The 72,089-nt window shown below is 44.1% G+C and overlaps 1 long non-coding RNA gene across 4 annotated transcripts; it reads right to left on the reverse strand.

Moving 5' to 3' along the window:
• Nucleotides 1-7,342: 7,342 nt before the first annotated feature.
• LOC307203351 lies at nt 7,343-46,755 on the reverse strand. Of its 4 annotated transcripts, none has more exons than XR_013833173.1 (3): nt 45,984-46,755; nt 42,627-42,791; nt 7,343-7,967 (listed from the first exon to the last, which is right to left on the reverse strand). It is a non-coding gene; the product is annotated as an uncharacterized lncRNA (long non-coding RNA). The 4 variants fall into 4 exon arrangements; XR_013833174.1 differs by lacking the exon at nt 7,343-7,967 and adding an exon at nt 33,303-33,486; XR_013833175.1 differs by lacking the exon at nt 7,343-7,967 and adding an exon at nt 39,457-39,536.
• Between the last annotated feature and the right edge of the window lie 25,334 nt (nt 46,756-72,089).

Here is a 72,089-nt window from a genome sequence, read left to right on the forward strand (position 1 = left end):
GCAGGTTCCACGGGGGGGATGCACTGGGACAACCGATCTCAGTGATCATGGGTAGGAGGAGGAGTTACGCTAAGACCAGACCACGTCATTACTGAGGAAGCAGGCTTAGTCGTTGTCTGAGGACTATCCCTGCCTCCAGGTCTGTGCTTTTATTTAAAATGCATCTCTGGGTTATTTGTGGGGCATCGGAATTTGTTGTTCTTCTTTTTTCAAAATATAGTCCAGCCCCCCACAAGGTCTGAGGGACGGTGGATCAGCCCACGGCTGAAAAAGATTGCTTTATCACCACACAAAAGACGTTATTAGCCCCAGTGGAGAAAAAAGAAGACCTGAAAAACATAACTGTATTTTTTTCCCCAGGAGAGGGCTTTAAGCAGGGTATTTCAATCAGAAGATGCCAAGGGGATGCTTAAATATGCTCTTTACCAGCACTGCTAGTGTGATCAAAACTGGACACACACACACACAGAGAGAGAAAGCTGCTTTTAAGTTTAAAAATCCATCAGAATGTTATTTAAATATGCATCTGTTCCTGGCTTTACTTAGGAATAAATCCCATTGAAGTCAAGGGAACTTACTTCTGAGTAAATATGCACATAATCTTTTTTTTTTTTTCAATCACCAGGAAGTTCTGATATAATTCATTCAGCTGACTACCCTCCTACTCCCCACCAATTATTATTTTTTTGTATATAAAAAAAACCATCCACAATGCAAAGAAATGTTTTAAAGTCAGAATACTTTGATCTTTCTCTTCACTCAAGGTACATCCCCATTGCAAGGATGCTGAGTAACTCGTTTCCCGACTCTGGGTAATGGGAGCTGATAGGTTATTCATCAGATATAGAGTACAAAAGACAGAGTAAAAGGCTGTACTGGAAAGGTTTTAGAAACAGATGCTTTGAACAAAAAGTTGCAAAACTCCACCTGTCCAAATCAAATAGGGAACGGGAGATGTTGGTGAATGGGGATTGCGTAAAGAGGGAAAGAGAGGGGGTGAGGGAAGTATTTATCCTTGTCTTTCCAACGCAAATAATAATAATAACAATAATTTATTACTTATACCATGCCCATCTGGCTGGGCCACCCCAGCCACTCTGAATGGCTTCCAAAAGGATATTAAAAAGACAATAAAACATCAAATATTAAAAACTTCCCTAAATACTTTAATAGTAAAAGGAATGGGTGGGAGAGAATCCTGAACCCTCCTTCTCTCCCCTAAAAGGTAAAGGGACCCCTGACCATTAGGTCCAGTTGTGAACGACTCTGGGGTTGCAGCATTCATCTCACTTTATTGGCCAAGGGAGCCGGTGTACAGCTTCCAGGTCATGTGGCCAGCATAACAAAGCTGCTTCTGGCGAACCAGAGCAGTGCACAGAAATGCCGTTTACCTTCCCACTGGAGTGGTACCTATTTATCTACTTGCACTTTGACGTGCTTTCGAACTGCTAGGTGGGCAGGAGCAGGGACAGAGCAACGGGAGCTCACCCCGTTGCGATGATTCGAACCGCTGACCTTCTGATCAGCAAGTCCTAGGCTCTGTGGTTTAACCCACAGCGCCACCCACATCCCTTCTCTCCCATACTGTATCTTCCCACAATTACAGATGGCCCAATCTGTCTATTTTGGTTTCTCATCCCCCCCCCCAATCTTTCTCCTGCACCTTAGGGTTTTGTTTTTGTTTTGTTTGTTTTATAAGATGAGAAGATTCAACAGCATTTTAACTGACACATTTTGGCAAAGATTTCCCCTATCATTGTTAATTCATGTTCTGCTTAAGGCCAAATAATAAAAAAAGACTTCTAAAACAGTTTCCACAGTATAAATGTTGGTTGTGCAAAGATGAAAACAAAAAAACCATAATAAACATAACTAGACAATAATATTTAAATAATAATCAAAATGCACAAACGACTCCATGAAAATGAAAAAAATGACACCTTATTTTTAAATTTAGAAATGACCAGTCATCTGCAAGCAGTGCCAGATTTACGTATAAGCTAAACAAGCTATAGCTTAGGGCCCCACTCTCCTGGGGGACCCCCCCCCCAAATTTAGAGGATGTGCGTTTCCAAAATATAAGATAAAAAAAAAAACTTGCATACAGAAACAGTGTTTTGTGTTGTATATGGACCTATTAGGTCGGGGTCAGCAAACTTTTTCAGCAGGGGGCTGGTCCACTGTCCCTCAGACTTTGTGGGGGGGGGCCAGACTATTTTTTTTGGGGGGAATGAACAAATTCCTGTGTCCCACAAATAACCCAGAGATGCATTTTAAATAAAAGGACACATTCTACTCCTGTAAAAACACATTGATTCCCGGACCGTTCGCGGGCCAGATTGAGAAGGCGATTGGGCCGCATCCGGCCCCCGGGCCTTAGGTTGCCTACCTTTGTATTAGGTCCATAAATTACCATATAGCATATATTCATCACAAATACCTGCAACAATTTGTTGTTGACAAAGGACAGCTGGACATATAAAGGGCCCCATTACCTTCAGTAGCTTAGGGGCTCATCAAACCTAAATCTGGCCCTGTCTGCAAGTGTTGCATTTAAGAGCATAAGAGGAGCTCTACTGGGTCAGGTAACAGGGCAGTCTAGCTCAGCATCTTGTTCCCACAGTGGCCAAGCAGATATCTCTGAGATACCCACAGAGCAGCCCTCTCACCACGTATGATAGCACAAAGCTCCTGCTTGTAGGCTTCCCAGAGGCATCTGACCATCATGAGAGCAGGATTCTGAACCAGATGGACCTCTGGTCTGATCCTGCAGGGCTCGTCTTATGTTCCGATGGGCTCAAAGTCAAAAGCAAACTGAAGCACCATCCTGCTGCTAGCAATAGCCCCGTCTCCTCTCACACTTGTGCTTCTGTGCGGCAAAATGACACGCACAGCTAAGTGCCTTGCAGTTTTTTGTTTTGTTTGCCAAACTGTGATCTTGGTGGGCCATTAAAAGTCACCATTAGCACACCAGGATTTATCATGTTTACCTTTTTGTGCTCTTTTAACTTGTCACATCGGCCGTGTAAAACTAGGTCACCGTTGCTGATCAGACATGACTTTTTTCTTTTTGCTTTTGACAGATGTTTGGCTAGAGGGAGGGAGGAAGCTACAGACCTAACAGTTATTTCCCAGGAAGCCCGCTAGAAGGTTAGCATGACCAGAACACTGCACAAGCTGCCTCCTCTAAGTCTCTCTCTCTCTCTCTCTCTCTCTCTCTCTCTCTCTCTCTCTCTCTTTGCTAAGGAAACTGTCATAACAACTTGAATTTAGAATTCAGACTGATCAAGGAATAAAAGCCTCCTGAGAATGGGTAGACTAGGCAAAGTGCTACTTGTGAAGGGGTGAGAACGAACTTTCACGGCATAGAGAAATGCCAGATCTTTTATTCCTGAAATGCGGAACTCTCCATTAGAAAGCTGATTATTTTTTGTCTCTTTGTACAGGCTGCTGTGTGTGTGTGTGTGTGTGTGTGTGTGTACACACACTAAGGACTGCTATTTTCTTCTCATTGAGCCTCCATCCCTGCTCAACTCAAACTTCTGCTGCTGTTTTAAGCCATTACTTTCCCCCTCTCAGTGTCCTTCCCTTCTCACTCCCATGCCATAACCACAGCTGTTGTGCACCCTGCCTTTGCTTTTGCTCCCCTAACCCTCCCTGACTTCATGCAAATCATGTGATGTGGCACCGCACATCCTCCAATGGGGGCTGTGCAACTGTGTGTCCGTGTGGAGCACTAGAGGACCTGGGAAACCAGGGTTCAAACCCCACCACACTCAGCCATCAAGCTCTCTGAATGACCTTAGGTCAGTTTCTCAGACTAAGCACCCTCAGAGAGTTGTGAGGATGATGATAATGATAATGATAATGATAATGATAATGATAATGATAATGATAATGATAATGACAATAATTTATTTATACCCCACCCTTCCCGGTTCAAAAAACCGGGCTCAGGGTGGCTAACAAAAAATTTAAAACACTTAATTGATGCAACAAAAAACAGCATAAAATACCGTATAAAATGTGAATAACAATAAATTTAGAATTCAAAAATCAATTTAGGGGGAAAGTCCATCCAATAAACATTAGATGATCACCAGGGCTAGCTGGCTAAATTAGTCCTATTTGGGCCAGCGAGGAGACCAGGGGAGAATTAGCCGGGGCTAAGATCCAAGATGTAACTGAACAACTGCAAGGAATCATAAAACCCACTGACAAATACCCCTTCCTCTTGGTTCATGTGGGAACCAATGACACTGCAGGCAATAGCCTCCAGAAGATCAAAAGAGACTACGAGGCTCTGGGCAGGAAATTAAAGCAATTAAATGCACAAATTGTCATCTCATCTGTCCTCCCAGTTGAACGACGTGGCCCAGGGAGAGATCCCCAAGCCAAATGGAGGACATAGATGATGCCTTCCTGGAACAGATGGCCAAGCATGCAAAAGGAAGGGAGATAGTAGTAATGGGGGACTTCAATTACCCGGATATTTGTTGGATGTCAAACTCAGCCAAGAGCATAAGGTCAAACAGATTCCTCACTGGCCTTGCAGACAACTTCATTGTCCAGAAAGTGGGAGAAGAAACAAGAGGAACAGCCATTTTAGATCTGGTCCTAACCAATGTTGATGACCTGGTTAGTGGGGTAGAAGTGGAAGGATCATTAGGCGCGAGTGATCATGCTCTTCTGAAGTTTACTATACAGCGGAAAGGAGCAGCCAAGCATACTAGGACTCAATTTCTTGACTTTAAGAAAGCTGACTTCATAAAACTTAGGGAAGTGCTGGGTGAGATCCCATGGACAGTAATACTAAAAGGAAAGGGAGTTCATGATGGCTGGGAGTTTGTTAAGAGGGAGATAGTAAAAGCACAACTTCAGGCAATATCAATGAGACGGAAACATGGAAGGTGCCTAAAGAAGCGAGGGTGGCTATCTAAAGAACTTGAGTTAAGATTAAAAAAGGATGTGTACAAAAAATGGAAAAGGGGGGAAACCACCAAAGAGGAATTCAAACAAATAGCCAGCACATGTAGATACAAAGTCAGAAAAGCTAAAGCACAGAATGAACTCAGACTTGCTAGAGAGGTTAAAAGCAACAAAAAAGGCTTTTATGGGTATGTTCGTAGCAAAAGGAAGAACAAAGAAACAGTGGGGTCACTCAGAGGAGAAGATGGTGAAATGCAAACAGGGGACACAGAAAGGGCAGAACTCCTCAATGCCTTCTTTGCCTCAGTCTTCTCCGATAAAGAAAACAATGCCCGACCTGAAGAATTTGGAGCAAATGATTCAGCAGAGGAAACACAGCCCAGAATAACTAAGGAGATAGTACAAGAATACTTGGCTAGTTTAGATGTATTCAAGTCTCCAGGGCCAGATGAACTGCATCCAATAGTATTAAAAGAACTGGCAGATGTGATCTCAGAACCACTGGCAGTCATCTTTGAGAATTCCTGGAGAACAGGCGAAGTCCCGGCAGACTGGAGGAGGGCAAATGTTGTCCCTATTTTCAAAAAGGGGAAAAGAGAGGACCCAAATAATTATCGCCCAGTCAGTCTGACATCAGTACCAGGGAAGATTCTGGAGCAGATTATTAGGCAAACAGTCTGTGAGCAACTAGAAAGGAATGCTGTGATCACCAATAGTCAGCATGGATTTCTGAAAAATAAGTCATGTCAGAGGAGTCTTGGTTGACCACAAACTTGACATGAGCCAACAGTGTGACGCGGCAGCTAAAAAAGCCAATGCAGTTCTGGGCTCCATCAATAGGAATATAGCATCTAGATCAAGGGAAGTAATAGTGCCACTGTATTCTGCTCTGGTCAGACCTCACCTGGAGTACTGTGTCCAGTTCTGGGCACCACAGTTCAAGAAGGACACCGACAAACTGGAACGTGTCCAGAGGAGGGCAACCAAAATGGTCAAAGGCCTGGAAACGATGCCTTATGAGGAACGGCTAAGGGAGCTGGGCATGTTTAGCCTGGAGAAGAGGAGGTTAAGGGGTGATATGATAGCCATGTTCAAATATATAAAAAGATGTCACATAGAGGAGGGAGAAAGGTTGTTTTCTGCTGCTCCAGAGAAGCGGACACGGAGCAATGGCTCCAAACTACAAGAAAGAAGATTCCACCTAAACATTAGGAAGAACTTCCTGACAGTAAGAGCTGTTTGACAGTGGAATTTGCTGCCAAGTAGTGTGGTGGAGTCTCCTTCTTTGGAGGTCTTTAAGCAGAGGCTTGACAACCATATGTCAGGAGTGCTCTGATGGTGTTTCCTGCTTGGCAGGGCGTTGGACTCGATGGCCCTTGTGGTCTCTTCCAACTCTATGATTCTATGATTCTATGATTCTATCCCAGAGTGGGTAATCTTCATAGAAAGGGGAGGGGAAGAGAAGGAAAGGGAATAAAAGATCAGGCTAAGTTCAAATTGAAAGCCAGGTGGAATAGCTCTGTCTTACAGGCCCTGCAGAAGGAAGTTAAATCCTGCAGGGCCCTGGTCTCATGGGACAGAGCATTCCACCAGGTCGGAGCCATCACTGAGAAGGCCCTGGCCCTGGTGGAGGATAATCTGACTTCCTTAGGGCCCAGGACTTCTAAACTATGATTATTCATGGACCTTTAGGTACAAAATGGAAATGGATCAAAGGAAAAACAGAAGAACCACTTGTGCAACCTTGAGCAGCTTGGAGCAAAGGAAGTATATACATGTACATAGAATCTCAGAACTGTAGACCTGGAAGGGACATTGAGGGCCATCTAGTGCAGCCCCCTGCAATGCAAGAATCCTGCCCAGAGCCATCATTGGGTGGGCTCAAACCACCAACCTTCTGCTTAGCAGCCAGACACACTGACCCATTGTGTATATGTAAAAACAATAACTTTATCATCATCATCATCACCACAGACATACAATAGCTTGCCACTTGGCATCAATAACTCTTGCTACCGATAGACTGAATAGATTCCCAGAGATTTGTGGGTAAATGATACATATCCCTTGGTAGAGCCAGCCCTACTGTTAGAAAAAAGGAAAATGTTGTCCTGGGAATTGGGGGCTGCAGGGGAAACATTACATGCCAAATGGTCTATGCCCTAGCCAGATGGTTGGCGGGGTATAAATAAGTTGTTGTTGTTGTTGTTGTTGTTGTTATGCACTGGTGGGATCTCCTGGCTGTTCAGCTGCAACAGCAATTCTCCCAGTTGCTCTCCTTCCACTCCAAGTTTGCTTCCATAACCACAGGCCGTTGCTGGAATGCTTTGACAGGTGTCAAACAAGGCATGTGCAATAAACTAGATTATAATCGGTCTAGTTACCTCTGCAGAAATTGCATCCTTTCTCAGTGTTGATTTTAGAAAATGTTTTATTGAAAAGGTTAGCTAACGATTTCCAACTTTAACACATCTCAAATGTAATTCATTAAAATGACAGTGCACAGTAAATTTTTAGCATCAAAGGCTAATTCATTCTCCTTCCTTCTCCCCCCCCCCCCATATTTTACATAACATCATTGCCAGCAGAAGAGAGAATATATTGTTATTTTAATCATCATGTGCCGAACATATAATTTTTTAAAGGAGGAATTTACTTTTAATGCAGGTTGGGTCACAGGAGAGCAATTATATTAGATAGCAAGGATGGTATGGCATTATTTAAAATATCCTTTCAGGTCAGCTTCTTTTACTTATCTAATTTATCAACAGTTTTGGGCTAGCGGTTTCCATAATTGTATTAGCATAATACCTAGGTATGTAATTGCTTTTTGATTTCCTCCTTTCTAATCACAACGTCAACCTGTTAACTTGGTGAAAAGTTCATATTTGTGTCTGCTTGAAGATTATATATATAATGTTTTTTAGGGAACCAATGAGTGATGATATTCATTTCTCTTTAAGGTCAGGCATTATGGAGATGTTGAAATGCAGACTTTCTCCTGGAGTAGGATCACTGGAGGCTGGTGTCCATTGGTCCTAGGAGGACAGAAAGCAGGGAAGCAAGCAGTATAGGCAACACCCTATTTATGTGCATTCAATACATACATGCCCATGCATATGCAAATCACGCCAAACCCAAAAGTGACCCCAAAACATCACAGAAACATCACAAAAAGGGGAAGAACAGGGTGTTTGCAGGCTTTTCCAATGGCGTTTCAAATATACACAATTTCACTGATGCCTTGGAACATAAAAGGTAAAGGTACAGGACCCCTGACAGTTAAGTCCAGTCACGAACAACTCTGGGCTTGTGGCACTCATCTCACTTTACTGGCTGAGGGAGCTGACATTTGTCTGCGGACAGGTTTTCCGGGTCATGTGGCCAGCATGACTAAGCAAAACCAGAGCAGCGCACGGAAACGCCGTTTACCTTCCCACCAGAGCAGTACCTATTTATCTACTTGCATTTTGATGTGCTTTCGAACTGCTAGGTGGGCAGGAGCTGGGACCAAAGAACGGGAGCTCACCCCATTGTGGGGATTTGAACCGCCAACCTTCTGATTGGCAAACCCTAGGCTCAGTGGTTTAGACCACAGCGCCACCTGCGTCCCACTGGATGGGTGGAGTACAAATAATAAGTTATTATTATTATCATTATTATTATGGTGTGGTGGTTTGAGATTTTCCCATCTACTACTAAACTACATTCAAGGTACAGTGGTACATCGGGTTAAGAACTTAATTCATTCCGGAGGTCTGTTCTTAACCTGAAACTGTTCTTAACCTGAGGTACCACTTTAGCTAATGGGGCCTCCTCCTGCTGCCACTCCACCACTGCGCGATTTCTGTTCTCATCCTGAAGCAAAGTTCTTAACACAAGGTACTATTTCTGGATTAGCGGGGTCTGTAACCTGAAACATCTGTAACCTGAAGTGTCTGTAACCTGAGGTACCACCGCTGACCTTCCGATCAGCAAGCCCTAGGCTCAGTGGTTTAGACCACAGCGCCACCCGTGTCCCCACATAAAGGGGGTGTTGCCTGTAGATGGTGCCAGAGCCAATGACAGGCAGAGCCAACTTTTGCCCCCATTCTTCTCCCTACTGAGTTTTACAGCGGTACCATTGAAACTAAGGAGGAAGAAATCGATAAGGCAGTACCTTGACTGGTTGTAAGTAAGAAGGCAAGGAGCTAGTGCCTGCTGTGGGCAGACTGAGATTGGTGAGACAGTGCCCTGTTTGCCTTTTCTGATCAATAAAATATTTGAGGAGGCTGGGCACCCCCCAAAGTTGATAGACATTGTCATTCCAATTGTGCGTTAGCACTGCATCTTGTGATCAATTTTGTGGGGCGGGGTTTACATGGGTCCCCCAATATTTAATTCAAGTTGGCACCCCTGGGCAGAACAATTTGCCTCACTGAGTAGACACACAAACTTGCCTTTCCCTTGAATACATAGTTTTCTCTCCATTTTTTTTATTCTCAGATTTCTGTAGATTTATCTAAACAAGATTGAATAACCTAGTGAGCTTAACTGGCTGGAGAGTCAAACCTGGGTCTCTCCAATCTTAGCCCAGCACTCTAACCAATGCACTGCATTAAAGCATGTGGTCATAATACTCAGTTCAATATTTAGAAATGAAAAATGGAACCACAGAAAATTCCTAATGCATTCGTTCAATTGTCAAGCATTTCTCAACTTTTGCTGTTGGACTACAACTCCCATCATCCATGATCATTGATTATGTTGGTTGGATATGATGCAGGTTGTAGTCAAACTATATATGGGAACCAAGGTTTGGGGTAGGCTACATCAGTCCTACTTTACACTCAATACCAGGTAATTTAGATGAGAATTTTGGAAATGTTCCATATTTCTAAAGACAATATGGCAGTTTTCATTGACATGCTTTCTGTTTTTTAACGGTAGGTTTTAAACTTTTTTAATTGTCTGGCTCCAGTTAGTGGAGCTGTAATCGAAATATGTTTGCACAATTGCTGCCATACTACTTAACAGTGTTGCTTAAGTGCTTTTTAATTGTTGGAGTTCAGCCAAAGAAATAACAACGTCTACAGAACACCATTTGGAGATTAGTGAAATTTAGCTTTGAGCATCTGCATTGGTAGATGGCTGAGAAGAAGGGGTGCTTGGGGTAATTTGATTTCTGTTCAGTCAAATGTGAACTAACCTGATCCATACAGCACCCAGATTGGAATCTAATTTCTTTTGGATTTGTGATACATTTCTTGACTCAAAATAATAACAATGCCCAAGTTTTTCCAACTAAGGCCACATACACACCATACATTTAAAGTACCATATTACCACTTAAAACATTCACAACTCCCCAACAGGAATTCTGGGATCTGTATTTTTTTTAAAAACAAAGTTGGTTGGTTGATATTCCCCTTCCAGAGGTACAATTTCCAGAGTAGAATGGCAATCAACCAGTCTTCAAAACGAACACTGGTTTTGCTTTCAACAACTACGTCTGCAGGTTTTTATTATGGTGGTGGTGGCGATTACTAAGCCAAAAGAGCAACATGCAGATTTTGCTGGGTTTGCCACTGCCTTCTCAATATCCCAATCCCATTTAGGCAAGAGCAAAAAGAAGAAGAAAAACTTCCATGAGGCAGCTGAGAAAACTCATGCCTCTGGTTTCATACAAAAAAAAAAAAAATCTTCTTCAGTATCTGAAGAAGTGTGCATGCACATGAAAGCTCATACCAATAACAAACTTAGTTGGTCTCTAAGGGGCTAAGGTGCTAAGGGACACGGGTGGCGCTGTGGGTTAAACCACAGAGCCTAGGACTTGCCAATCAGAAGGTCAGCGGTTCGAATCCCCGCAGCGGGGTGAGCTCCCGTTGCTCGGTCCCAGCTCCTGCCAACCTAGCAGTTCGAAAGCATGTCAAAGTGCAAGTAGATAAATAGGTACCGCTCCAGCGCGAAGGTAAACGGCGTTTCCATTTGCTGCTCTGGTTCGCCAGAAGCGGCTTAGTCATGCTGGCCACATGACCCGGAAGCTGTATGCGGGCTCCCTCGGCCAATAAAGCGAGATGAGCGCCACAACCCCAGAGTCGGTCACGACTGGACCTAATAGTCAGGGTCCCCTTTAACTTTAAGATGCTACTGGAAGGAATTTTTTTATTTTGTTTCAACTACGGCAGACCAGCACGGCTACCTACCTGTAACTAGAAGTCTGGTTTCATACAGAGCTGATGCATGTCTGTATTCAACAGTGATTTATCTCGAACACAAGACAGTGCTGTGTTTCTCTTTCTTTCTGAGGACAGTTGATGTTGGTTGAAACTGGATGACAAAGCCCTACTGGGACTGCACCACTTTTGGAAGACAAGTTGCCCAGCTCGTGGTTAACTCTTCTTCACATACACAAAAAGCCCTCTTTGTTATAGGGTGGCAATATTATCAGGGATAAGAGCTCTGACCTCAACTTCTCCTCGAGGTGAAAACCCTGTTTGATGAAGGAATTATCACATAGAAGTGCATTCATTCCCAGCTGCACTGTGAAGTGATAAGGACTCCATACCCTCAAACCTTTCTCTGATGAAAATGTTGTTGTTGTTTAATCGTTTAGTCGTGTCCGACTCTTCGTGACCCCATGGACCAGAGCATGCCAGGCACTCCTGTCTTCCACTGCCTCCCACAGTTTGGTCAAACTCATGTTGGTAGCTTCGAGAACACTGTCCAACCATCTCGTCCTCTGTTGTCCCCTTCTCCTTGTGCCCTCAATCTTTCCCAGAATCAGGGTCTTTTCCAGGGAGTCTTCTCTTCTCAGGAGGTGGCCAAAGTATTGGAGCCACAACTTCAGGATCTGTCCTTCCAGTGAGCACTCAGGGCTGATTTCCTTCAGAATGGATAGGTTTGATCTTCTTGCAGTCCATGGGACTCTCAAGAGTCTCCTCCAGCACCATAATTCAAAAGCATAAATTCTTTTTTCTTTTTTTTGAATAATATTTATTAAAGTTTCAAAAAAGTTACAAGAATAAAAGAAGAAAAAAACAAACAAAAAAGAAGCAAAAAATACAAAATACAAAAAAGTAAAAACAATTAAAAACAAATCAACCTTTCCATGTCTTGACTTTCATTTACTTGTTTCCCTGACCTCCTCGCACCTCCCTTTTTTGTATTCTAGTTCAATTAGTTATTTCAGCAAATCCTTTCTATTTTTGCTTTTATCTTAATAATTTATCTTAATATATTATAACTTTACATTCTCACCTGTTAACAATCCATCTTTAAATACTCCTTTATAACATTACTGCTAAAACCACGTAACTTCATTCCAACATCCTTCTAAGATTCCTTAATTTTACAATATTTTTGTAAATAGTCTTTAAATTTCTTCCAATCTTCTTCTACCAACTCTTCTCCCAGGTCTCGGATTCTGCCAGTCATTTCCACCAGCTCCATGTACTCCATCACCTTCATCTGCCATTCTTCCCGGGTGGGTAGATCTTGTGTCTTCCAATACTTTGCGATGAGTATTCTTGCTGCTGTTGTGGCATACATAAAAAAAGTTCTGTCCTTCTTTAACACCAATTGGCCGACCATGCCCAGGAGAAAGGCCTCTGGTTTCTTCAGGAAGGTATATTTAAATACCTTTTTCATTTCATTATAGATCATCTCCCAGAAAGCCTTAATCCTTGGGCACGTCCACCAAAGGTGAAAGAATGTACCTTCAGTTTCTTGACATTTCCAACATTTATTATCGGGCAAATGATATATTTTTGCAAGCTTGACTGGTGTCATGTACCACCTGTATATCATTTTCATAATATTCTCTCTTAAGGCATTACATGCCGTAAACTTCATACCTGTGGTCCATAACTGTTCCCAGTCAGCCAGCATAATGTTGTGTCCCACATCTTGTGCCCATTTTATCATAACAGATTTCACCATTTCTTCCTGAGTGTTCCATTTCAACAGCAAGTTATATATTCTTGACAGAGTCTTAGTTTTGGGATCTAACAGTTTTGTTTCCAATTTTGATTTTTCCACCTGGAAGCCAATTTTCCAAAAGCATCAATTCTTCAGCGATCGGCCTTCTTTATGGTCCAGCTCTCACCTCCATACATCACTACTGGGAAAACCATAGCTTTAAGTATACAGACCTTTGTCGGCAAGGTGATGTCTAGGAGGGATGTCCTATTCCAACAACAACAACTATACCTTGTCCATGTGATGCCCACTCTGGGCAGCTTCCAACATATAAAAACAAAACAAAGCATTAAACAGTAAAAAAAAACTTCCATATACAAGGCTGAGTTTGGGTGAGTTCTGGCTGACGAAAAGCCCTGGGGATGTCCTATTCCATACCCTCCAACATTTCTCTTATGAAATTAAGGGACATCTTAAAGAAAAGCGGAACATTCCAGGTTCAAATTAGAAACCGGGATGGCTTCTGTAAATCCAGGACTGTCCCTGGAAAATAGGGAGACTTGGAGGGTCTGAGACTCTGGAGGTCAGTAGCGTATATTTTTATAAATGAAAACACAGAGTACCTCTAACTATCAGGACAGTCGTGGCTCATATGTACAAAAAGTAATTTTCTGCAGAAGAATAGCTTGTCCATCTGCCTGTCTCTCTATGACATGCTTTCTCCACTTCAAATACTTTCCCCTTCTCCTTCTCTTTCTCCTTCTTTGTATCTTAAAAATCACCACAGGTCTTAGAGGCCAAACATTTCAGACATGTCCTTCTGAATCATCAATACCCTACTCATGTAAGAGTCAATTTGTCAAAAGCTTACTGCATTTCCCTTCCTCTGCGATTTCATTTTCTTAATCTTTTAATCCAGTGTACCACTTTGTAATGCTCAAGACACTTTGTTGATTTGCAGAAATCCCCCCCCAGCCCCCACCCCTGTTCAAACCACAAGTCTCGTTCTTAAGACAATTTTCTTCCGGCGTGATAGAAAATGAGATCTTCTGCTGGTATAAATCTGCAGAGCTGCAATGAAATCAATAGAGCTGCACCAAGTTTACACCCCAGTTGATTACCTCGGTCATTATCTTGTGTCTGGGCTATCTATTGGCAGTTGCCATTTCCTCGTTGTCCTGTTAACTCAGTAGCAAATTATGGCTTGAATCCTGGCCTAAGGCCCTAATATTTAATGGTTTGACATTCACAATGAACATTGTAGCCGTTGTGTCAATTACTATACAATTAGCAGCCGAATTGCTGCTTGATTCAAATATAAGTAGCGGTGCTTTTTTCTTTTGTTTTTTCGTTTAATGTTTCTACAGAGAAGGGATTTTTGGAACTAGTGAGAAGCTGACATTGTGTCTTGTGCATTTCCAAATGCCTCGAGAAAGGAAGATGAACTATCCCTCCCAGGTATATTAAATGTCTAGTCCTTGTCTTTGTTTTTTGAAATGCCTCCCCCAGCACTCACTGACTGGAACTTATTAGGCTATAGGTGTGCATTAAAAGATAGGCAGGCAGCTCCTTTGAAGATTGGAATCCCACAAGAGGCAAGCTAAGAGCTCCCTTCCCTCTGCTGCCTCTGAATAATCATGCAACTTACAATGGCCATACAGCAACTACAAGTGAAATTAGAGATGATCCATTTATTGCAAGCTGCCTAGACGACACCCCAAGCCACATTTTTTCACAGCATTCTCTTCCACATTCAAGTCCGATGGCTCACTGAGGACCAGCAGTGGAGGTACTGGCATTCCTTGTGCATTGGTGCAGGGCTTGCTGGTAAATAGTAGCAGCTCTCAGCATCAATAGCTGCTGGAGGCTTCTAACCAACAGCTGTTGTGGGTAGCTGGATGTTTCTGAGCATTCCAATGCTTTCTTTTTTGGCTTTGTGGATGAACCAGGGCAATATCCAACATAAAAAGAGTATTTTGCAATGTGAGATTTTTTTTATAAAAAATAATGATATATTCCTCTTGCCATGAGGCCATGTGAGTGTGTCTGTGTCTACACACACACACACACAGAGGAGAGAGAGAGATTTGTACCCAAAGCCAGTCCTACTTGGAGCAGACCCCTTGGAATTAATGGGCATGGCTAATGCTGGTTTATCGAGCTCAGTGGGTCTACTCCTGAGCAGGAATGAGTTGGAGGCAACCCATATGTTGTTGGCATCCATCTGTCTCAAGAGACAATGGAATACGTGTCTGGGGGTGAAGTCAAACCACTATTCACAGCACTGAAGTGACCTCCCTGGGGTGTAAGCCTGGGCAGTGTGTATGGAGACTGCCCAGATGACAAGACTGATGTCATCTCACTGACGTGCTCCAAACGGAAACAGAGCAATATGTTTTGGCAACAGCCTGGCTGCAGGAGTTGCTGAAAGACTGAAAGACTTCTGGGAAAAGATTTATAATGAATTGAAAAAAATGTTGAAATATACATTTATAAAGAAACCAGAGGCCTTTCTTCTTGGAATAACAGGTTTGCAATTGCTGAAGAAAGATGTTAAATTATTTTTGTATGCCACAACTGCGGCCCGTATTTTGTTAGCTAAAAAGTGGAAAACCCAAGAATTACCAACAATAGAAGAATGGCAGATCAAGATGATGGATTTTTCAGAGCTAGCCGACCTAACCAGAAGAGTCCGCGACCAGAAGGAGGAGGAGTATCAGGAAGAGTGGATTAAATTTAATGATTATCTAGCTAAATTTGTTAAGTCAAATTAACTGAAAACAGCTTACAGATACTTAATTGGCTTAGGGTTTTATTTATGTTAAGTGATGAATTAATATGTTTAATTCCATAAGGTGAAGATTTAAGGATGTTAATGTCTAAGTTAAATTTTATAAGAACTGGGATTTGGAAAACCGTTAAAAGGACATGCAATGAAATTCAACCAAGGGGAAGCGAGGAAGTCACTTAACAAAGTTAATAAGTGTAATTTTCAATAAGGCTATTGTCAGGGACTCAGTGGGAGCGCAGGGAGGAGAAGAGATGGAGAGCGAGGGGGAGCAATCCGAGGGCAGCGTAGGAGAATATGACAGCAGCCCGAGAGATTCCATGAGCCTCTCCAGCGAATCGGAAGATTCACAGAAGGGGGCGCCGATGGGCAGGGCAAGGGGCGAGCCAAGGGGGACACCCCAGAAGCAAGGGGCCAGCGGGGACTCCCAGAGCAGGATTTGGAAATCAGGACCAGCTTCCCCACCAGAGCGCAGTGGGGGGGAGGAGTTCCAGGTGTCAGAGCCCACATATGCACCACCAGCGAGAGAAGATGAGTCAGGGTTGACCACGCCTCCATCAGAGAGCGAGTTAACGGTCAAGAGGAAAGTTGCAGGCTGGGCGCATGCGCCAAGTTCAAAGGTACAGGCGAGCGGCACAGAAGGTAGCCCGGATAGGGCACCAGGTCCTAAAGCCCGCCGGAAGGAGGGGCAAGAATCGTCAGGGTCAGCGTCAGAGGAGTCCAGGAAGGATGAGACCCTAGCGGGCAGGAGGGCCCAGAGGAGAAAGGAACTTAGAAAGAGGTGGAGCAAAGCGAGAGTCTTAAACTGGTGTGGAAGGGGAGGAGACTCAGACGGGACTTCGCCGGTCTAAGGTCGAGACGTAGAGCTGCACGCTGCGGCTTTAAAATGGAAACTGAACCTCAATAAAGACTTTTGTACATAACTACAGCCTAGCGTTGGTCCTCTGTGAGCTGGGACCTGGAGGCAGCTCTGACAGCTATGATTTATGTTTGTTTGTTTGTTTGTTTATAATATTGTGAAAACTAATAAAATAAATTGGGGGGGGGGAGTTGCTAGAAGGAAGAGTACAAGACAACATCCAACTGCCTTAGGGACTCCACTCCAGATCTGTGTAGGCTTTACTCCTTAACCTTTTCTTCTCCCAAAGATATCCCGCAAGGCAGCAGAGGTTTAGGACCAGAGTTTTCCTCCTCCTAGATGGACTGCCTTCCCAGGCGGACAAGCCTCACCTGCTCCTCACTTCCCTCTTCACATCATAGGCAGAAAACGCCTTCTTGACTGTCGGACCCACTGTCGGTCTCATCTGCTCCATCTACCAGAGCCTGCCTTCACATGGAGTGGACATCTCTAACTCACTGAGGGTTTGAGACCCATCAGCTACCCTCACCTGGTACAGCTGGCCAGTCAAAGCCGTTTCCAGGGTGTGGCTGCTGTCACATGTTGATGGCTTCTAGGAGCCAGAGCTGAGAGCTGAGAGCATGGTGGGGACCAAAGGTGGACAAGCTACCCTTGTCCTCCATCATATACAATTTACACATATTTCCTATTGATGTCCTTTAATGTGCAATGATTGGAAACATATTCTTCTGACTTGGTGAGACATATTTTTTGGGGGTAATCCTTTTTCACACTTTTGCAGGAGCTCTGTATGCCCACTTCAGGATTCTTTCCCTATGCTTGGAGAAAAAGTGATAGGCTGCTCCTGTTGCTTCACACGCTATCTATTACAGCTGCTATACAAGCTAAGAGTTATAGCTGCTCGTCTCATTTTGCCTCTCAGTGCATGACATCTTGATGCTGCTCCCAGCTTTCTTTCTAAGCCTCTCTTCGTGGACCTCGCGAAGGGGGGAAATGAGTATTCTTATTTTTTAAAAGACATACAGCTTTTTGAGAGCTTTAATCTAGCGAGGTTTACAATCAGCTTTGAAGCTGATGGGCCTAAATCTGACCTCTTGCAACCTCTCTCTGATTGCAGAACGCATGGTCAGGCTGGTCACCTTCAAAGTGCGTTGTGCATTTCCTTAGATTAAAGCTCTCAGAAGGTCACATGTATTTAACAACCACATGTGGGATTCCCACCCGCCCACCCTTCTTCAAAGAGAGAGATGTGCGGGACAAAGTGTCATTAAGCAAAATGAGATTGGCGGTGCAATCCTATACATGTGTCGACAGACATAATCCCCATTGAGTTCAGCTTCCATGGAGATAGAGAAAGGTTTTCTGCTTTGCTTCTAAGTAATTTACAAGGCTCTTAAGCATTAGGGCATGGGATAGTTCCCTTATATTCCTGCCCAATCAATGAGGTCTTCATGAATAGCTCAGTTGGTTAGAGCAGGGGTGGGCAATGTGCAGCCCATGGGCCAGAAGTGGTCCATGGAGGCCATTTAATCAGCCCACAAGCTGCCCCAGAACTGAGCCACTCGCTCGGAGAGTCCTGGTACGCTGCACTAAACCGGCACAGCACGGCGTAGGGACTCACTTTCATAGCACCGGGAATCACGTCTGCACACATGTAGACACTGGAAATCATGGGTGATCCAGCGTGATCCGGCTCACAGAGGGATCTTCGCTGGACCGATTCAGCCCAGGCCAGGTAAACCTTGCCGACCCCTGGGTTAGCTGCACAATACAACACAACACAATGGCCAATAACAATGGCACTAAACACTATTTATAGACTAATACAAATGATCAGAAATTACAGCCAAAGTCTGTAAATCTTCTTCACCAGTCGCGGTAGAATAATTCAAAAGTTCGATATGTAATCCGTCAGCAAATATCGCCGGAACAGAGTTTCCAGATAACCAATCTGTTTCATTCAATGCTTCATCAGCCAATCTTGATCCATTCTGCATCAGCTTGTCTATATTGCAACACAGGGGTCTGTTTACAGACCCCTGGGTTAGAGCATGGTGCTGATAATGCCAAGGTTGCAGGTTCCATCCTCGTATGGGACAGTTGCACATTCCTGCATTGCAGGACTAGATGATCTTCAAGGTCCCTTCCAATTCTACAATTCTATGATTCTATGAGTTAGTGGTCCCCAAAAAGGATCTGATGGAAGGCTCATATCCCCCAGGAGCTGTGCTTTCAGTATTGTGGGCCCAATTTTATGGAATTCCCTTACAACTTAAGTCAGACAGCCTCTCCGCTACTGAGCTTCCAGTGCTTACCAAAGACAATTTCTTCTTATTCCAGCAGGCATTTTAATTAAAGTTTGATCATGTTACCAAAGTCTGTTAGTAACTCTTAGAAACTAATAAATGGCAGTATTTTGATAACAACTGGGATATGACATGAAAATACAAGCTGCAGGGTTTCCTCCCCCACCCCAGTAGATTAAAAAAACAGAAGAGTCACATTCTAGGAATCAGGAGCATAATCAGCGCTGCTGGTACATTTGGTTCATCTCACACTTCACCCCTGTTTGCTTACACCCCCAGACAGCTGAAACTTGAACAACCCAGTACGTTTCCGAGCACAATTCAAAGTGTTGGTGTTGACATTTAAAGCCCTAAACGGCCTCGGCCCAGTATACCTGAAGGAGCGTCTCCACCCCCATCGTTCTGCCCGGACACTGAGGTCCAGTGCCGAGGGCCTTCTGGCAGCTCCCTCATTGCAAGAAACAAAGCTACAGGGAACCAGGCAGAGGGCCTTCTTGGTAGTGGCACCAGCCCTATGGAATGCCCTCCTATCAGATGTCAAAGCGATAAACAACTACCTGACATTCAGAAGACATCTTAAGGCAGCCCTGTTCAGGGAAGTTTTAAATGTGTGACATTTTAGTGTATTTTTGGTCTCTGTGGAAGCTGCCCTGAGTGGCTGGGGAACAAATAATAAATTATTATTATTATTATTATTATTATTATTATTATCATCATCATCACCACCTACAGCAGTGCCAGATTTATGTATAAGCTAAACAAGCTATAGCTTAGGGCCCCACTCTCTTGGGCCCCCCAAAAAAATTTAAAGGGGAAAAAACTGGATGTACATTTCCAAAATACAATATAAAAAACAAATAGAATAAAACCTACATACAGCAACAGCGTTTTGTGTTGTGTAGGCTCCTATTTGTTGTCTGCAAATGGCTTTAGTTACCCATTAGGTCCATAAATTACCATATAGGTCTGTAATGGTTCTAGGGGTTGCTTGTGCATAAATCGGTGCCACGCTTGGCTGGGTTACCTGGGTGAACCCTTTCTGTCCGGACAACCACTCACCCGTGGCTGTCTCAATCGCTGGCAGAATCCGTCAGTGGGCGTTTCTTGAACTTCTTCCAGCAAAGAAGCTCTTTGACGCCTAGTCTCCGCCTACTCTCCCTGCGCGGAAGCCTTCTGCGCAGGGAGGGTGTGGGCAGCGGAGGACCCGTGCTCTCCCCGCTGGTCTCCGGCGAGGAGTCATGGAGCCCCCTCGCCGATTCCCCCATTTGCCCCCCTTCTCCACTGGTGCTACGCTGATTTCCTTCCCCAGAAGATGGGCTGCCTCTCTCCCTCCTGGGACGCTCCCTCTGGAGCCCTCCCTCCTCCTCTGGCTCCGATGGCAGTTCCCTGACAAGGTCATTTGAAAAAGATGTTGAAATATACATTTATTAAAAAAAACCAAAAGCATTTTTATTTGGTATTGTAGGCACTGACATTAAAAGACAAAATAAAAAAAAACGTTTTTAATATGCGACAATTGCAGCAAGAGTATTATTGGCACAGAAATGGAAGCAGGAAGAACTACCGACGAAAGAGGAATGGCAGATGAAACGGATGGACTATGCACAATTGGGTAACATGACAGGGAGAATTCGAAACCAGCGGGACCAGAAATTCTTGAAAGATTGGAGTAAATATACGAGTTCTCTGAAAGACAATTGTAAGCAACTGACTATGCTTGCAGGACTACAAGAACTTTTGTAAGGAGAACTATATGAAATATTGCAGAAAAGATTTATGAGAATGGATTTTAAGTTATGGATTATTAAAAGTAATAGGGTAACAAATGTAAGATTAAGAGATGAGGTTTGAAAATCATTAGATGTGTTTGATGGAAGTCTCAGGCTGAACTAGCCAAAATGTTGTATAAGATGAGATGAGATGATATGTTCTGTTTGGAAAATATATGTAAAAACTAATAAAAATGTATATCAATTAATAAATAAATTACGATATAGCTTATAGTCAACACAAAAAACAGCGACAATTTATTGTTGACAAAGGACAGCTGCACATATAAAGGGCCCCATTAACTTCAGTAGCTTAGGGCCTCATCAAACCTAAATCCAGCCCTGGCCTACAGGCTGAGTGAAAAAGTTGTAGTGGGAGCATTTTGGGATCAGCTTGAAACTGGTCCCAGAAGGCACCTGCAGGACAGTGCTTTCTGCAATCGGCCCTTTAAAAGTAAGCCTTTTTTAAAAAAAAAAAAAAAAAGTGCTGCTGCAGAGTGGAATGGGATGGGTGGGTATGAAAGCTCTGGGGTATATCCCCAGTCCTAAGCTCTGGAATGTCATCCTTGCAGAAACATCACCAAATGCAGCCAGCGTGATTTGGAGAAAGTGCTGCAGAGCAGGATAGTTTGGGCAGGGGCTGGAGTTGCTGGGGGCTGAGTGGGAAACAATCTGGGCTGCAGATACCTATTCCAATTCTGTAGTCCTGTTGCCTGTTTCTTGGGCTCCATGATCACCGCAGATGGTGACAGCAGTCACGAAATTAAAAGACGCCTGCTTCTTCGGAGAAAAGCAAAGACAAACCTAGACAAGCAGAGACATCACCTTGCCGACAAAGGTCCATATAGTTAAAGCTATGGTTTTCCCAGTAGTGATATATGGAAGCGAGAGCTGGACCAAAAAGAAGGCTGATCGCCGAAGAATTGAGGCTTTTGAATTATGGTGCTGGAGGAGACTCTTAAGAGTCCAATGGACTGCAAGAAGATCAAACCTATCCATTCTGAAGGAAATCAGCCCTGAGTGCTCACTGGAAGGACAGATCGTGAAGCTGAGGCTCCAATACTTTGGCCACCTCATGAGAAGAGAAGACTCCCTGGAAAGGACCCTGATGTTGGGAAAGATTGAGGGCACAAGGAGAAGGGGACGACAGAGGACGAGATGGTTGGATAGTGTTCTCGAAGCTACCAGCATGAGTTTGACCAAACTGCAGGAGGCAGTGGAAGACAGGAGTGCCTGGCATGCTCTGGTCCATGGGGTCACGAAGAGTTGGACATGACTAAACAACTAAACAACAGTCCTGTTGCCTTCTAGATATTGTAGGACTCCGACATCCATCAGCCTCAGCAAGTGTGCCTACTGGTCTAGGATTATGGAATCATAGAATCATAGAATCATAGAAACATAGAGTTGGAATAGACCACAAGGGCCATCGAGTCCAACCCCCTGCCAAGCAGGAAACACCATCAGAGCACTCCTGACATATGGTTGTCAAGCCTCTGCTTAAAGACCTCCAAAGAAGAAGACTCCACCACACTCCTTGGCAGCAAATTCCACTGTCAAACAGCTCTTACTGTCAGGAAGTTCTTCCTAATGTTTAGGTGGAATCTTCTTTCTTGTAGTTTGGAGCCATTGCTCCGTGTCCGCTTCTCTGGAGCAGCAGAAAACAACCTTTCTCCCTCCTCTATATGACATCCTTTTATATATTTGAACATGGCTATCATATCACCCCTTAACCTCCTCTTCTCCAGGCTAAACATGCCCAGCTCCCTTAGCTGTTCCTCATAAGGCATCGTTTCCAGGCCTTTGACCATTTTGGTTGCCCTCCTCTGGACACGTTCCAGTTTGTCAGTGTCCTTCTTGAACTGTGGTGCCCAGAACTGGACACAGTACTCCAGGTGAGGTCTGACCAGAGCAGAATACAGTGGCACTATTACTTCCCTTGATCTAGATGCTATACTCCTATTGATGTAGCCCAGAATTGCATTGGCTTTTTTAGCTGCCGCGTCACATTGTTGGCTCATGTCAAGTTTGTGGTCAACCAAGACTCCTAGATCCTTTTCACATGTACTGCTCTCAAGCCAGGTGTCACCCATCTTGTATTTGTGCCTCTCATTTTTTTTGCCCAAGTGCAATACTTTACATTTCTCCCTGTTAAAGTTCATCTTGTTTGTTTTGGCCCAGTTCTCTAATCTGTCAAGGTCATTTTGAAGTGTGATCCTGTCCTCTGGGGTTTTAGCCACCCCTCCCAGTTTGGTGTCATCTGCAAATTTGATCAGGATGCCCTTGAGTCCATCATCCAAGTCGTTGATAAAGATGTTGAATAAGACCGGGCCCAAGACAGAACCCTGTGGCACCCCACTAGTCACTCTTCTCCAGGATGAAGAGGAACCATTGATGAGCACCCTTTGGGTTCGGTCAGACAGCCAGTTACAAATCCACTGAGTGGTAGCATAGTCAAGACAGCATTTTACCAGCTTCTTTACAAGAATATCATGGGGCACCTTGTCGAATGCCTTGCTGAAATCAAGGTAGGCTACATCCACTGCATTCCCTTCATCTACCAGGCTTGTAATTCTGTCAAAAAACGAGATCAGGTTAGTCTGACATGACTTATTTTTCAGAAATCCATGCTGACTATTGGTGATCACAGCATTCCTTTCTAGGTGCTCACAGACTGTTTGCCTAATAATCTGCTCCAGAATCTTCCCTGGTACTGATGTCAGACTGACTGGGCGATAATTATTTGGGTCCTCTCTTTTCCCCTTTTTGAAAATAGGGACAACATTTGCCCTCCTCCAGTCTGCCGGGACTTCGCCTGTTCTCCAGGAATTCTCAAAGATGACTGCCAGTGGTTCTGAGATCACATCTGCCAGTTCTTTTAATACTCTTGGATGCAGTTCATCTGGCCCTGGAGACTTGAATACATCTAAACTAGCCAAGTATTCTTGTACTATCTCCTTAGTTATTCTGGGCTGTGTTTCCTCTGCTGAATCATTTGCTCCAAATTCTTCAGGTCCAGCATTGTTTTCTTTATCGGAGAAGACTGAGGCAAAGAAGGCATTGAGGAGTTCTGCCCTTTCTGTGTCCCCTGTTTGCATTTCACCATCTTCTCCTCTGAGTGACCCCACTGTTTCTTTGTTCTTCCTTTTGCTACGGACATACCCATAAAAGCCTTTTTTAACCTCTCTAGCAAGCCTGAGTTCATTCTGTGCTTTAGCTTTTCTGACTTTGTGTCTACATGTGCTGGCTATTTGTTTGAATTCCTCTTTGGTGGTTTCCCCCCTTTTCCATTTTTTGTACACATCCTTTTTTAATCTTAACTCAGTTAAAAGTTCTTTAGATAACCACCCTGGCTTCTTTAGGCACCTTCCATGTTTCCGTCTCACTGGTATTGCCTGAAGTTGTGCTTTTACTATCTCCCTCTTAACAAAGTCCCAGCCATCATGAACTCCCTTTCCTTTTAGTATTACTGTCCATGGGATCTCACTCAGCACTTCAGAAGAGCATGATCACTCGCGCCTAATGATCCTTCCACTTCTACCCCACTAACCAGATCAACAACATTGGTTAGGACCAGATCTAAAATGGCTGTTCCTCTTGTTGCTTCTCCCACTTTCTGGACAATGAAGTTGTCTGCAAGGCCAGTGAGGAATCTGTTTGACCTTATGCTCTTGGCTGAGTTTGACATCCAACAAATATCCGGGTAATTTAAGTCCCCCATTACTACTATCTCTCTTCCTTTTGCATGCTTGGCCATCTGTTCCAGGAAGGCATCATCTATGTCCTCCGTTTGGCTTGGGGATCTATAGTAAACTCCCACAATGAGGTCTCTGTTATTCTTCTCTCCCTTAATTTTGACCCAAATGCTCTCACTTTGGCTTTGAGTTTCTAAATCTTGGATCTCTTCACAGGTATACACATCCCTGACATATAACGCCACTCCTTTCTTGTCTTCTCTGTTTCTCTGAAATAGATTGTATCCCTCCATTACTACATTCCAATCGTGGGACTTACCCCACCAAGTTTCAGTGATGCCTATTATGTCATATTTAGTTTGCTGTACCAAGAGCTCAAGCTCATCTTGTTTATTTCCCATGCTTTGCACATTAGTGTACAGACATTGAAGTCCATTAATCATTCCCCCGTGTCTCTTATTTAAGGATTTTTTCCTCCCACCACTAGGTCTGTGTGCTGTTTGCTCCATTTGGTCTATGACATTTGGATGCTCATCTTCATCAATTGATAGACTCCTACCTTCAGGAGCATTGAAGTCTACAATATTTGGAAGGCATCATGGTGGGAACCACTTGCATAGCTTGTGTCACTGTGTTCCTTCTGCCCTGCAGGCAGATTCAGGCAAAATGCATTCACACACACACACACACACACACACATATATGTAGAAAGAGTGAAAGCTAATCTTTTCTGAGCAGCATTTTTGGCACACACGCTAATGAAAGATTAGACTATAAAGATGTTCATTTTTGATTATTTGCCCATTTACAGCAAATTTAGTTAAAAACTCTGTTTGGTTTTTTATCATCACCAGACAAAATAAGTATGACAGGATATTCTAGCCTCTGGATTACGGAGATAATGTAGAGGAAATGCCATTTACATTTACATTCTTTTCACAGGGCAACAAAACCACGCATGCAAGGAAATTAAAATTCAAAACTTAATTGGATTTTCGTACTCCCTTTAAACAGGTAATATTGTTTTTCTCCCTTAAAAAAAAGTGTATCTGAATGTGAGGATTTAATTCAAGGAAGCCTTCGTTGAAGGGCTAGTTGTCCTTTGGTGCAAAATGCTTCATTAAAAGCCATTTAAAGTCTATCTCACCCCAAGATTTTCTGAGCAGATATGTTGCTGCATCCTGATATTTCAATTTTGCTCTGAAAGGTGAATGTAAATGTTAGCTGAAGCAAAATAAAACAAAAAGAACGGGCCTCTTCTTCCTATGCTGCATCCCTGGTCATTTCATCCTCAGGGACCAAGGAAAGGGCCGAAACTGGAACCAGTTCACATTTAAAGAGGAATCGACCTAATTGTGGGATATTTACAACACAGTCAAACCAACAATGTATCTTTGCTAGATAGGCACATGATGTTATTCTAAAGCAGCAATGCTGCAGCAAGCAAAGGCCCCAGCAGCTCAGTCAGCTGCTTGTGGCTGCAAAGCCAGACAGGATATATGTGACTGTTGCCATGGAAACAAAGGGGCAGTCCATTCTGTACTGAGCACCGGATGTTAGCTCAGTGTGTGTGTCATATGACCTGTACAGGATGTACATGGGTGGAGTTTGGAGTTTCTCTCTGTTGGTTGAAGAGAGAGGACATCTTTTACTGTTTGACTGCTGAAGACAGGAATAAAACATGTAGAAACATTTCTGTCTGTGTCTGATTCCCCTCCCTGGGGATATGCTGGAGAGCAGGGAGGAGGAGAGCAGTTGGTGTGTTTTTCTCACAGCCTGAGGAAAATCGCCGGAACGGACCTCGTGTGTATTTCCTGCCGGGAGTCGCCGGAGGGAGGTCAAAAGAATTCAGCCGGTGCCTGGAGAGATAGGCACATACCTCTGACCGAGCCTGAATTCCAACATTGGTAGCAGTTGACGGTTGCTACGATCCATGGGAGTCTGCATCAAGGAGACTGTATTCATCCCTCTCCATGGAAGCCTGAGATGGAGGCTGTTTCTCTGCAGCTAGAAGCTGACCAGAAGAAGCTGAAAGCCAAGCTACGGAGCCCAGGTATGAGATTTTTGGGCTTAGAAGTGTGAATGCAGATGGATTAATTCTCTGCTTCATGGGAGCAACGTTTGGAAAAAACAGCTCCGAGAGAGAAGAGTCTGCATTCCAAACATTCCTGTGGTTTTTCCTGTCCAAGGAAAGGAATGTGGTTGCTTAGCAACGCAGGCCAGTTTCAAGATAAGGGCTGGAAGTCAGGCTATGCCCAGAGAGGCTAAAACAGCTCGTGTTTAGACTAAGCCCTTACAAAGGAACTGTTGAAAAGGGACTTTCCAAGCGGCCAGTGTTAGAGCTGCCAGGTGCACAGAGTGTAAACAAGCCAGCTATTGGATTTTAGAGGCTTGTGTTTGAGAGTCAATGCAAGGACTCAAAATGGATGTCAAGAAGGGAAGCCTGCCTTCTCCACCCCTCTTGACCAGTGACAATTATGCATCTTGGTCTATTAAGATGAAGGCCTTGCTGCAGAATCAGAGACTGTTTGGGGTGATTGAGAACCCCATCCCTGCAGCACCAACGCGTGCTTGGGAGTCACAGGATGTGAAGGCCAGAACTGCTATAATTCTGTGCGTGTCAGACTCGCAGCTTATCCATATACAAAGTTTAGAACACGCGAAAGATGTTTGGGACACGCTGAGAAGGACACATCAGAGAGATGCAGGTTCTTCAGCGTTGCTGTATTTTGAAAAGCTGACTAACCTGAGGCTTGCGCCTGATGGAGATGTTCAAGCGCACCTGACGGAAATGAAATTTCTGCGTCAGCAGATGGTGGAACGCAATTTCCATCTGGATGAGGAAGTGTTTTGCTTCATGGTGATCAACAGCCTGAATCGCACTTACAAAACGGTTGCCAGTCAGCTGGGGTCTCTCCCAGCGCAAGATTTGACTTCGGACAGGGTCTTTGCCGTGGTTCTGAACGAACATGACAGACTTGCCGCCCTGGAAGTCAAGGACAGGGGGAGGGAAGAACGGAGTTCAGACACCCCCACTGCTGTAGCTACTGGAGGAGACGCCGTAGCTTTGAACGTTGTCCGATGCCACAATTGTGGACAGACTGGGCATCTTCAGCGGAACTGCAGGAAGCCACGTCAGAACAAAGGAGCCAAGGGAAGCTCCACAAAGTCTGAGGCATCAGGCAGAAGTCATGCCAAGTCACAGGCGAAGCCTGCAAAGGCTTTGATGTCCCTAAAAGCCACACCACAAGTGGGGAATTCCTTTGTTTTAGACACGGGAGCGACGGTTCACATGACCCATCGCAGGGATTTGTTTTCGTCGTTTAAGAAGCAAAGCTTCGTTGTACAACAAGCCAACGGTCGAGAGCTGGAAGCCACCGGAATTGGGACTGTGTATCTTAAAAGTCTGAACTTGACTATAAACGATGTTTATTTGGTTCCAGAGTTGAAGTACAATCTGCTCAGCGTTTCGCAGATTGCCAAGAAGGGACTAAAACTGTCCTATGATGATCAACACTGCGAGATCTACAAAGATGGAGAGTTGTATCTTTCTGCCAAAGAGAAAGATGGACTGTATTTGTTGACTTTTGATCAAAGTGATTACATGGAATGTAATTCTTGTGATTCTAACATGATTTCTTTTGCAGGTGTAGCCAAGAAGAACGCCAAGCAGGTCACCTCAAGGGTCGACAGGGCATTTCAGCGGGTGTATGCTGATGTGATTGGTCCTTTAGCACCATCTAGAGGCAATGCAAAGTATTACCTAATATGTGTTGATTCTTTCACAGGTTTTGTCTGGATTTATCTTTTGGAGAGACCGAAAGAAGCCTTAGAAAGGTTTAAAGAGTTTTGTGACAAGGTTAAAAATATGCATGATGCTGACATAGATTGTCTTTGCACAGATGAGAAGCCAATTTTTCTCTTACAGGATTTCCAGAGGTTCCTGAAGAAGAAAGGGATAAGACACAAAATTGCTAGTTCCGAAGAAGCTTGGAACAGATGTGTCTGTGTTAGGGTGAACAAAGAATTGCAAAAGGGAATGGAGGCACAATTGCTTAGTTCACATCTGTCACATGAGTACTGGGCTGAGTCACTAATGTCATTTTGTTACACGTGGTTGAGAAAGGTTTCAAAAGACTTGGGATGTTCTCCTTTTGAGAAACTGTTCCACAGAAAACCTTCTGTTGCCCATTTCAAGGTTTTTGGGTCTCATGTGAGGACAGAAGCTCCGGGTGGAGTAAAGAATGCCAGAGGCATTTTTGTGGGTTATGAAAAGGGTCTCTACAGAGTGATTTTGTCTGAATCTGGTAAGGTGATTCTCACAAAATTTCTAGAGAGTGCTCCTGAACAGGAGAGAGTGATTGTTCACACATTTCCCACATGTGATGATGATGATTCTGATGATGATGATGATGATGAGTTTGATCTTATTGAGTTCAGTAGTACTGATGATGACAGCGATAGCTCAGACAGCTCAGTTGTCACAGTCATTGAGAGGAAATCTCACATAATGACTAGACCCTCAGAAGAGGAGGATGAACCACTGATTAAGCTTAGTACTGGTTCTTCAGAGAGTTCAGAGGCTGAACCAGAAAGCAAGGGAGAGCAGCACCTCTTACGTAGGTCTGAGAGAGCAACAAAGGGTGTACCACCCAAGAGGTATTCAAAAGAGTTTGCCAACCAAGCTATTGCATGTGTTGCTGTTGTAAACAACCAAGGTAATGCAGAAGCACTCATTCCTTGGAAGTCACACAACCAGAGAGGTACATTGGTAAAACCAGTGGCGTGTAGTTCCAAGGGTGGAACTGAAACAACAGGGGAGTGTTATAAGTATAACAACCGTTTGTTTTCTTCTCTGGATGACGCTTTGCTCGCAGCACGCATTGATGCTTTAGGGGGAGTATGTTATTCTAAAGCAGCAATGCTGCAGCAAGCAAAGGCCCCAGCAGCTCAGTCAGCTGCTTGTGGCTGCAAAGCCAGACAGGATATATGTGACTGTTGCCATGGAAACAAAGGGGCAGTCCATTCTGTACTGAGCACCGGATGTTAGCTCAGTGTGTGTGTCATATGACCTGTACAGGATGTACATGGGTGGAGTTTGGAGTTTCTCTCTGTTGGTTGAAGAGAGAGGACATCTTTTACTGTTTGACTGCTGAAGACAGGAATAAAACATGTAGAAACATTTCTGTCTGTGTCTGATTCCCCTCCCTGGGGATATGCTGGAGAGCAGGGAGGAGGAGAGCAGTTGGTGTGTTTTTCTCACAGCCTGAGGAAAATCGCCGGAACGGACCTCGTGTGTATTTCCTGCCGGGAGTCGCCGGAGGGAGGTCAAAAGAATTCAGCCGGTGCCTGGAGAGATAGGCACATACCTCTGACCGAGCCTGAATTCCAACAGGGGTTGGAGCTCACAGAGGTTTCCTGTAAGTTTGCTAGGGAGAACTCTGAGAGACACTCCCACTGTGCCCTGACCTTGAGTACCTTGGTTCTCAAACACCTTGGTACTCAAACAACTTGGAACCCAAATACTGCAAACCTGGAAGTAAGTGTTTCAGTTTGCAAACTTTTTTTGAAAGCCGAACATGCTCTGTTTTGAGTGTTACGCTTCCGATTTGAGTGTCACTCTTCCGTTTTGAGTTTTATGCTGAGGTCTGCCTGTTTTGGGTATTTATTTTGCGTTTCTGTTTTTGCGGCTCTTTTTTGTTTTGTTTTTGTGACTGTGTGGAACCCAGTTCAGCTACCGATTGATTGAATGATTGTGTGACTGCAGTACATTGTTTTTTGCTTTCATTTTATGGATCAATGGTCTCGTTAGATAGTAAAATTCATCTTAAATTGCTGTTTTAGGGGTTGTTTTTAAAAGTCTGGAATGGAGTAATCCATTTTACATTATTTTCTATGGGAAACTGCACCTTGGTTTTGGAACGCTTTGGTTTTGGAACAGACCTTCAGAGTGGATTAAGTTTGAGGACCAAGGTACCACCGTATAATCTCTTCACCTGGCTAGGCACTTCCTCTTCACTCTTTTGCCTCTCTTTACTCTTACCTCTTCACCTCATCACCAAGCTAGAAATGTGAGAACAAATTGCATGCCTGAGCTCTGTTGCTCAGACACCATCTTAAACTAGACTTAAGCATGTCTGTCTAACTGAATTACCATTTTAAACCTGCCTGAACAAAGCTGCTGTATCTGATATTCAGCAACAGAAGCTCTGAATGAGTAAATGTTATTTTTACCTTTTATAAGACTGTGTGCGTGATTATTGCTTTAAGGGGGAAACACCAGGATGCCTTGAGGCATCCTGGATTACTCAAAGGCTGCACATGTTCCAGCTTGCTGAACTACAACTCCCATCAACCGTAGTGAGCATGACTCAATGGCAAGGAATAATGGGAGTTTAGCAACATATGGAAGGCCAAAGGTTCTCCACTCCCTGCTGCAGACTACTGAGGTAGATGTACCAATGCTCTGACTCTGTATAAGACAGCTTCCAATGTTGTCAGACCTGCTGGGAGCCTGAGGGCCCATTCCTACCTCTCTCCACCTGGCCCAGGACGGGGCCTGACAAACTTCATAAGAGCTGCTGCTGCTGCCCAGCAGGGACTGAGGTATTTTGGGGAAAGTTTTGTCAGGGGTTTTTGCTGTTACTGATATTAATTTTTTGTATCTTTATTTTTATGTGGAAATTGTTCAGTTTTGTTATGTAGTTTTTGATGTGTTTTACAGTGGTACCTCGGGTTACAGACGCTTCAGGTTACAGACTCCGCTAACCCAGAAATAGTACCTCGGGTTAAGAACTTTGCTTCAGGATGAGAACAGAAATTGCATGGCGGCAGTGGGAGGCCCCATTAGCTAAAGTGGTACCTCAGGTTAAGAACAGTTTCAGATTAAGAACGGACCTCCAGAACGAATTAAGTTGTTAACCTGAGGTACCACTGTATTTATTTTTATGACTACTTTGCTATGTTTGTAACTATGTAAATCTTTTCATATTGTAAGCTGCCTTGAGCATTGTTTAGCTGTGGAAGAAGAAAAGGAGGAGGAGGAGGAGGAGGAGGAGTTTGGATTTGATATCCCGCTTTACCACTACCCGAAGGAGTCTCGAAGCGGCTAACATTCTCCTTTCCCTTCCTCCCCAACAACAAACACTCTGTGAGGTGAGTGAGGCTGAGAGACTTCAAAGAAGTGTGACTAGCCCAAGGTCACCCAGCAGCTGCATGTGGAGGAGCGGAGACGCGAACCCGGTTCCCCAGATTACAAATCTACCGCTCTTAACCACTACATACAAATAAAATGATGATGATGATGATGATGATGATGATGATGATGATGATCAGCAGATGGCGACCCTTGAAGCCACCCCTGTCTGCATGCGTACTATGACTAATCAATTCTAGAGTAATAGAAATGCAGTCTTGGTCTTGAAGGAGCTGCAATTTCTCCTTCACATTTTTTTTTCCTAGCCATGATTTGTCAAAAATCACACTTCAAGAAATACAGTTACCTGTGCTGTGGAGAGAGAGAGAGAGAGAAAAAAAAAACCACACACACTCCTGCACAAGGAAATGGGTGTCTCTGAGTGAGGGTCTAATTATAAAACCATCAGTCCATTTGTGTGGCTTTTTGACCATCCACGGCAGCTAATCAGGCAGGCCAGGAGGCTTCCGTGAAGTTTAACATTCTCAGTGTTAAGGCCGCACTTCGCACCACAGCATTTTCAAGTGGGTGGTTGATAATGATATGGTGTGACATTTTTCCCACCTGTGAGTGTGTGTTGCTATTGCTGCAACAGTTCCATTTCAACAGCAGCTAATGAGTTATACAAGTGAATATATTCAAAATGCGGGGGGTGGGGGTGGGGAGGAAAGAGAGACATTGCTCAGTAGGAGAGAACATATTTGTCACACAAAAGGTTGATGGAAGTCCTGCCATCATTAGATGGTGCTTAGCATAGAAAAATGACACAATGAGGCAGCGAGTATTTTCATGATGGTAAAAGCAGCTCCTTCGGCCACTCTCCTCTGATTTTATTATCCTTTGTTCCCCTCTGCCTGCATGGCCGGTCTGCCAGTGTCTCACGTTACCTCCTAGTAATGGCTTTACACTCCCATCACCATATAAGGTAATCACTGCCCAGAGGAAACACAACTCCATATAGGGTCAATACATTCTAATACATTGTAAGGCACAGAGGTGCTGGTCAACAGGTCAGCAGGCACAATACAAGCCTCTATCATGGCTTTATGACTCCCACAAAAGGTCTCACAATCAGTCCGTGGCATGTGTCATCTTTGGGAAATACCTTTCTGAATCAAAGCAGGCCTAGATCTGCTCAGTGGCAGACTGTCCAGAAACCACAAATACACCCACCTTAGGTTCCAAGTTTTATATAAGAAAGAAAGATATACCAGTAGATGTAGCCAAGTAAAAAAGAAGATGAGATATATTTGCAAGAAAATAACCTAGTAAAATGATAAGGAATTAAATAATAGGCAATGGGCAAGACCTTTGCTGTTGTGATAAATGGGAATAGCCACCATGGGAGGGAGATCAGGAGCTCCTGGGAGGACAAGCACATTGAATAGTGTCCAAGTTACAGGACCACAGAGAGCATTCTCTCAAGCACTTTGCAGGGAGTCTAAGATGTGGATTCAGCACCATGGACAGCACTTATGCAGCTGAAGCCAGGAATTCAAGTTGTCTCAGCAAGATCCTGGAAAAGGTAAATCAAAGGCACATAAAATGGTGCCTTGGTTGCCTTCAGCAGCCCAGCTGTATTGCTGGGGCAAAATGTAGCATGGACCTATTGTATTCTCTGTGTGTGATCTGTGGCTTTCTAGATATTGTTGGGACTCTGCCACTGATCAGCAAAGCCAGTGGTCAGAGATGAAGGGGAATCGTAGTTCAGCATATATCTGGAGGGCCACGGGTAGTAGTAATAAGAATAAGAATAAGAATAAGAATAAGAATAAGAATAAGAATAAGAATAAGAATAAGAATAAGAATACAAAGACGAATAAATAACTTCCTTTTTAAAGCAGAAGTCTGCCAGGTGTGTTCTCTGCTTTAAAACATGATGTTAGACTGGCAGAGAAGGGTTGCATGATATCATCAATTGTTTACTCTCATGGAATGGAATTTTGGTGCGCTGATTTCTCAGTATTGCATCAGTGCCCCAGGAGGGAAGATCACTGATGCGAAGGCAAGAACAACCACCCTCCCCAAACTGCCAATGAAGCCAGGCTGTGAAACAATGGGAGGGGTACAATTAGGTTGTCACGTCGCGAGGGGAAATGTTGCATTTATCCCCAATTACAACAATGGTTTTTGGGGCTACAGTTTGTAACCTTTCCTTATGACAACATTTTCAAAGTATTTTGCACCGGAATTTTGTGAACTAAGTAAATTGCGCACACATGCATGTGCACAAACATATTTTAATAAATTGCGCTAATAATGTATGTTACTGTAAAATGCAGATTATACTATTTACTCCAGGGCTTTGTCTGATGTAGGAATGTATTGTCCTCCAGATGTAGGTGGACTACATCTCCCATCACGTCCGACCACTGCCTATGTTGGCTTGAGCTGATGGGAGCCAGAGTTTGCTGCTTGTGAGCAAGGCCAGGAAGTTACAAAGTTTAACACCAGCTCAGTCAGCTTTGCCACAGGGGTGTAATAATAATAATAATAATAATAATTTATTATTTATACCCCGCCCATCTGGCTGAGTTTCCCCAGCCACTCTGGGTGGCTCCCAATCAAGTGTTAAAAACAGTACAGCATTACATATTAAAAACTTCCCTGAACAGGGCTGCCTTAAGATGTCTTCTGAATGTCAGGTAGTTGTTTATCTCTTTGACATCTGATGGGAGGGCATTCCACAGGGCAGGCGCCACTACCGAGAAGGCCCTCTGTCTGGTTCCCTGTAGCCTCACTTCTTGCAATGAGGGAACCGCCAGAAGTCCCTCAGCACTGGATCTCAGTGTCCGGGCTGAACGATGGGGGTGGAGACGCTCCTTCAGGTATACAGGTGTAAGAAGGCAACATTTTCCATTCTGCCCTGCACTGTAGGCAGCACTGTTTCCTTTCTGCCACTGTTCATCTTCCACCAAAAGCTGGCTAATCGTCTTGCTGTCCCCTTTGGGAAAATTGCACAAGGAGTCATAGGAGGCAACCTCTAGAGGTCATGGGGGCTTCGCCTCCACAATAAAATGTTTGAGGGGGCCGGGCCCCCACAAAGTTGATGGTGTGTGTGCACTGTTTCATGTGATCAATTGTGCAGGGTGGAGCTTACCTAGCCCCCCCCCACAATGTTTTATTCAAGTTGGCACCCCGTAAGGAATTCATAAATAACGTTAGTTACGTTGTCATTGTGCTGTTTCTCCCCACTCATTCCAGCCCAAACACAATGCCAATTTGGCAGTGGGGGACCATAATCAATTACACATCATTTGTGGACTGAAAGCAGCAGCAACAGTGAATACTGATCATATACGCTGGGTTGGTTTCTGTTCAGCACCTGGGAGAATAAGCAAGCATCAGCAATTTCTGCTCTGGTGTCCATTTTCGTCGAAATCCTCCAACACCCCTACTCTAGCATTACAGTAACTGCACACAAAGGCTTTTTGGCTCTGCAAAGGAAGGAAGGAAGCAAACAGACAGTGGCAGGCTTGAGCACCTGGGAGTGGTTACTGTCAGATGATGGAGAACAAGAGGGAGCAGATTTGAGTTTCCTTCCCTCTGGCTCCAGTTTTGCCTGCAATGCTTATTGAATGGGGTGGTATGGAGGAAAAGAGGGCAATAAGATTAGACAGTGTGCATTTTTTACTTTCTCCCCCTCTCTCGCTCATCTTTTTTTTATAAATCCCACAACTGTCACTGAAGTGTACATAACAGCAGAAGGATTCTTTTCTATCACTATATTTGGGAGACTTTATTTAGGGAGCTTTTCCTCCACACCCTGTCTTGCAGTGAAGGATGAATTGCAGCCGCAATAAATTACCTCCTTGCAGAAGCAGGCAAAGCAGAGGAATGGCTTGCCGGCTTGTTTCTGGCACTGGGGCCTTTGCAGAGATATGCAGGTGGAGTGAGTGAGTGAGTGAGTGAGGTTTGCCTTAGCCACTGCCTGATCACAGTATGTGTGTGTGCACACTTCAAAAATGCTGGACTCCTTGTGACCCTGAAAGGAAGCTCTCTAGCCTGGGAGAACAGGGAAGATGGACCAGGGGAACATTCCTGAATGAAGAAGCAGGGGCATTTTTAACCCTGGCCCCACCTCTGTTTTGGAGCAAAGGCTGGATGTGGATGTTGGAGGACCATACCAAAATCATTGGCTGGAAAGTCATCTCAGACACATTAACCTACAGTGGTGCCTCGCAAGACGAAATTAATTCGTTCCGTGAGTTTTTTCGTCTTGCGATTTTTTCATCTTGCGGAGCACAGATTCCCCGGGTATTAACGGCTTTAAGAAAAAGGAAGCAAACTCGCAAGACGTTTTCGTCTGGCGAAGCAAGCCCATAGGGAAATTCATCTTGCAAAGCACCTCGAAAAACGGAAAACCCTTTCATCTAGCGAGTTTTTCGTCTTGCGAGGCATTCGTCTTGCGGGGCACCACTGTATTTCCAGTCTCTGCCAGCTCTGCAAGTGCTCAATCGTAGGTTTATTCTTTCCCATTTTTGCAGTCTTTTTTTTTAAGGCACACATGTGCGCGCGTGCACACAGATGGATGCAGTGGTTCAGGGTTGCGGGGGAATGAAAACCTATTACTATTTTCTGCAGCAAGGTCCCTGTCTCCAGTTTTCTAGAGCTGCCCAGTCATCAAGAAAAGGAAAGTTTGCAGCCACTGTATGCTCCAAAGCATTTAAGAACACTGACAACACAGGGTGCTTCAGTATCAAGAGAACAAGGTGCTTATACGTTTGTTGCGTATAAGGGAACTTCATAGAAAACACAATTTATGTCACTCCAAAAGATTATATTGGAGCAAGTAAAATCATTTGCCTGCATATGTGAGCAGAAAATAATAGATCTAGCTGAAAGGCAACACACGGAGATCTACATCAAGCATTGCAATGCATCCCTAATTCTTATTATTTTATAATCTTAGAAGGGGCATGGCTGTGACTATCATGAAGGGACCCCACACATCTGAATTTGCCACTACACTGGAAAATAGGGACACTTGGAGGGTCTGCATCTTGGCTCCCTGTACCTGCTGTAGTTGCAAGATCCATACATGGAGTGTGGGCTGGACTTTAATGTTCCTTCCAACTCTAAGATTCTATGGTTCTGTGATTTCCATGACAAACAGCGAACCACTTTTCAAACTGAGATGACTTTGAAAACATTTTTTAAAAAAGTGTACTAGATGGGCTTCTTCTACTCAAAGAAAATAAAAATAGGAAAATCTCATTGGGGAACACAAGTCTTTGGTGTGCGCCTAAAGAAATTCATTGGCTCCTGAACTCTGTCTTCAGATCTCTCCTGCAATGTTGTGGCTATAACAATGTGATAACCAGCCCTAGGGACACAATGGGATTAAAATCTAGATGAAGTTGAACCAAAGACGGAAGAAATTGAAGTTCAAGGTTTCTTCCAGAATTCAACTTAATTTAATTGTAGTTTTGAAGTTTGCACCAGGGGCACCTCCAGATCCCCTGGTGTAATAACAGAAGAAACCTAATTAAGAGACGCTAATGAGAGACACTATTAAAAAATCCTGCTTGCTTTGATGAATTTCCTTGCTAGGCTTGTGCTGCAAATAAACAATAGGTTCAGATAGTTTTCGGCCTTAAAGTGTAAATTATCACCATACTATCAACTGATCTTGGCAGCCAATTAAATCAAATAAATGTTGTCTCAATGCATTAGGAAGAAATATGAATTAATCCAACAACAGAATCCATTAAAGTGCAAGATTTTTCAGGATATAAATGGAAGTAATTAAGGCCATGGTTCTTTTCATATTGTGGATGGCTTTCCAGTTATCGTCACCGAATGGAGAAAGGGGATTTGCCTCCATTGCTAGAATAGCTGCTGCAAACCTATGCAAATATGCTCAGAAGTACATGTCATTAAGTTCAGTGCTCTTTATTGCCAAAACCTCGGTGGAACATAGTCCTCCAAGATCAGCAGGCAGACAACACATTCTGATTACTCTGATTATGACTATGTACTTGTTTATGCTAATTCACTTCATTGGGTTCTAGAGATAAGCAGAGAATGGGCAGGGTAATCTACTGCTTGTATTATTATTATTATTACATCATCATCATCATCTAGCATTTTATTTATTTGCTGATTTCATTATTTTAATATAACCCACATGGAGAGTTTTCACTGACAGGTGACATGGAAATTGCCCAAAAAAATATCCCCTGGTATTTGACATTCTAAGTACATTTGATCAAGTTGGTTGCAGCAACTCGTAGGGTTCTATTTGTATCATCTATGGCATCATAAGAAGAAGACCCAAAGCCCATCTTGTTCAGCATCCCATTTTCGCAGTGGCCAACCAGATGTCTATAGGAAGCCTTCAGGCAAGACCTGAACACAACACTTTCCCCCAGGAGTTCCAGCTTGGCACCAAAATTTGCGGGGGAATTTTGTGGGTGCTCAGGAACCCAGGGCCCCAGGGGGTTGGCGCTTATGCTTTCCTCTCTTGTGGTTTCCAGCAATTGGTATTTAGAAGCATACTGCCTCCAACAGAGGAAGGAGCATGCAACCACTGTGGCTAGTAGACATTAATAGCTTTCTCCATGTATTTGTCTAACCCTTTTCTTTCTTTTTCTTTTTCTAATTTTATTTTATTTCCATGCTTATTACATACAAAAAAAAGGGGAACAATACCGAAAAGGGGGTACAACTTAAGAGGGGAGGGAAAAGGAAAGAAAATGAAATAAAAATTATGACAAAAATTTATGATTACAATTTCATGTTACAATAAACGTAAAAAATCTCAACTTTTATACACAACTTCCCATTTATTCCTTAATTCTTTTTACATAAATTTACTGCCATATCAAAATACTATTTTTATGTTACTATTTTCACAGTTTATAAATGTTTATATTTATATAAGCAATTAATTACTTTTGGCTCCTTTGTACATTTTGGCTAATTTCCGTGGAGTTAAATACCGCCAGTGTTGTCTAACCCTTTTCTAAAGCCATACAAGTTGCTCACCATCATTGCCTCTTGTGGGAGCTAATTCCATAGATTCCGGATGAACTGTTTGAAGAAGCACTTGCTTTTAGTACCTGGGAACCCCCCTCCCCTGCCATACACACACCAGTACCGTACTTTTAAGTCACATCCACGTGAGAGCCCAAGATGTCTGGGGCACCCTTCTGTCCCCTTCTCCCCACCTCTCCCCCCCCCACCTATGGCCTACTTTCTTTCTCACTCCCTTGCATCTCCACTGCAGACAAAGGGGATGGATGAATTTTCTCCACCAACAAGGATGAGCTGTTAGCAGCACAAGACGCATGCAAGCCCTGGAGTAACCAGCCAGGTCCCGAGGGCGGCAGCCAACGAGCCCAGATGGCTGGCTTCAGTTAATTGGTGCTTTATTTTTAAATTTGCAGTCAACATCACACTACTCCATCCCTTAATTGCACAGTCTAAAATAAACAAAGGGCTTTAAGTTTTGCCTTCCCTCTCTTGCTCCACCTAGCCTTCTCTTTCCCTTGCGCTCCATTTCATAGTAAGGCTTCAGATGTCTGACATGCATTCATTTAGATGATAGAAGTGGGGAGTGTTGAAGGAAGGGGAGATGTCTTAAATGCCTGATATATAGCTTCTTGGCTTGTGGTCAACCATTCCATCAGCCGTTTCCAGGAAGAGCACCCCATCTGGAGCACCAGGAGCCAAGAGAACAATTTGGTTGGTATCTTGGGGCCAGCTTTAAACCAGTTCAAACTAATTCACCACATAGTGTCTGGGTCGTATTACTTCTGCTAGGATGCTGTTGCTTTCTTTCCAGGTGGGAGGTATTATGAATCATCCCGGGATTGGAAGGTAAAATTTATTAGTCATCTTTGCTCCCTCAAGAAGACCAGTGGAGGAGAATTTGCCTCCCACTGTGGCACCAGCTGCATAGCTAGATCCAGACTCACACACACCACCAGCCAAGAAAGCACACTTTTCAGAGTCCAAAACAAGAAATGATCTCACCAGGAAGGGATGAAAGATGGATCTTCACAGTAAACACTTACCCATATCTAGTCATCTACTTCCTTACACAGCCTTCCAGCCATCTCAGGAGTGTTAGAAGGAGCTTCACAGTGTCCCTGTTAAGGAGAAGTCTGGCAGAATGGGGCCATGGACAGGACCCAGGGTACCCATTAATTTGTATGGCAGCCTGAGATGTAAGAAGGCAGTTATTTCTATTGACCTGTATTCATCACAACCAGGCCTGTTTCAGTTCGGCTGCACTTCTGGACTTCATTACAGTCCCAATGAAATTATTTGAGTGCCTCACCATGAGCAGCATCCCACACTTAAGGAGGTTTGGGGAATAAGGATTTCAGGATATCTGGTGTCCAGAGAAAGGCTTTGGGTGTTCTGGGAAATTACATTTACCAGGTTCCTTCATACCAGGGAAGATGCTAATGCAGTGTTGAAGATGCCATGGAGGGAAGCTGATCAGATCAGATTATAATCTAAACCAAAAAAGAGGTACAGTGGTACTTCCAGTTAAGTACTTAATTCGTTCCGGAGGTCCATACTTAACCTGAAACTGTTCTTAACCTGAAGCACCACTTTAGCTAATGGGGCCTCCTGCTGCTGCCGCGCCGCCAGAGCATGATTTCTGTTCTCATCCTGAAGCAAAGTTCTTAACCTGAAGCACTATTTCTGGGTTAGTGAAGTCTGTAACCTGAAGCGTATGTAACCTGAAGTGTATGTAACCCAAGGTACCACTGTACATGGATTAATGACTCTCTAAAACTGCTAGCGCATTTGCAAAGCTAAGCAGGTCCAGTATGGTTTTGAATCGGATTGGGGACTGTATGATGAAATCCTTGCTTTGCAGGGGGGTTGGAGCAGTTGAACCTTGGGGTCCCTTCCAACTCTACAATTCTGCAAACTTCAACAACATTTCTGTGTGGAACACTTCTGAGAAATCCTGCTGTCAGCATGATTCTGGCTTTCTTCAAATTTTTTTCAGATGTTTTGCCCGAGGAGCAGCCTCTAGAGTCCATTGAAAATCCGTTCTCTTGTGAATTTCAGGTGACAACTGTAATGAACTGCAGAACCCCCCCTGAGAACTTCCTTCATTTTTACCAAAACTTGTCAGGCTTCCCTTTGAAATTCCTTGGGTGCATCTACAGTGGAAGAGCCGCTAGATTCCCTTTCAATGTTGCTTTATGACAGACAAAAGAAAATCCTTCTTCACAAAGCACAGTTAAGCTATGGTATTTGCACCCACAAGAGGGAGTGATGGGCACCAATTGAAAATTAGACAAATTTATGAATGATAAAACTTTCAGCAGCTACTAACCACAATGGCAATGTTCTACCTCCACTGTCATAGGCACTACGCCTTTGAATATCAATTGTGTTGGGTTGCAAGTGTGAAGAGTTCTGTTGCATTCAGATGCTTCTTGTAGAAGAAGAAGAAGAAGAGTTTGGTTTTGATATCCTGCTTTATCACTACCCAAAGGAGTCTCAAAGCAGCTAACATTCTCCTTTCCATTCCTCTCTCACAACAAACACTCTGTGAGGTGAGGCTGAGAGACTTCAGAGAAGTGTGACTGGCCCAAGGTCACCCAGCAGCTGCATGTGGAGGAGCGGAGATGCGAACCCGGTTCCCCAGATTACGAGTCTACCGCTCTTAACTACTACACCAAACCAGCTCTCATAGGCATCTCGCTGGCCACTGTGAAAACAGGATGCTGGATTATATGGGCCTTTGGCCTGACCCAGCAGGGCTCTTCTAGTGTTCTGAATACCAGTCATTGGGTTCATTAAGCAAAAGAGAGCTGTTGCCTTCATGTCCTGCTAAGAGCTTCTCAGAAGCATCTGGCTGGCCCCTGCTGGAACAAAGGATGCTGGCTGGAGTTGGCAGGCAAAAATATAATACATCTTTCTTGGTTGCTTTCAGTAATACAGTGGTACCTCTGGATATGAACGCTTCTGGTTGCACATGCGTCAGGTTACGAGCTGTGCTAACCTGGAAGTAGTTGCTCCCGGTTGCGAACTTTGCCCTGGGATTCGAGCAGAAATCATGCACCAGGAGGCACTCTTTCGCTAATGGTGCCTCATTTTAAGAACAGTTTCAGGATAAGAACAGATCTCTGGAACGAATTAAGTTTGTAAACAGAGGTACCACTGTATATGCATTATTATATACAATTCCACCTGATATGCACATGTTGTCCACACTGATTAATTGGAGAACTGCATTGCAAAATTCAGAGAAGTGCAAATTTCAGAGTATGGCTGTGTTTCATAGAATCATAGAAAAGGGATACAGGTGGCACTGTGGTCTAAACCACTGAGCCTCTTGGGCTTGCTGATTGGAAGGTCAGCAGTTCGAATCCCCGTGACGGGGTGAGCTCCCATTGCTTTGTCCCAGCTCCTGTCAACCTAGCAGTTCGAAAGCACGCCAGTAAAAGCAGATAAATAGGTACTGCTGCAGTGGAAAGGTAAACAACATTTCCTTGCTTGCTCTGGCTTCCAGCACAGTGTCCCGTTGTTCCAGAAGCAGTTTAGTCATGCTGGCCACATGACCCGGAAAGCTGTCTGTGAACAAATGCCAGCTCCCTCAGCCTGAAGCGAGATGAGCGCTGCAACCCCATAGTCGCCTTTGACTGGACTTAACCATCCAGGGGTCCTTTACCTTTTTTACCTTTACCTTTACCTTTACCTTTACCTTTACCTTTACCAGAGAATGGTAGAGTTGGAAGGAACCAGGAGAGTCATCTAGACCGACCCCCTGCAATGCAGAAAACCTTTGCCCGACATGGGACTCAAAGCCACAACCCTGAGATTAAGGATCTCGTACTCTACTTACTGAGCTATCCTGGCTCATGAAATGTTTTGGGAAGTGTGGATCTGGTAGATTCGCCTTCAGATGCCGACTGAATCAAATTTCTCCCCCATCCCTTCTCTGCTCGTAGCTTCCCTGCCTGCAGAACCCCTGAACAAGGTCTCCTAATAAGCATAATCCCATGGCTGGAAGAGCTTTCAAATTTGCTTGTTTCCCAACAATATGTTTGTTCTACTGTTTTACTGGAATGGGGCGTTTGGAAACAGAACATGCTCCACCAAGGCAGCAACCAGCAGCTAATAGACAATCCTGCCCCATTTCACTCCCTCACTCCCCAATTTTATTGCAATTGGCTCTCGAGAAAAGATAAGAACATTGACATCCATACCAGCAAGCATCAAACTTTGGGGACACGCACGTTGCCCATTAGATGGTTCCAGAGCATTGTTCTTCCTCGGAAGCCACAGTTGGCTGCAAATGTACAAGCTTCCCCAGACGATTTCAGCTCATTTGACAATCCAGATTATAAAATTGGCAGCAAACCAGAGACAGGCTGGTGGTGTGTGTGTGGGGGGGGGGAGAGAGAGTTGACTGTGCATAATTAAGGCCTTCGCTTCTTCCTTTCCAATTCCCCTTTTTTTCGCTGAGGGGACGACACTTGTACAAAAGACACACAAAGATGCAGGCCTCGGATGTGCAGGAGTTCATTTAAGAAAATACACCTTTCAACATATAATTCCCTTCCATTCTTCTTTCTCCTCCCTCCCTCCCTCCCTCCCTCCCTCCCTTCTCTGTCTTGTTCAGGCTCATTATCTCTTGCTTTCCCTTGTATGGTTTCCTCTGAATCTGAGCTCACAATGACTCATTTGGGGAGCAGGGTGGAGGGGGTGCGGAGACTAAACTACCATGCTAGACTCTGTCCCCAGGGCAGCTTGACAATACTGCCTATTATCTGGCATCTTGAAAGGCTGACTTAAAGGCATGAGTTCGTCAAACACACTTCCTTTCATCCTTTCACCTCCAGGGATGCAAAGCAGAGAGGGGCACAGACAGCAGCATCGCTTGCCTTTTCTTAAAGCAGCAGCAGAGAATTACTTAGGCCCCATCTGTGCTGCGCATTTAAAGGACGGTGGTGCCACTTTAAGCAGCCATGGCTCCCCCCAGAGAGTCCTGGGAACTGTGCTTTCTTAAGAGGGTTGAGAGATGGTAGGAGGCTCCTTTTCCCTTCACAAAGCTGCAATTCCCAGAGTTCCCTGGGAAGAGGGATTTATTGTTAAACCATTTGGAAATGTGTAGCTCTGTAAGGGGAATTGGGAGGGGGGGTGGCAGTTCTCCTCACAACACACTCTCCAATATTTCTCGGATGGAAGCAGGGGTGTCCTAAGGAAAAGCGGGACATTCCAGGATCAAATCAGAAACCAGGATGGCTTCTGTAAAATTTCAGTCAGTTTATTAATGCTTGGGTCATAGGTCATTCACATGTGAGATAAATAAATACAATACAAAACCCAACAGTATAAAATCCTGAATAAAACTGCATAAAATCACGTTCCTGCATAGAATCATACATAAAATCTGCATCTTTGAAGTACAGCCGTACTTTGGATCCCAAACTCCCAGGAACTCAGACATTTCGGCTCCCCAATGCTACAAACCCAGAAGTGATTGTTCCAGTTTGTGAATGTTCTTTTGGAACCCGAACGTCCGACGGGGCTTCTGTGACTTCTGATTGGCTGTAGGAGCTTCCTGCAGCCAATCAGAAGCCATGATTTGGTTTTCAAACGTTTTGGAAGTCGAACGGACTTTTGGAACGGATTCCATTCGACTTCCAAGGTACAACAGTACTGCATAAGTCGCATGTAGCACATACAGAACTTACATATTGAGAGGGTAAAAATTTAATACAAACGGAAACATTAACTATCGAGAGATATTATGGTTAAATAATATCTCTGTGAATCCGGGACTGTCCCTGGAAAATAGGGACACTTGGAGGGTCTGTGACACCTCTCAGCACTCTTAGCAAATGCCACTTCCCAGGATTCTTTGGAGGGATGATATGACTGCATTGCAGGGGTTGGGCTAGATGGCCCTTGGGGTCCCTTCCAGCTCTACAATCCTATGATTCTATGACTCTTTAAAGTGGCTTGATACATCTTGACATGTGTAGTGTAGGTGGAGGCAGACACAAGCAAGTGGGACAAGCGACAAAATGTTGCAGTATGGAGTGCTCCCTGCTTGGGACTATGGGCACTCTATTCCATTCCCTGCCCCTAAGAGTCTTCCAGGCTGCATTCCAGGGCCACTGAGCAGGCTCAGTACTCATGTGGCTGTTTCAGTGGGTGTCCCCACCCTGTTAAAGATTTCTCTTTTTCTCTTTAAACCTTGTGGGTTCCCCCAAGCCTGCTGACACATCTTCCTCCTACATAGGGGGTGTCATTGTCATAGGGGCACATAGTGCATTTCATTAGGGTGTGCACTCAGGGATAGGTAGGTAGGTAGGTAGGTAGGTAGATACACTGGTGGAGGAACGGGAGTACAGAGGGAGCAGACCACCCCCGGCACCACTATTCCGGTAGGGTGCCATTGCGGCAGCCCCCCAGACATGCACTGTGCACACACACACACCACGCACTGGGTGCCACACCCCCAGATCATGAGCCATGCCCCTGCGGGTGGCGCACCACACCCTCACAGGTGGCACACCACGCCCCCGGGATGTGAACCATGCCCCTGCAGGCAGCGTGTCACGCCCCCGGGGGCACCAACTACGCCCCCGCCTGCTCTCTGCCCCCAGTAGCAGAGCATGCAGCTTCACCACTGGATAGATAGATGATAGATAGATGATAGATAGATAGATAGATAGATAGATAGATAGATAGATAGATGATAGATAGATAGATAGATAGATAGATAGATAGATAGACTTACAGTGGTACCTTGGGTTACAGACGCTTCAGGTTACAAACTTCGCTAACCCAGAAATAGTACCTCGGGTTAAGAACTTTGCTTCAGGATGAGAACAGAAATCACGCGGCGGCAGCAAGAGGCCCCATTAGCTAAAGTGGTACCTCAGGTTAAGAACGGTTTCAGGTTAAGAATGGACCTCCGGAGCGAATTGTTCTTAAGCCGAGGTACCACTGTATTTCAATGAAGGAAGAAGGGAGGGGGAGACAATGACAGGGCAGGCAAATAATGCCAAGCAAGAGGTAAAGATGCAAAAGGCTAACAAAGCAAGAAGCAAAAACAGTTGATCTTTCCTGCAGAGGTAAAGACCCATGTCAAACTGGGCAGAGGCAGGGCAGATCCGGAAGGCCAAGGGTGGCGTGGCTCCCTGTCTGTGTGTCACAAAAGCAGCCCCTCGTCCTCACAGATCTCTCTCTCTCTCTCTCTCTCTCTCTCTCTCTCTCTCTCTCTCTCTCGCTCCAACAGGATTGCCAGCTGGGGTCTGATGCAGACAGAGCCAGGACACAGATGTGGCAGAATCAAAAGGCTGGAATCCCACTCCCACTTCCAGAGAAAGACTCAGCAGAAGCTGTAGATCCCTTCCAGCCTTTTTCTTCTGCCTTCACCTCTGTCTGTTTGCTTCCTTTGAAACATATAGGTGCACCTGGGCAAACCCAGCACACACCCCTGGACCTGCCTATGGTTACTTAAGCAATATGGCTCACAGCCTGGACACCGGAGCAGCTGAGAGGGAGGGGCAGCGCTGTGCAGTGACCTAACAGGTCTCGCTGTCACTTACCTGGAGGAAGATGGGAAGGGACAAGATGGCAAGAATATTGGCACAACAGTTTCATCTGGTTTTGCTCTCTGACACTCTTAGCTGCTTTCTGTTGGACAGTTAAACATTAACATTTCCCAGGGGAAGGAAGGAAGGAAGGAAGGAAGGAAGGAAGGAAGGAAGGAAGGAAAGAAAGAAAGAAAGAAAGAAAGAAAGAAAGAAAGAAAGAAAGAAAGAAAAGAACTCAGACTGACCATAAGAATGTTGGTTGCCTGGGAGCCATGCATTATTCATAGGTTCTAGCATCTTCTGTTTTCTTTAGTTCTTTATGAATCCTGTTTAAATGAAGCTTTTTTAAAAAATAAAAAGAAGAGTGCTGCATTTCATTTGTCTGAGTTTAAACCTTGAATACACCTCTTTCGTTTCCTTTATTGATCGTCGCCAAAATTGCAAATATAAATTACAGCAGCAGCAAATTAAATGTCCTAATGACTGTATTTAAAAAGAGCACAGCACTGTCAATAGCAGATTGGATAAGACACAGAGAGAACTGGACACGACTTCAAAAATTACCTTGTAAATGCAGAAACATTTCCACACCTTGTAGGAAACCAGGAAATTCTCATTTATCCTAGGCCCACAAATTAGAGTCCACTCTATGCATTACCTATTCCAGTTCATGGGATCACTGCCACACATGCATAGCACTATGTTTGCCTTTCCTGGTGTTTGTTTCTCACTGCTAGTGCATTGGTGTCACTTTGGCTAGGATTTCTCCTCCCAACCAATCAAATGTCATGTAGAGAGTGCGTCACCAAGCAGCCAATCAGAGCTGGCTATGCAACATCACTAAGGAATAAAAAAAGCCAACTTGGAGGAAGGGCAAGTGTTTCCTCCTTCAACTTGCCCTTATTCTGCATGGGTACTGGACAATCCTATATTATGCCTTGGCAAGCCGGGGATGGTGGTGGTGGTCAGCTGTCCCATAGCTGAGAAAACAAGGATTACAGTAGTACCTCAGGTTAAGAACTTAATTTGTTCCGGAGGTCAGCTGCCACCCCACGATTTCTGTTCTCATCCTGAAGCAAAGTTCTTAACCCGAGGTACTATTTCTGGGTTAGCGGAGTCTGTAACCTGAAGCGTCTGTAACCTGAAGCGTCTGTAACCCAAGGTACCACTGTACTCCTAAGTCTGTGAGGCATCCTGTGGCACTCTATTGCATTTGAGCAGACTGCAAATACTTCCAGAGGAATTTTTTCATGGAGGGCTGTGAAAAGTGCAAGGAGCCTTTAGCCATCCAGATGTTGCTGAACTACAACTTCCACCATCCCTGGCCATTGGCGATGTTTGCTGGGGCTGATGGGAGTTGTAGTTTAGCAACATCTGGCAAGCCAAAGGTCTCCCTACGCCTGGGCTAGGATATTCCCGTTAGCATCACACCACCACTTGGATCCTTTCTCTAGGCTTATTGGTTCCAACACTCTCCATGGGCTCATATCCTTTTTCTTAAATGCAGGTTGAAATGGAACATACAGATTTCTTCTTCCACCATCTCCCAGTCCCACCATCATTGCTCCCCCCCCCCTTCAAAACCTCACTAAAGAGATGTCAAGCGAAGGGGTCGTCCTTCCCAAGGGCGAACCTCAAATGTCATCACTTCAGACAGAATACATTTCTCAACCGCAGAGTAATCAGAATCACTTTTCTGCATGACTGACACTTAGACCTGGGTGCACAAAGGGATCGGCTTGCCAGGTTGTGAAATTGTGGGTATAATAGCTGAGACTCTGATGCACCTGAGGAAGCGCGAAAGCGTTTCATTTTGCTGTCTGGTGAGCTTTTAGAAAGAGACAGCCATGGAGAAGCTGCAACACTTTCTATTGCATTCAGGTTCCTTTGAATGAGCTTGCTTGCCTTTTATTATTTGTGCCTCCCACCCCCCACCCCCCAAGCCAGAGTTTGGTGCCACCCACCAGGCCTTTCTCTGAACTTTTTATTCGCTGATGTAAAAGAATAACTAAGCATGTGGAAGAATGCCTCGAGAAAAAGCAGTCATCTTACAGAACAGAGATGGCGGCGAAAGATTCCTGTGTGACACACAGAAACAAACTTCTAGAGCACATAAAAGCTCACTTCAAAGGAGAAGCAATGTCTTCTCCAGATCAGATCAAAATCCAGCCCAAGTAAGAATTCCATTCCTGACTTCTCCCCATCTCTGCTACCCTCCCTCCCACCCCCAAACGTCATCCCTGCCACCCCACACTCCAAGAACACATTTGCCCTTCCCTTTCTTTATGTATAGGTCAGATTGAGGAACACATTGCCTTCTGGGTAAACTTCTGGGGGTCACGTGCTAGTGGTGGATGTGGCCAGAGCTAAAAATGAGCAGAGCTAGTTTCTAAACACACTTGCGCATCCCACTCTGCCCTCCCTCCAGACACAGGAGGCATCTGAGTCCAAGGACATATTCCAGCCAGGCAAAAACTCTCAAGGAGAGGGAAAAGCAGAGGTGTGGCCCCAGAGGGATGTGGACTGGGGACATGGGGGATCCCACAGGGGCAGTTCCCCTGGGCGCAAAATTGCTAGGGGGTGCAAAATTTCAACACCCAGTATTGCCTCAATAAAGCTTCACACTTCTGTCACTGGGCTCCATTGAAAACAGCTTCTCCAAGCGAACCAGGAAGTGACCTCCCCAGACAATGGAACAACTCTTCTTTTCTTATCTCTGCACCTGTGATCTCCTGGGTGATGCGGATGGCAATAGGCAGTTGAATGCACATGCACACTCTGGCCATTTCCCTCCTTCCTTCCCATCCCTCCACACTGCCCCAGGCACTGGCAATTTATGCTACAACACTGCCTAGGTAGAGTACTGAGGGCCAGATTGGAGGCCTGGGGGTGTGCATTCAGCTCCCAGCTCTGAGGCTACCCAGCAGGGAATGCAGGCCTCAGGCTAAAGAAGATTCACCATCCCTGCCTTAGAAAGACTTGGTCCATTCCAAGCCCTTCCATGGTAGTTTCCTCTACTACTAGAGCCAGTGTGGTGTAGTGGCTAAGAGCGGCAGTCTCGTAATCTGGGGAACCGGGTTCGCATCTACGTTCCTCCACATGCAGCTGCTGGGTGACCTTGGGCTAGTCACACTTCTCTGAAGTCTCTCAGCCCCACTCACCTCACAGAGTGTTTGTTGTGGGGGAGGAAGGGAAAGGAGAATGTTAGCTGCTTTGAGACTCCTTTGGGTAGTGATAAAGCAGGATATCAAATCCAAACTCCTCTTGTTGTTGTTGTTGTTGTTGTTGTTGTTGTTGTTGTTGTTCTTCTTCTTCTTCTTCTTCTTCTTCTTCTTCTTCTTCTTCTTCTTCCTCTTCTTCTTCTTCTTCTTCTTCTTCCTTCTTCAGCCTCCCCTTCAATGCAGGCCCAACCCAAACACAATTTAAACTAAATTAAAACTGTGTTATCTTGAAGCTGTCTAGCTCAATGCTATCTTGACCAGAAGCCCCTCCCAACCACAAGCAGTGGTGAAGAAGGGTGGTGGTGATGCGATAGACTACATTAAGTTTGAAAGATTTACCAACATGAAGAATCCAGGTCAAGGATAAAGGCTGGCACCAGCACCTGGCGTTCTCAGACAACTTCCAGGGCCCAGACATAACCAACAGAGCCTTCCAGTGATGATAGTTGCTCACCCCACTTACCTGTTCCACTGACCATACACTTATTAGATGGCAGAGGCCAGGTCTGGCAAAATATCTGCCATTTGAAATTTCCCACAATTCCTTGGGCTCAGCAATGTGAAATTGAGACTTTGAGGTGACAGGTGTTATGTGGCTTCCTGCCACAGATCATGGCTTGCAATGGTATACCTCCTGGGGGCCAATAATTACCGTATATCAGAAAGGAGTGGTGATGTCAGAGGGGACCTTCCAGACCGCACATTGGCCCTTCTAACCTTGTCAAAGACTTTGCAAACAATGTTCAATTAGGGATGGGTGAGTTTGTCAATGGTTGCTCATTTTTCCAATCTTAATTTCACATCTACACATTTTCACATAAATTTGTGAATTATTCTGAAAAAAAGTGTTCATGAAAATTCAACAACATTTTAGTGCAAATTTCTCCTAATGGACATGTGTGTATGCGTTTGTTTTCCCAGTTCACATACTTCTGCAGAGTATCTTTTCCTAATATAACACATGTTTAGTATTAGATGCACTTTACCCTAATAGATGCATTTTTGTGCATGTTACTTAGCAAAACTCGGAGAAGCTCACATTTCCAATGATGGCTCTCTTTCCATCCATGCATTGTTTTGGAAAGTTCAGATTTTGGTACATTCATTTTTAATGTGCACTGAAATGAATTTCTCTCTCTTACATTCAACATTATGAATGAGATCAAGCTAGTTTACAATAAATCTGTTAACGGTTTGTCTTACTGCGCTTACGTGGGTCGTATTTTTCAATTTCAACCTGGTAGCCATATCCCAGACTCTTCTTTTTTTAATAAAAAACAACAACAGCTACAACTGTGGAATAGTGAGAGGACAACCTTGTCCCCGCGTTCTCATTTATGGCCACTTGCCATTTTCTCCCTGCTACTAACAGATGGTTTATTAAAAACTACTCTTTGGGAACTCTTCCACAGCTCCCTCTGAGCTGTGATTAGCATCCAGGACTTGGACGAAAAACAGAGAAATGCGTTCAGCTTTCATGTAAGTTGAGTAACTGTTGCATAAAAATCCCCACACCCTTCTTGAGCATGAAGATTTAGATGGAAAAATAAAAATATTAAAAATAAATGGAAGTTCATGAAAATATGGTTCAGCTTTCATTTCCGTTCCCTTTTTTGTTAAAATAAAATAATTCAGAATTCTGAGTACCGGATGGGGAAAAGGAGAAAGACAGAGAATCATGTAATGTAAAGACCATCAAACCTTCTCCACTCCTTCCCCGTGACAAGTTCAAACAAAGGAAGCCCAGAAAAAGAACTTCCTTTTTTCAGGAGAACACGATGCTATTTATGGACCAGTAGGAGAATTAGAACTGAAGTAATTAGACAAACAATGAAGTTTAAATAAATGGATATAATTATTCCAAAAGGTGGCAGACTGGCAGTCCTGAAGATGGAAGAGCTGTGCTCTGTCCATTGAAGAGAGAAAACCTGGCAAAAAGCTGAACTAGAATGGAATGGCTTTCATTCATTTTTGTCTTCTTTTCCCCATTTTGCTCCAGCCAAAGGATGTATGAAAACGCATATGCCAAGGGTAAATTTGCATGAAAATAACATACAAAAATGCATTTTAGGGAGGAAAAAGGAGGTGCAAAAATGTATTGATTAGGACAAACAGACATTAAAATAATGGTTAATTTCCACAAGAATTATTGTTGTTGTTGCTTGCAAAGTCCTCAACCCAACATGCCTCAGGGTGCTCACCACTATCTAAGCCTCTTACCTCCCTTTCTCCATGTGATGTAGCAAACCCAGCCCCAAATAAAGTTGAGAGGAATACTCTACACACACGTCTCTCCATCAAGGCAAGCAAGATCCATTGTCACTGTTCAAGGATACGTTCCACCTGGGGTGGGGGCACTGAGGGGGGCCAGTAAGGGATTGGTTCATGGGAAAGGGGTGGCAAAACCCACACTGCTTGCAGGATTGGAGGGTGCAGTGCCAAAACAGAGAAAAATGAAGACTCGGGAGAATGGCATCCTTCTGTAAACCTGACCTGGTAGCAGATGGAATGCCAGTGACACATGTTTCCAATAGGCTGTTCCCATTGCCAGTCTGGCCTCCGCATTCTGCACCAGCTAAAGTAGGGCTCAGCAAACTTTTTCAGCAGGGGGCCAATCCACTGTCCCTCAGACCTTGTGGGGGGCCGGACTATATTTGGGGGGTGGGGGATGAACAGATTCCTATGCCCCGCAAATAACCCAGAGATGCATTTTAAATAAAAGCACACATTCTACTCATGTAAAAACACGCTGATTCCCGGACCATCTGTGGGCCAGATTTAGAAGGCGATTGGGCTGGATCTGGCCCCCAGGCCTTAGTTTGCCTACCCATGAGCTAAAGCTTCCAAGCCAAACCCTAGGGCAGCCCCATGTAGAGCTTGCTGCAGTAATCCATTTTCCTGGTAGTGATCAGAGGAAATTCTCCCTTCAATACCACTGTTAAAAGCACAGAAGCACTGCCCTGACTCTCTCTCTCTCTCTCTCTCTCTCTCTCTCTCTCTCTCACACACACACACACACACACAGCAATGCCACTTGGCATTCCCCTGGAATTCACACTCAAATACACACCAGCTGGTTTCTATATCCAGTCTAGCAATTACACAATTTGGGCAAGTCAAGTTAGGTTAGGCTGCGAACTGGTGACTTGCCCAGAGCTATGTGATCTCTATGGCTGAGCAGAGAGCTGAACTTCACCTTCCAACCTCTACGGTCAACACTCTCCAGCCACTAATTCCAAAACACGAGGAGGAAGTTAATAAGGTAGAATTTCAGGATGGTATCAGGGAGATAGAAGTCCTCCTTTCCTCCCATGCAAACCTGTCTGCCCTTTAGCGCTCAGACACATGGCTGTGTTGCCTCTGCAAGAATAAGAATCCATGCCCAGTTAAGCTATATATCACACACACAGAAACAAACTCTGGAATCCTGCAACAAAAAATACAAATGATGGGGAAACTTCACAAGAAAGAATTTTTCAAACTATAATGAATATGCTTTGTCATGAGTCCCACTAAGGTATGTAACAAAGTTCCTCAATAAAGATGGAGAAAAAACTAATGTGAACAGATTTTGGGGTTGTTTTAAAGCTTAGACTCTCACTGTCAGAGCACTTAGGAGTTCTGCTATTATCTCTAAGTGATAGAGCTTCGTATTAACCAACAGCAAGGCAAGGCAATTTTGTGGAAGGACAACCTGTTAACACTTATCCCTCACCCAGAGGAGGCACTTACAGAATAAAACAAGAATTTTTTTATCTACATTCAGTGTAGCTTAATGGTTACTCTGTTAAGGCACAACACTACATTTCAGACAAGCACTCTTTACACAACTTTCTTAAATTTCACACTTTAAACCTGTGCCTGAATAGACTAATTTCTCTAATAAGGGCTATGGGTCTTATACTACCAATAAAAAGCTCCCTGCCAATTCTAGGACATTTCCTTTCCCCTCTGGGTTGTCCTGCTTAGCTAACCCCTAATTTGGCCCTAACCAGGCTCAAGACTTATCCCTATCTAGGGGACCCCTGACCATTAGGTCCAGTCGTGGCCGCTTCTGGGGTTGCGGTGCTCATCTCGCTTTATTGGCCGAGGGAGCCGGTGTACAGCTTCCGGGTCATGTGGCCAGCATGACTAAGCCTCTTCTGGCAAACCAGAGCAGCGCACGGAAACGCCATTTACCTTCCCGCCGGAGTGGTACCTATTTATCTACTTGCACTTTGACATGCTTTCGAACTGCTAGGTTGGCAGGAGCAGGGACCGAGCAATGGGAGCTCACCCCATGGCTGGGATTCGAACCGCCGACCTTCTGATCGGCAAGTCCAAGGCTCAGTGGTTTAACCCACAGCGCCACCCGCGTCCCTTTATCCCTATCTAGGTGCTTTCAAATCTCTATCTTGACAGACAAGCCCTATCTGACAGTTTGACCACCAGGTTCTAATTCCCTCCTCTCTCATGACTGGATGAAACTCCTTCCAACCCTGATTGGTCTCTGAGTTACTAGGAGGCTGACTTAGGGTATCGTGGCTGGGACAGCGGAGAGGCAGCCCTTGCTCGGCTCACATTGTAAGGAAGAAGGCACAGCTCCACCCACGGACTAGCCCAGCAGCATGTTCTGCTCAGCTCTAGGCCTCTGCTGCCTCCTCAATATTGCGAGGGCTGAACCCCCGTGAAACATTATTGAGTAAGCTGAAGACCCAAGAGTAAGCAAGACCCAAGCACAAGAGCAGTTCCTAGCATTACTGTCTCCAGCCTTTGAGGCAGAGCATAGTCACCATGGCTATCAGCCACTGATAACACATCTGCTTAAAAGCCCCAGGGAAGGAGAGTCCGCACCTCCTGAGGAAGTCTGTTTCACTGTCAAACAGCTCTTACTGTCAGAAAGTTCTTCCTGATGTTTACTTGGAATCTCCTTTCTTGTAACTTGAAGCCATTGGTTCAAATCCTACTCTCCAGAGCAGGAGAAAACAAGCTTGCTCCATCTTCCATGTGACAGCCCTTGAGCTATTTGAAGATGGCTATCATATCTCCTCTAAGTCTCCTCTTTTCACGCTAAACATGGTTTAAAAACCATTCAGGTTGGTGACCATCACTACTTCCTGTGCAAACAAGTTCCATAGTTTAAGCCCGGCTTCCTCAACCTCGGCCGTCCAGATTTTTTTGGCCTACAAGTCCCATGATCCCTAGCTAGCAGGACCAGTGGTCAGGGATGCTGGGAATTGTAGTCTCAAAACATCTGGAGGGCCGAGGTTGAGGAAGCCTGGTTTAACCGCTAGGTGAAGAAGGACTTTCTTTCAGCTGACCTGAATCTACCAGAATTCACTTTCATGGGATATCCTTTATGAGACAGGGATAAAATCTTTTCTCTACTCACTTGCTCGATGGTTGTTTAAATAGCTCGGGCAATGGTTGTACCGGTCTGTTGCACTTTATGCCGAGTAAATCCTATTTAAAATGAAAACATGTAATGAGAGATTCCTTAACCCCATTTCCTTCCTCGTTGTCAGTGCTATCAGAGACAGATCGCTTCTAACTTTGCATGTTAAGTACCACAATTAATTGCATTACTGCACTGAGATGAGACATAAAAGGGAATTAATAACAGGGTTTAGAAGAAAGGATTAGAATGGACATTTTGTACACTGGAAATGTATTAGTCAGTTAACTCTGGATTGCAAATATTAGACAAGGTTAATATTTAGCTTAAAGGTAAACCCAAGTATGGTTTTACTGATTAGAACAAGTTGTTCCCTTAAATGATCTGCCTCTGTCTTTTCGATAGCTAGGGGAAGCTAGTAATGATATACTAAGCTTGGTATGAGATCAGTCTGCAACTTTGTTTAGGATTTTACCAAGGTATTTGCCAGGAAGAGACTGATAATGTGACATTAAAATTAATTAGAAGTCTACCACAGCTGATGGTGAGACAATTTCCCTGCCCCCTGGGGGAATTCAGGCCTCTTCTTCACCATACATTTAAAGCAGTGTCATTGTACTTTAAGCAAGCAAGACTTCCTCCGAAGAATGAAAGGAATGGTAGCTTGTTATGGCTGCTGAGAGTTGTTAGGAGATCCCTGTTGCAGTCAGCAAGCTATAGTTCCCAGAGAAGCAGTATTGACTGTTAAACTATTCTAGAAACTGCAGCTCTATGAAGGCAGTAGGTGTCTAACAACTCTCAGCACCATAAACAAACTGCATTTCCCAGAATGCCTTGAGGTAAGCCACAGCTGTTTAAAATTGTATAATAGTGCTTTTAATGTATAGTGCAGAGGAAGCCTCAGTGAAACTGTGCTCCTCAATTACTCTGCTTAAGAATAAGCTGAAGGGGTTTTTTTGGGTGGGGGTTATTTGCACACATCTCTACTGAGATAATGAGGGTGATCCATGCATGCCGAAAATGGAAGCAAAACAACCAATATCTGAGTACCTCTTGCAGTCATTTGTAAGAATAGAACCCGGTTAGCTAATGAATGACTCTGTGCCATTGGTTGCATGCCTAATCAAAAACAAGCCTCAATGAGACATAGCGGAATCTGCACACACTCAAAAACCATTCTGAAAATGCATTTTTTAAAAAAGCGTTTTAAAAAATACATTGAATTTTCCATAAGGCCCACCATCGCCATCTAGTGTCACATTGTATGTTGCACTTAAAGCACACTTAAAACATTTTATTTGCAGCTGTATAGCTGAGTCCTATGGGACGCAGGTGGCGCTGTGGGTTAAAGCCTCAGCGCCTAGGGCTTGCCGATCGAAAGGTCGGCGGTTCGAATCCCTGCGGCGGGGTGCGCTCCCGCTGCTCGGTCCCAGCGCCTGCCAACCTAGCAGTTCGAAAGCACCTCCGGGTGCAAGTAGATAAATAGGGACCGCTTACCAGCGGGAAGGTAAACGGCGTTTCCGTGTGCGGCTCTGGCTCTGGCTCTGGCTCTGGCTCTGGCCAGAGCAGCGATGTCACGCTGGCCACGTGACCCGGAAGTGTCTCCGGACAGCGCTGGCCCCTGGCCTCTTAAGTGAGATGGGCGCACAACCCCAGAGTCTGTCAAGACTGGCCCGTACGGGCAGGGGTACCTTTACCTTTACTAGCTGAGTCCTATACTCCAAATTTATGTGTAAAGAGAGGAAAGTGGAACCTACTTTGCTCAGGTTGTCCACATTTCACGACAGGCATCTTTCTGGGGGTTCACATGCCAGTGTTGGGTGGGATCAGATACAGAAGTGGACAGAACAACGGATGTAACTGTTTGCATTCTAGAGTACATTCCAGGCACATGAGAACCAGGTGTTTCTGCACATGTATGAACCCCTGCATCTGACATCCAGGCAAGTGAGAGGCATCACCAGAATTCAAGGATGCATTGCAGCCAACAACAGTGCTCAAGGAGAGTAATGAGCAAAGCCAGTGAGAGTGTTGGCCTTGGGGGCATGGCTTGGGGCAAGTCCAGGAGTCCAGCTAGGAAGGGCTTCATTCTGTCCTGGGGCCTGAGCTCCTTCACGCCTGGAGCATAGGATTGCAGCCCTAGACATTCTCCAAACCTAGAATTATTGTGAGTCTATCTGCTGAAAATGGCACAAGTAGCAGGCCATATCCAAAGTTGTGGGAATGTTCAGATGCTCAAAAGCTTCATGGATTTTCTTTTAAGTGTACTGTAGCTGTGAATTCTCATTAACGCTGGCAAGATAACAGGCCTTTTCCTTTCTCTGCCCTCCTGCTCCAAGCACTTTTGGTTTCCCTGGTTTTAACCAAGCTCACACTGACCCTTTGGAAATGCCTTAATTTAGAAATAAAGCAACCCTATTATACTTATCTCCCAAGTTCACCTGAAAGCTTTCATCCATGTCTGTAATTTACTGAAAAGGGTTATACTTTAGAGCAACCCAAGGCTTCTCATTGCAGTCAGACATACTTGAGTTAAAGAGCTCTTGATATATTTTTCTTAAAGCCTCCTTTTTTAGAAGTGCTAAGACTCTGTAATAACGAAGAAGGTTGGAAAACTAGGTTCCTGAGTCCTATTTCCAGTCTTCCCATAGACTATTTTTGATCTTCGGTAACCTCAAGGAACTACGGTGCTTTCCGATGATTCAAGATGCTCCAGAAGGAGCTCAAGGAGAACATAACAATCAATTAGAATGAATAATACTATTATTCTCTTCTTGGTTGAAAAGTCTCCTTGCATTGAAGTGAAAGCACAAGCATGAAGGGTGGCATGACAATTTGCAAGTCGTTGTGCTGGCCTTATAGAAACTTCCCACTCCACCCCAAGTTTTGCTTGAAATTCCTCAGATGTTTCATTCAAAGAGGCACTTCCACATTTCTGGGGGAAATGGCTGAAGGTAAAATTCAAAGACCACCTAAAGCAGAAGTGAGGAACATCAGAACATCTGAAGAGTCCTACTGGATCAGGCCAATGGCTCATCTAGTCCAGCATCCTGTTCTCACAGTGGCCAACAAGATGACTGTGGCAAATCCACAAGCAGAACTCAAGCACAATACCACTTGATTGCCTTACCTCCATGAATCTGTCCAATCCTCTTTTACATTGGTAGCCATCACTGCCTCCTGTGGGAGCAAGTTCCATCATTTAACTCTGCTCTGCATGAAAAAGTACTTTATTTTGTCTGTCCTGAATCTTCCAACATTAAAAGGTAAAGGGACCCCTGACCATTAGGTCCAGTTGTAACCGACTCTGGGGTTGTGGCGCTCATCTCGCTTTATTGGCCAAGGGAGCCGGCATACAGCTTCTGGGTCATGTGGCCAGCATGACTAAGCCGCTTCTGGCGAACCAGAGCAGCACATGGAAATGCCGTTTATCTTCCCGCCAAAGCGGTACCTATTTATCTACTTGCACTTTGATGTGCTTTCAAACTGCTAGGTTGGCAGGAGCAGGGACTGAGCAATGGGAGCTCACCCCGTCGTGGGGATTCGAACCGCCAACCTTCTGATCGGCAAGTCCTAGGCTCTGTGTTTTAACCCACAGAGCCACCCACGTCCCCTTCCAACATTGGATGTCCACAATTTCTTGTGTTAGGAGAGAAAATCTCCTCTATCCATTTTGTCCATGTCATGTTGCCTGTCACTCACATCTTCTCTAAATGAAAATGTAGGAGAACTATAATGTCACCATAACTCAGCAACTGAGTTTGTTATTAGTATCAATTGGGGATGGGGAACTTTGGTCCTCCAGTGGGTTGCTGGTGTACAACAGAGGTTGTCAACCTTTTGAGGCCAGTGGGCACATTTGGAAATTTGAAAAAAAATGACAAGCATGTCACTCTAAAAATGGCTGCCATGGGGTCATGGCATAACATAAAATGGCCGTCATCAGGTGTGGCATAAAGAAGTCACAAAATGCTTCAGGCATCCCCTCCCCTCAACTGGGGTTCAGACAATTCAATCAATTGGCCCTCACCACCTTTGTTCACAGAAAGAAGCTCTTTATACCTTTCCTCTTTTCAGAATGCAAGGCAGGATGAGTGTCCAATCCTGGCACCCAATGAAATATGGGCATGTTTTCAGTTTAGGATTGTTCAGTTGAGGAGATGTTGGGCTAATGCAAACAGAAACTGAGCAGGAAGAGCAAAAGTCTCTCATGCACTATGGGTTTTTGAAGGGATATTCACTAAAATATTTTGAGGTACTTCTGGGCACACCAGCATCCATGGGACCTCTAGCCTACATCTCACACTTTCCTCACCACTGAGCTAAATATTTGCAGAATGTAAAACCAAAACTAATATGAATTGTCTGAGTGCTAAGATCTTCATTAGAGGCCTTGCTCTAGTCTTCTCCAATTTTCGGTGGTTAGTCTGATAGCTTGGGCCCTTCCACTGTCAGAAACTGTATTTCTGAAGGATTTATTGTGACCTTGTGGTCTGGAATGCTGCTATGTAGTACACCAGGTGGCTTGCAAATGTGTGAATTTCTGCCACAACTATAATTAGCACTGATAGGAAGGGCATTTTGGGGCCTGTTGATATGTTAGATGGGTTCTGGGTAGGTAGGAGGTGGGTTGATAGGGAGTTATTTTCAGTTCGGGTTAAATTCTAAGCAGGATAGGAATTCAGGGATTCATTATAGGCAGAAATATAGATTCCTGAGTTTCAACATTGAAATCCAGGGACTTATGGCCCTTGAGATGTTGATCTCATCATCCCAGATCATTGACTATGCTGAATAAGGTTGATGAGAGATGGAACACATCATTTGGAAGGCTCCAGATTCCATATCACTGATTCTAGCTCAGGTAGTGCAAAATAAAATAAAAATAAAATAAAATAATAAAATAAAATAAAATAAAATAAAATAAAATAAAATAAAATAAAATAAAATAAAATAAAATAAAATAAAATAAAATAAAATAAAATAAAATAAAATAAAATAGTGCTTTAATTGCTGACCAAAGCACAATTTATTTTGCTTTCATTTTTTGCAGCTGACTGATTCAGCATCTATACTTTTGTGCCTCTGTGCGTGACTAGCACATCCTGTTAATCGTCCATGGAAAAGAAAAGGTCTCTTTTAAAAATAAAAAATAAAGCCTTCTATTTGGAAGCTGTATTTTTGTTGGGTGGCGGGACAAAATCTTTTCAATATTCCAACTGATACATCACATTAGACACATTGAATTGGATTGCATCAGCAATGTTGCATTACAGTGCATCACTAGAGTAATGTGGTGTGACGGGCTTGCAATGCAACTTGTCATCTGGAAAATTGGAAAGATGTGATTTCCTGGACAAAATGCTTTTGAAGTATTGGGGTATTTCCCCACCTCTTGTCATTGAGCCATTGTGAAGGGGTGAGAGTGAGCTTTTTGATGACCTCCTGAAATGTCCTAACATCTTCCCCAAAACGCCTTGGATCATTTATATGTAAATAAATCTTCTCCATCTACAGATCCATTCTTACAAATGATGAGACATAAGAAAGAGGAAAAGTCTTCTGTGTAGATAGAATAAATACGTGCTGATCGCTTAAAGCCCTGAGCCATTGAAGAACCTCAAATCAATTTCATTCGGAGCTCATATTGCATTCTGCAAAAATTACAAAATACTCCCAGGTTGTGTAGTCCCTCTTTTTTTACTTGGTGATAAATATGGTGTGACTTTCCACTTGCTTCTTTTCAACCAGATAAAAGGGGTAGAGAATGGCTCTCAGAGGATGTGTATCTGACAGTGAACATCCCCCAAGGTAATTCTATTAAATGGGGACAGACTACTGCCAGCAAATAACTCCAGTGAACAAAAGCTCACACTGGCTGGCCATATGCTTTTGGAGCAGATTCAGGGTGCTTTTATTAATTCACAAGGCCTTTAACAACATGGGTCCAGGAGACCTCAAAGACCAACTGATTCCTTGTACCCTGCTCAATCCCTGAGAACTTCAGGGGAGTTGTTGTTACTGGTCCTCCGTGACTCATATCCACCAGGAGCCATGCATTTAGGTCCAAATTTGCAGAACTCCTTTGCAGTTGAGGTTAGTCAGGCCCTCTTCGTGTTGAATTTCCAGGAGACTTTTAGTATTATTACTTCCAAAGGTTTTTTTTATTGAACTCTGATTTGATAGTTTTAACTCTTTTTTGGTAAGTCAAAGGTTCCCCATTCCCCCATAGGAGGGATTTTGTTTATGGATGAATATGTGAAAGGGGGGGGGGGTCCCCAAAGGTTATAATGCACACACACAATTAAATCATTTCATTGGTCTCTACTTCCACTTCAACAAAATGAAGGGTTTTCTTCCCTCCTCCACAAAGTTGTCTGGTACTTGCTGATTTTATTTGACATTATTTTGTTATATGGCTTCTTAAATCAATCCCGGCTCTGCTCAGACTGGAGAGAAGGCTATGGAAGTAGCTGCCCTTGTGTGTGCAGATGTGCTAGTAAATTGGAGATGTTTGAGTTTTAGTGGCTTATTTTAGTGCAATCTGCTAAAGAGATAAGTAGAAGCAGATGTGCATGGCTTATGAACTACTGGACAGTTGCGAGTGGATTTGAGAACAATTTGAGAGTCACTCAAGCATATGCTCCCAAATGGCGTGAGGATAGAGAGAGTACCCCCTGACTTTAAATAGTCTTTGTAAGTCTACAAATAAGATCAACGTTCTAAAATCCAATCTATGGGATCCTTCCACTATTACCCTAGTCACATTTAAGCCACTATTTTGTAAATAGAAAGAGACCACCTCATTGAGTGACGGTACATATGACACAGTCATGAGATGGGGTCTGAACACACCTGCTTGGACATCAATTATATGATTGGGAGTAGAGATGGGGGAGGATTTTGGTTCACACTTGAATGCAAACCTACCTAGCATAGCATAGCATTTAAGGAGCTCCTATGTGGAGTCAGAGGGACGCATGTGATGCTGTGGGTTAAACCACAGAGCCTAGGACTTGCCAATCAGAAGGTCAGCGGTTCGAATCCCTGTGACGGGGTGAGCTCCCGTTGCTCGGTCCCTGCTCCTGCCAACCTAGCAGTTCGAAAGCACGTCAAAGTGCAAGTAGATAAATAGGTAGCGTTCTGGCGGGAAGGTAAATGGCGTTTCCGTGCGCTGCTCTGGTTCGCCAGAAGTGGCTTAGTCATGCTGGCCACATGACCCGAAAGCTGTACACCAGCTCCCTCGGCTAATAAAGCAAGATGAGCGCCGCAACCCCAGAGTCGGTCACGACTGGACCTAATGGTCAGGGGTCCCTTTATCTTACCAATGTGGAGTCAGAATCTGTCAGATACAGGAACTGCTCCACCATCTGCCTCTTCAGACCTGAGGGGAATGCAACACTGGAGTTCACAAATCTCACCTTTGTTATCATGGATAGGGTTGTAACTGAGTGACAGTTTTCAATTCCCCCTCCACTTGCTGTGTTGCTCCTGTGTTAACAGATCACAGGGAGACATGTTACATGCTGACTGTGGTTCAGTGTGTGATGGTGTGCTAGTTTCAAAGCAAATATTGAAATTAGACATTCAGCACTACCTGTGGTTTTTTGTTTGTTTTTGTTTGTAGCATTTTATTGATTTTCCAAAAATAGCAAAACAAAAAAAAAGAAGGAAAAGCGGGGGGGGGGGGGGGAGAGAGAAAAAAAATCATAACCATATTAAACCATATTTGTTAAAAAACAAAATATTTTTTTTTCTTCCAGTAGCACCTTAAAGACCAACTAGGTTAGTACTTGGTATGAGCTTTCGTGTGCATGCACACTTCTTCAGATACACTGAAACAGAAGTCACCAGACCCTTCTAACTTCTGTTTCAGTGTATCTGAAGAAGTGTGCATGCACACGAAAGCTCATACCAAGTACTAACCTAGTTGGTCTTTAAGGTGCTACTGGAAGAAAAATTTTTTATTTTGTTTTGACTATGGCAGACCAACACGGCTACCTATCTGTAACATATTTTTTTTGCCAACTTCCCTCCGCTCCCCCCCATGGTTACATTATAATAAACTTGTTCATGCACGTCCACAAAGCCTTATATACTTAACAATCCAATTTTAAAATCTACTTCATCTTGTTACAAGTGGCTTCCAAAAGTTATACTAATGTATACACAAAGCTTAAAAAATATGCATTGAACCGTTGCCCCTTTTTTGTAATAATTTGCCCTGCATGGTTCAGTATTTTATTTTGCCAACCTTCTCCTTTATCATCTTCTTTAGCCAAGGCTTCTTCCTTCCATGAGGTCTGGCTGGTCTTGGCCTGGTATCCAATCTCACATTTCGGAACAAAGTCTTTCGCTCAAACAATCCATCAAGTCCTTTACATCTCAATATCGTAACTTCAATTTTTTTTTTTTTTTTTTAACAACAGTCATTTCCCACATTTTCCCCAGATCTTTATAAGTCTTTTCCCAGGCCTTTTTGGTAATTTTACATTGCCACCAAATAGGGTAGCTTTGTAAACCTTTCATTCAGGACTAGCTGTGATGTATCTCAAGGCGGTGTTACCCCATTACTCTCAACTGCTCTGGAAGAACACCTGCCCACTGTGGATGGGAGCAACATTAGAATAAAGTTACCAGATTTGCCCCCCCCCCCAATGAATCCGGGGACACTTTAAATAAATAAATAAATAAATAAATAAATAAATAAATAAATAAATAAACGAATAAATACTACATGTTCGGGACGTTGATGCTGCAGCGATGGCAGGGGCAGAGGAGCGGCCACTGCCTTGACCTCAACCACCACATTTCCCCTTCCTCCGAGGCCTCTATCTCCTTTCACCATGAGCCTGGGCAGCCCCTGAGTTATTGGTTCTTCGGTGGTGGTGGTGGTGGAGAAGTGGTGCGTGGTGAGTCAGGCATGGAAGGTGGAGAAGAAGGGCAGAGAGTGGCAACTGCCATGAGGCTCAGGCAACACAATGCCTCCCTTCCCACTGTAGCAGCCCCAATCCCATTCCTACTTGCGTGCAAGCAGGAGGGGGCGGAGATCCCTCAGCTAGGAAGGGAAGCTTCCCGTTGCCTAACTGTGAGATCCCTGCCCTATCCTGCTTGCACGCAAGCTCTGACAGGAAGCGTGAAACCTCCCTTCACAGCTTAGTTGCTGGGGTCAGGGAAGGTGGAGGCAGCCTGGAAGCTGCATCTTTGAGCCCCTGCACCACCATCATATGGGGACTTCCAGGCAGCTTCTGAAGCCAACCAGAGCCACCTGCTCTGGGCTGCTGAGACTGCCACTGCTGCGTTTCCCGGGGACATTAGATGAAATCCAGGGACATTCCGGGGATGGAATTTGTCTGGGGACTTTTTCACAAATCCAGGAACTGTCCCCAGGAAACAGGGACGTCTGGTAACCCTACATTAAAAAGTAAGATTACAGAGATGCCCTCAGACGGTGGGTGAGCTTACAGCACCCTCATCCTCCATTTGGCATGCATAAAAAAGATTTTCAGACTAGACTCATCCTTGGACAGCCTCTTCGTCTTTCATCTCTCTGACCCATTGCATGCCATTTGTTTCTCCTTCACTTCCTGCTCAAGATCCACCCTTCCCTTCCAGCTGGGCTTCTGTCACATCACCTCCCAGCTGTTTCTCCGGGGTCCTAAATTCTCTCTCCATTCATCCATGATCCCTTTGTGCACCTAATCCTGTTCTCTGCCTAGATCATCACAAGCATAAGAAAGAATATCAGGAGGGACAGAGCAGGTGAAATCCCAGCCGTGCAGACTTGAAAGCAAGTCCTATTGAAACCAATGGGTAAGTCAGCACATAGTGCAGGATAGATTCATTGCATCTAGTTTGATGTCGGGTCCTGCCGTATAACTCAGTGCATCATCTCGTCCAGCCCAGGTGTCATTCAGAAAACACAAACTACATTTAAGCAACAGCTAATGGCTTCCTCTTTGTTCCTTTATGGACATCCACAGAGGAAGTCAATCTGTAGTATACACTATTTAACTAAATTAAATTCTAGTTAGCATCTGGGATCCCCTCAATAATTGCCTTTATATTTCTGAGGAGCCACAGACTAGTGCCAGTAATAGACACATAAAGATTTTAATAGGTAAATAAATTAGGAACTGCATTTCGGCTGCTACCAAAACATGGTTTAACAGAGCAATTAGTAATTAGGTGCCTGACTTTAATGAAGAAAATTTTGCAATCATTAAGATTCTCAAGGAAGACATTTATACCATCAGTAATGTTTATTTACTCTCAGATGCATTAACTCAGCACTGCAGCTTCGCTCTCATCTCCACCATTGTGTGATGTAAATCTTTAAGCAGTGGGAAATTCCCACCAACATTAGAAAGCGATTATTGTGCTTACTTAATTTCACTTTAAACATAGAAGCAGAGAATTGTAGAGTGGGAAGGGACCTCAGAGGCCATCTAGTCTAACCCCTTGCAATGCAAGGATCAGAGTTAAAAGATGATGACTTGAAAGTAAAACTACAGAGCTTTATCTAGAACAGGGCTCAGGAGACATTTCTTTTTTTCTGTGAAGGACAATTTACTCATGGCGAGGTGATGGGAATCAATCTGGAACCAGATCTGACAGTGGGTGGAGTCAGATATGATGGCAGATCTTCTTTGGAGATCACTTGTAGCCAAGTAAGATTGTCTTCCATAAACATGGTTTTAACAATGAGTCCGTAAGTGACTGTGGAGGCCAATTCTGGATCCACATGTCCTTCTACATTAGTTTCAGGGACATTAGTTTCCGGGCGGGAGTTGATCACGGTGTGGATTTGCCAAGCATGCCTTCCTCTTAGCACGTTTCTCCCTTGCATCCTGAGTTCGTGTTTCTTCAAAGCCCATGACACCTTTGGTAAAGGCTGTTCTCCAATTGGAGCACTCGCAGGCAAGTGTTTCCCAACTGTCAGTCTGTATACTACATTTTTTTAGATTTGCCTTGAGACAGTCTTTAAACCTCTTTTGTTGACCACCAGCATTACGCTTTCCATTTATAAGTTTGGAATAGGGTAGTTGCTTTGGAAGACGATCACCAGGCATCTACACAACATGACGAGTCCAGTGAAGTTGGTGTTGAAGAATCATTGCTTCAACACTGGTGATTTTTGCTTCTTCCAGTACACTGATATTAGTTCGCCTGTCCTCCCAAGTGATGTGTAAAAATTTTCAGAGACACCGTTGACGGAAACTTTCAAGGAGTTGGAGATGGCGTTGGTCCATATTTCACAAGCATACAGTAAGGTTGGTAGTACAATAGCTTGGTAAACAAGCAGGCACCTACATTAGGCACTTCTGTGCTCACTAATAGAATGACACAATTTGCACCCCTTCTATGTGCAGGATAGAATTGTAGGGTTGGAAGGGACCCAAGGGGTCATCACCCCCAACCCCCTACAATTTAGGAATCACAGCTAAAAAATCTCTGACAGGTGGCCATCCAAGCTCTGGGAGGAAGGGTTCCAATCCTGACATCCAATGAAATCTAAGCATCCTTAAGGGTATGTGTGTTCAGTGTGGAAGAGTCTGAGCTGGTTCAAACAGGAAGTGAGTAGGAAATGATCTCTTGTGCATTGTGGATTTTTGAGGAGATATTCACTGTGGTCTTCCATGGGCAGCATCCAAAGCACTGCTAGGCACACTATCATGCAGGGCACCCCATTGGTGACCCCTGTAATAGTAAGCAGCTGAGATTGGACAATGGCCTTTACCACTGTGTCCCAGAAAATGTCCCAGAAGTGGTGCATTGTTCATCTATTTCTGTGTAAATTCTGCCACGAGAATTGATTGCAGACCCAAGGTCTAGATTTAGAGGAGAGGATGGGACTCTACATCCAGATGAAGGAGGCTGAATAACTTCTTACTAAAGCACTAACTAGTATGAAGACTAATAATGATGATGACTGATTTATTGATTGATTAAATGTTGGGGTTTCTAAACAGAGTTGTGAAGGTTCCAGAAGAATTTAAACATAGTCATAAACATTTCCTCTCCCTCCTTTTGACAGAAGCAAGTAGGATTTTATTTCAGATGCTGCCCATTAACTCGCAGTGGCTTTACAAGCTTAAGCAGTACTAATCAGCTTTGTACACAGCAGGCAAGTCTAAATACAAACTGGAATATCCTAATTGACATTGCATAGAGTAGGAGTGGGTGTTTGAATCAGAAAAGATTGGATTTAATAGCACCTCCCTCCAGTTTGCTTCTTGGATGGTCATTTGCAGCAGAAGTCTTTTGGTTGAAAAAAGGATTTCACCCCTGATTTTGAATATCAGACTCACCTTAGCATTGTCAAGCACATCTCTTTAAACTAGGACCAGATCATGACATTCTGCTGCCTGAGGCAAAAACAACAACAACCTGATGGTGTGTGGTGTGTCCTCCTCCCCACCCTGCACTTCCACATTCAGAAGCTGATGGCTGAATCCTACTTCAACACTGGTGAAAGGGCAACATCTTCCACCTCACCTGAGGATAGCAGTCTAGCTTCAGTGATGTAGGGCAGGCCATGGGGCATTAACAGTTCTCTCCTCCAACAACTTGCCCCTAGCATCTGTCACAGAAGACAGTCACCTTGCTCTGCCTAATGATAGGGACGGGGCAGACTACTGGTGTCAGGAGTGCATGCAGGATCGGATTAAGACTTTCTGGGAAATGATCTACAATGAAATGAAAAAGGTATTTAAATATACTTTCCTGAAGAAACCAGAGGCCTTTCTCCTGGGCATGGTCGGCCAATTGGTGTCAAAGAAGGATAGAACTTTCTTTATGTATGCTACAACAGCAGCAAGAATACTTATTGCAAAGTACTGGAAGACACAAGATCTACCCACCCGGGAAGAATGGCAGATGAAGGTGATGGACTTCATGGAACTGGCGGAAATGACTGGCAGAATCCGAGACCAGGGAGAAGAGTCGGTGGAGGAAGATTGGAAGAAATTTAAAGACTATTTACAGAAACATTGTAAAATTAAGGAATGTTAGAAGGAGGCTGGAATGAAGTTATGTGGCTTTAGCGGAAATATTATAAAGGATTAAGTAAAAATAGATTGTTAATGGATGAAAGGAGGAAAGGTAAAGTTACATTATATTAAGATAAATTATAGGATAAAAATTGGGAAAGATGGAAAGGATTTGCTGAAATAGCTAACCGAACTAGAATACAAAAAAAAAGGGAGGTGTGAGGAGGTCAAGGAAACAAGTAAATGAAAGATAAGTTATGGGAAGGTTCGTTGTGTTTTTTAATTGTTTCTATTTTTCTGTTTTTCTGTTTTTCATAAAAAATTTTCTATTCTTTTATTTCTTTATTGTGATGTGTTGTCAAGTTTTTGTTTAACTTGGAATTATCTCTTTCTCCTTTTGTAACATTTAAAACTTTAATAAATATTATTTTTTTAAAAAAAAAAAGGAGTGCATGCAGGATCCAGGCCCTGTGATAGGTAGGGCCTCGCAGGACTGGGGACTTCCTGAGTTTGGCCTGGAAGGGCAAGGCGCGGGCCGCACAGGTGAGGCTTGACAGAAAACTCGTAGCAGCTGGTGGCAAGGGCTGGAAGGGGTATATAAGACCAGCTTTTCCCTCTGGCTCTTTGCCACAGCAACACACTACCCACCTAGCTGTGCTTTGGCTTCCTGACTCCTGGTATCCCGACTCTTGGACCCTTGGCTTCCTGACACCTGGTTTCCTGACCCTCAGACTCTTGGCTTCTTGGCTCTTGGTTTCCTGATTCATGGACTCTTGGCTTCCTGACCCCTAGACTGCTGACCCTGGACTGCTGGTTCCTGCTGCCTGACCTCTCCCCTGATCCTGACATACCAAGCCGGGACTCCGACTGCCTGTAACCCGGACCATGACAATTGGTTATGTGAAAGCCTGTGGTTGCCAATGACTCATGCTCAGACGTAGCCATCGTTCATGTTGTTCTCTCTGCCCCTCCCTGTTCCCTGCTTCCCAGGACAATTCTGCAAGAAGTTTTATGTGGTACACTTTGTCTCTCTGTGCCAAAGCTTGTTGCACTTGCCCGGTTTAAGTTGCAGATCATCCAAATGCTTCCAATGGCAACACAGCAATTGACTTGGAAGGGTCCCATTACTTAGAAGTTAGCCTGCTGATGTGAGTGCATTTCGAATGATGGCCTCTGCTGCGATCCCATTAGGTATCGCTGCTGGAGGCTTGCCCCCAAGGCCTCCTAGAGTGGTGTGTGGAGTTGACGTTCCCAGTGAGAAGCTGAATGAGGATAAATGGCTCCCTTTTAATGAATGTATGTGCTTGGCCTCATCTCCTTAGCTCCCAGGCTAATGAATTGTACTGGGAGAGATTCACTCCATTGCCTCTCAGATCATCAGAGCTCGATTAAGATTTCTCAGGCTCCCAGTATTGAGAGGTCTAGACTTCTGCTCCATATGCAATATATTTAAATAGTAAAATAGATAATGGCACTTCACATGTATCTATTTATTATTATTATTATTATTATTATTATTATTATTATTATTATTATGAAGAATTTTTATTGTTCACGGATGATGATGATGATGATAATAATAATAATAATGCTCACTATTAGTGTTACTGCTACTATCTCCTTAAAACAGTATTTGGAGTGAAATGGGGGGGGTTGCTAAGACAGAACTAGGGATATAGAGATCAATTTTGGTTCACATGGTTTGTAATCTTTCCAATCTTAAATTGTCTTGCCTCAGTTCAAAACTGGATGAGAACCAACAAACCGAGGCTCAATCCAGATAAGAGGGAGGGTCTGTTAGTTGGTTGTTCCCTATAGTGGATAGATGGGAGGTATCCTGCTCTGGTGGGGTTACTCTCCCACTGAAGGAGCAGGTACATAGCTTGGGGGTACTTCTGTATCCTTTGCTGTTGCTTGAGGCTCAGGTGGTCTTGGTGGCATTTTTGTTTTGGGTTTATTAAGTATTTTGTGTTCTCTCATATATCTATATATAAATATAGATACATAGTGTATGTGTGTATATATATAGTTTGTGCATATATGTGTGTCTCCATTCTGTTATCTTAAAATGAAAGTCAGTTGTTTATTATTATCATCATCATCATTATTAAATTCAATTTCCACATTTCTACAGCAATCAGCAGTTTTTCCCCTTTAAAAATCCTGATGTAATTTCATCAGCAGTTTAGTATAAATTTCTCCTAATAAACACATTTTTGTATGCATATAACATTAGTGCAAATAACTTAAAAAAATGTATTATATTAGAGAAGATCACTTTGCAAAATTTTCCCCAATATAATGTGTTTTTGCAAATATTGTTTGGTTGGAGAACTGCATTGCAAAAGATGCAGATATGAAAATTTTGAAGGATTGCTGTGTTTTGGTCCTCATGTTATTTTGAAAAGAGTGAAGCCCATATATTCACCTTTAAATGTTAACTGAATTGAATTTTCTTTCCACCCCTAGGCAGGACCATGCACAAGAATTAGGAGCACAGAAAGCTGGTCAAAAATTTATTAATCTAGACCAGTACAGTTGCCTCTGAATGACAGAGACTCTTCAGGGTCTCAGGGAGAGATTTTCCCTATCATTTTCTGTCTGCCTTTTTTGATTGAGCCATCAGGGATCCTGTATGGTAAGCAGATGAATTTTCCATGTAATCGGCTGCTCCAAGTTTGGAAAATCGAGCTGAAAAGAGAATTCCCAAATTAGGCTTCCCATATCACTAGTGTATACCCATAAAAGTAACAATAAATATTAAGAGCCTATTCACATTACTAAATTGGACACATTGGGGATGCATATTGTATGCATGTCTGCAGAATTTGGCTTCCTTCAAAGTAATCATGTAATTGCTTTAGCCATGCAGCCAGCTTGCAAGCTGAAATTCATCCCACATGTCCTTGTCACAACAAGGCATATTTCATTACATTACGTGCTGCTTTGGGTTTGTTGCACAAAGCTGTTTTGTTGGTTTAGGTCCCAGGCTCATCTGTGGCATTCAGGTGTCCTATGGTGGTCAACCATGTGCCCATGAGCATGGCATGAAGGTAATACTCCTGATCCTACCCAACAAGCTCCATAGCTCAGTGGTCTCTGTCAGGGGGGCGTCAGGGAGCAAGGTCATCAACAGGTCAGAAGGGAGACTCAGAGACTCAAAGTAAAGTCAGCTGTTCTATTCAGGAAATAAGTACACAACACATGGCTGTCCTCAGTGAAGACATTGCCAAGACTGGCTCTTGACAACTCCTCCTTCTACACCTCCTCCTCTAGACTTCTTGCAAGCAGACATAGGGAGGAGGGCGCCCTTTGGGCTTTCCTAGCTTTCTGTTCAGCTACGTGTAAAACTCCGTGTGACCTTGGAGTCAAAGGGGGATGGGAGCTCAGTGCAGAGGAAGCAGGCAGCTGCTGTGAAGCTGCTGTAGCATCTGTCTCTTCCCCGTCCCCTCCTTCAGAACCTGAGCTCAAAGTGTGTCCATCTGCACTCAGTCCTGTCCTTGGAGGTCTTCCTGCCTCTGGGTCTTCTTGTCCACTGAAGCCTCCTGTTTCTTCCACCTCCATGGCTTTCTCCCTCCTCTGATCTATCTTCCATGTCTCACCACCAGTCGCCTGGATCTGAGCCTTCCTCCTCTGTGGCTTCACTAGGAAGTCCCTTGACTGAAGCCTCCCGTCACTCGTCATCATCTAGCCAGTCCCTGACCATCTCAGGTTCAAACCCCAGCATCACAAGGTAGAGATGGGAAAGGCTTGAGGGCCTGAGGTTCCCTGCTCCTGGCGTGCACTACCTGTTATGTTAAGCTATTAGAATCATAGATGGAGAATTGGAAGGCTACACCAAGGGCCATCTAGTTCAACCCACTGCAATGCAGGAATCTCAACTAAAGCATCCATGAAACATGGCCATCCAACCTCTGCTTAACAACTTCCAAGGAAGGAGAGTCCACCACCTTCCAAGGGAGTCCGTTCCACTGTCAAGCAGCTTACTGTCAGAAAGTTCTTCCTGATGTTTAGTGGGAATCTCCTTTCTTGCAACTTGAATCCATTGGTTTGTATCCTACCCTCCAGAGCAGAAAACAATCTTGCTCCATCTTCCATGTGACAGGCCTTGACATCTCCTCTCTTCCAAGCTAAACATTCCCAGCTCATTCAACCGTTCCTCACAAGGCTAGATTACCAGACCCTTGATCATCTTGGTTGCCGTCCTCTGCACACATTCCTACTTGTCAACATCCTTCTTAAATTGTGGTGCCCAGAACTGGACACAGTACTCCAGGTGTGATCTGACCAATGCAGAATAGAGCAGTACTATTGCTTCCCTTGATTATACCATATTTTTCTGTGTATAAGACAATGTTTTTTGCTATTAAAAAAATTAGTCAAAAATGGGAGGTTGATTATAAACAGATGGTGAATGCACAGCGATTCTGGCTCTGGCTCTGGCATGGGCAATGTGGATTCTGGTTTTGGTGTGGGCATGGGTGTCCCAGGCTCGGGTTTGGGTTTGAGCTCTGACCCAGGCAGCCCAGGA

Source organism: Podarcis cretensis (genome assembly GCF_951804945.1).
Source record: "Podarcis cretensis genome assembly, chromosome: 14".
Lineage (NCBI taxonomy): Eukaryota > Metazoa > Chordata > Lepidosauria > Squamata > Lacertidae > Podarcis > Podarcis cretensis.